The sequence below is a fragment of the Hyperolius riggenbachi genome, chromosome 7 (genome assembly GCF_040937935.1).
Source record: "Hyperolius riggenbachi isolate aHypRig1 chromosome 7, aHypRig1.pri, whole genome shotgun sequence".
Classification (NCBI taxonomy): domain Eukaryota; kingdom Metazoa; phylum Chordata; class Amphibia; order Anura; family Hyperoliidae; genus Hyperolius; species Hyperolius riggenbachi.
This window is the reverse complement of record NC_090652.1, coordinates 125866511-125938599: the sequence shown is the minus strand read 5'-3', so window position 1 is coordinate 125938599 and position 72089 is coordinate 125866511. Positions and strand designations below refer to the sequence as shown.

General features: G+C 44.4%; 1 protein-coding gene across 1 annotated transcript; it reads right to left on the bottom strand.

Annotated features, from left to right (window-relative positions):
• Window positions 1-25973: 25973 nt before the first annotated feature.
• On the bottom strand, window positions 25974-69885 carry SDR42E2 (short chain dehydrogenase/reductase family 42E, member 2). The gene is made up of 11 exons (XM_068246800.1): window positions 69559-69885; window positions 66268-66363; window positions 63624-63681; window positions 62595-62713; window positions 56368-56443; window positions 48824-48906; window positions 36566-36703; window positions 34937-35002; window positions 31537-31600; window positions 28843-28916; window positions 25974-26199 (listed from the first exon to the last, which is right to left on the bottom strand). The coding sequence occupies exons 1-11, from the start codon at window positions 69883-69885 to the stop codon at window positions 25984-25986; spliced, it is 1317 nt and encodes a 438-aa protein (XP_068102901.1). The 3' UTR covers window positions 25974-25983.
• Window positions 69886-72089: the final 2204 nt, after the last annotated feature.

The window sequence follows — 72089 nt, the reverse complement described above, 5'->3', positions numbered from 1 at the left end:
GGATTTCCTGGAGGGCTTCCCCCGTCGCCATGGCGACGGGGCGGGATGACGTCACCGGCGTCACTGACGTCGGGACGTCATTGGGAGTCCCGGGCCACCCCTCGGCGCTGCCTGGCACTGATTGGCCAGGCAGCGCTGGGGTCTGGGGGGGGGGGGGCGCGCCGCAGCAGATAGCGGCGATCGGGCAGGGGCCGGCGGCGATCAGAGTGCTGGCGCAGCTAGCAAAGTGCTAGCTGCGTCCAGCAAAAAAAAAATTATGAAAATCGGCCTAGCAGGGCCTGAGCGGCACCCTCCGGCGGCTTACCCCGTGTCACACACGGGGTTACCGCCAAGGAGGTTAAAAGTCACCAAAAGGTGATAGCAGCAGTGTACCAAATAATCTATATTATTATACCAGGATAATAGATTAATCACAGACCTCACAAACACCTCTAAATAATCAAAACAATATATGATAAGCCATGAAAAGCGCATAAATATAACCTCAGTGTAATATGCTGAGTAATGGTGTCCTCAAGCTACACAGGATAAATGAATACAATAATGGTGACAGTGAATTCAATTAGTACTGGCATGGGAATCCCTAAGGGTACTCCAATATCACTAAGTAAAGTGTGTATAAGAGGAAATGTGGCCCGTAGACAGGCAGTGAGGAGTAACGTAAGACTTACGAGGTGGAGGAGGGAAGAGGCCAAATCACTGCTGCTCACCTGCATCGCGCGGGTCCCACCCGCTTCAGAAGGAGGCGAATTCAGAATGGCGTGAAGACGCTTAAAAACCCCCGCCTGCCAGCCCCGTACAGTGATAGAACACGCCCTAAGCGTATGACGCGGCCGCGTCATCACGTAAGAGATGACGGGTTGCCATAGCAACCAGACGTTATTACGCCATACTAAAAGTAACGAAGGGACCTCCGAGTTAAACACAAGATAAGAAGCGCATGCGCGACAGAGACGGCGGCGAAACGCAATAAAAAGGTTTAAAAGGGCTCAATTAACTAACCCCAAAAGATTGTAGGGCATAAATAGATCATAGAGTCAGCGTGTGCCCTAATTTGGAGAAGAGAGAAGAGAAAACCCAACCTCCTATGTTAACCATAAAAATATATAAAGTACAAAATTCAAAAGTGAGACACCTAGAGGACAAAATTAATACTATTAGACAAGAGCTCAATATGGAATAACAGGTACAAGAGATAATCCAATGTTACAGTAATATCCATAAATATATATCTCTCCAATTTGCATCCATAATTGACAGTAGTCCTTCTCTTGAGAAGAGCTTGATCCCAGACATGGATAATGAGGGAAAGAGAGGCACAAGGAGATCATCCAGAACACTCTCAACCAGACGGGAATAAAAACTGCAGCTCTAGAATGGAAAAAATCCAAAATTAAAAATATGAATGTACCACAAGAATCTATATAACTCCATTATATAGCACATTAGTCCAGATGGACAAATGGATAAACAGTAAGTATTATTCCCAAAAGTATACCAGTAAGACTCAATATACCTCCACACATATATATCCACATATACCTGCCCACAATGAATGACACACCAGAAAAAGGGGGTGGCCAGCATACATTATCCCTAATCCCAAGAACCAACCATGGAAAATATATATGAGAATATGTGAAATTTCACAACAGTTTCACTACCAGTATTAAGTGCTTATCCACCCAGTGTTAGATAACTACATCATGCAGCCTTAGCCAACCCTTAGAGATAAATAATAACCAGTAAATGGATGGCCGCTACTTACTGTCAGCCATCAAGAAGATCAAAGTTCAAAAGAAGGTAGGAAAATGAGAGGATTCCATAGTAAAAATATTAATACGGGTACTACAAGACAAACATGTGTGTCAAAAAACAGACACACATGTATTCCAATACTTACCGACCTCTGAAAAAGAGTTTTAGTTATTGATCTAACCCACCAAAGAGTGAATAAATATTACCCCATAATGAGGGAGAAAATTACAGATAAAGTATTAAAGTGATCAGCTGCTCACCTTCAACTGAATACTCACGAGTGAGTGTTTAGGTTATACAGTTGAAGCAGCTGATCACTTTATATATATATTCTTATATTTTCCATGGTTGGTTCTTGGGATTAGGGATAATGTATGCTGGCCACCCCCTTTTTCTGGTGTGTCATTCATTGTGGGCAGGTATATGTGGATATATATGTGTGGAGGTATATTGAGTCTTACTGGTATCCTTTTGGGAATAATACTTACTGTTTATCTATTTGTCCATCTGGACTAATGTGCTATATAATGGAGTTATATAGATTCTTGTGGTACATTCATATTTTTAATTTTGGATTTTTTCCATTCTAGAGCTGCAGTTTTTATTCCCGTCTGGTTGAGAGTGTTCTGGATGATCTCCTTGTGCCTCTCTTTCCCTCATTATCCATGTCTGGGATCAAGCTCTTCTCAAGAGAAGGACTACTGTCAATTATGGATGCAAATTGGAGAGATATATATTTATGGATATTACTGTAACATTGGATTATCTCTTGTATCTGTTATTCCATATTGAGCTCTTGTCTAATAGTATTAATTTTGTCCTCTAGGTGTCTCACTTTTGAATTTTGTACTTTATATATTTTTATGGTTAACATAGGAGGTTGGGTTTTCTCTTCTCTCTTCTCCAAATTAGGGCACACGCTGACTCTATGATCTATTTATGCCCTACAATCTTTTGGGGTTAGTTAATTGAGCCCTTTTAAACCTTTTTATTGCGTTTCGCCGCCGTCTCTGTCGCGCATGCGCCCCTTATCTTGTGTTTAACTCGGAGGTCCCTTCGTTACTTTTAGTATGGCGTAATAACGTCTGGTTGCTATGGCAACCCGTCGTCTCTTACGCGATGACGCGGCCGCGTCATACGCTTAGGGCGTGTTCTATCACTGTACGGGGCTGGCAGGCGGGGGTTTTTAAGCGTCTTCACGCCATTCTGAATTTGCCTCCTTCTGAAGCGGGTGGGACCCCCGCAATGCATTTAGGCGAGCAGCAGTGATTTGGCCTCTTCCCTCCTCCACCTCGTAAGTTTTACGTTACTCCTCACTGCCTGTCTACGGGCCACATTTCCTCTTATACACACTTTAATTAGTGATATTGGAGTTCCCTTAGGGATTCCCATGCCAGTACTAATTGAATTCACTGTCACCATTATTGTATTCATTTATCCAGTGTAGCTTGAGGACACCATTACTCAGCATATTACACTGAGGTTATATTTATGCACTTTTCATGGCTTATCATATATTGTTTTGATTATTTAGAGGTGTTTGTGAGGTCTGTGATTAATCTATTATCCTGGTATATTAATATCGATTTATTTGGTACACTGCTGCTATCAATGGTGCTCACCGCCAGGTCATGATCACGCTTACGCGTGGATTCACGACCATTTTCACGCATTCCGCCTCGGACACGCTAAGCCGTAAATAGATTTTCAACCACGAAAATCTGCTTTGGCTTCGCGTGAATGCGGACAGAAATCCGCATTCACGCTTGTGAAACCCGGCGCTGAAGTCGTGGTTAGCGGAAATGCATCAAACTATGCGGAAGTGACACATTGCAGGCCAATCAGAGGGCCCCAGCCAGGCCCTAGCAACCAATCACAGGAGGGGAGCTATGCCCTCCCCTCCTGAATATAAAGCGGCGGCCATGATGGAAAAGCTCTGTCCTTGCTAGACTGTGGTGCTGAGAGGATTATCTCCAGGCCATTGTTGTTTGAGCAAGTGCATTTATTGTGTTAAAAACAAAGCGGTTTTTTTGCTAACACTGCTCTTATACTGTACACAGTTAGCTAGTCAGTGAGTGATTGCTGTAGTTAGTTGTAGTCAGTGTAGTGTAGTGTAGTGGGAGTGTGGGAGTCTAGTGATTATTTAACTGTGTGTAGTGCAGGCAGGTTCAGTGATGCAGTGTAGTCAGTGTAGTGGGAGTGGGGATTATCTGTGTGTAGTGCAGGCAGGCAGGTTAGTGCAGCTGCAGTGTTCACTTGTATATTCCAGTGACAGTTATACACTTGTACTATTTGCAGGCAGCCAGTCACACCGCCGGCGCCGCCACTCTCTGCCAGCGCTGTTCATTCATTCTGTCAGTGACCTTGTGCCGTGCCCAGTGCCCACTGCTCGCTCGCTGGCATATAAGCATCTCATTACACAGTGTGACATCCTTGTGTGCCCACTGCATCCTTCAGTGACCTAGTTGTATATCCAGTGCCCACTGCTGTGCCCACTGCATCCTTCAGTGACCTTGTACTGTGCCCACTGCATCCTTCAGTGACCTAGTTGTATATCCAGTGCCCACTGCTGTGCCCACTGCATCCTTCACTGACCTTGTACTGTGCCCACTGCATCCTTCAGTGACCTAGTTGTATATCCAGTGCCCACTGCTGTGCCCACTGCATCCTTCAGTGACCTTGTACTGTGCCCACTGCATCCTTCCGTGACCTAGTTGTATATCCAGTGCCCACTGCTGTGCCCACTGCACTCTTCAGTGCGCCCACTGCATCCAGTGATTAATTACTAGCAACATGTCTGGCGGGGTGAGAGGAAAGGGAGTTCAATTGCCTCAGCCACTTCTGGGACTGCTCCACGTCCAGGGAGAGGACGCCCAGCTGTACGTGGTCGTGATGCATCAGAAAGGGGGGCAGCAAAGCCTGGGCCGAGTCAGCGGACGCCATTGTCCAAATATTTTAACGTTTCTGGTCCCCGTGTGGTGGTTGAGCAAATGGAACCTGACGTACTCATGGACATCATGACTTCCTCCCAGACCTCTACTGTGAGCACCACTCCAAGCAGCAGCAGCAGCCAACGTACCACGCTTGTTGTGACATCCACCCCAGCACCCACTGGTCAGCAGCCCTCCCAGGATGACAGCGTTCTGTCCCTCAGTCCGGCATCTGGGAACCTGCTGATGCAAGAAGCTCAGGACTTACTGGGGACTGATGTGGCAGAGATTGAGATCGGGCCACAATCACAAGCGTTGTTGAGTTCTGGTGATGAAGAAGAGGGGTCTGTGTCTGGGGATGTAGGGACAGAAGAGGAGGCGGGGGAGTCAGAGGAAGAGCTGGATTATGATGATGCTGCTGATGATGACGACGTTGTGGACCCGAACTATGCGCAGCCTGCTGAGTCCGGGGAAGAAGGGTCAGAGCAGGATGATGAGTCACCTCGGCCTAGGCAAGGATATCGCCATATGTCAGGCAGGGGCAGGGGCATCGGCAGAAGTGGGCGTGGAGGAAGTAGACAGGACACTGCTTCAGCCGGCACCACCACCATGCAACCCCCGGCAACTACTACCACACATTGTTCCGCTGCACCCTCTGCTAGTGGGGGCCGCAGTAAATTAAAGTCACCAGTGTGGGATTGCTTTGACGAATGTACTGATGACAAAAGGTATGCGGTGTGCAGGTTATGCAGCAAAAGATTGAGCCGTGGGAAAAGTCTGAGCAAGATGGGTACCTCATCCCTCCAGGGCCACCTGAGAAGCCGCCACTGCCGCGAGTATGCGGAGTTTAAGAGGAAGCAGGCACTGCTGGCAGGGGTTCCTGAGAGCAGAAGGCCCACCAGCGCAGCAGCATCATCCCTCCCTCAGGGTCGTGAATCCCCCACAGCAGCAGCAGTAGTAGCACGCAAGCGCTCTTCCACCTCGGCTACTCAGGACACAGACATTGAGGCTGGCAGCCAGTGGTCGTCTCTCTCCTCTGTCTCCCCTGCATCCCAGCGTCGTCAGACCCTGCTGAGCGACACCTTTCAGGGTCTGACCAAGCCTCTGCCTCCAAGCCACAGGCGGATCCGCAAACTAAATGGCTTGCTGGCCCGGGCCATGGCATCACAGCTGCTTCACTACTCCCTGGTGCAGGAGGGGAGCGCCATGCGGACGCTGCTCCAATTTGGCATCCCCGAGTGGCAAGTCCCCAGTCGCCACTATTTCAGCAGGAGCGCGATCCCAGCACTCCACAAGTTTGCGGTGGAAAACGTGGCCCGTTCCCTGGACTACTCTGTGGGCAAGCGGGACCACGTGACCATGGACTCGTGGAGTAGCAGATTTGGGACAGGTCGCTACCTGTCCTTTACGGCCCACTGGGTGACACTGATGGAAGGGAGGGAGGACAAGAGCGCATCAGCCCAGCTAGTGGTGCCACCACGCGGGATCAGGGGGGATACAGAAGGGTCCTGTCACGACACTCCCTCTGCACCCGGAAAGCAAGCCCGCCTCGGCAGCAGCAGCGCCAAGCCTCGGCACTGCCAAGCCCTTTTAAAATTGGTGACCCTGGGGAAGGAGAGGCTTACGGCCACCAACGTCCTGGCCGCCCTCAGGAAGCAGGAGCGGAGGTGGCTGACCCCCAGAGGCCTGGAAGTGGGGTATGTGGCAGCCGATAACTGGGCCAACCTGGTGGCAGCAGTGCAGCAGGGAAACCTCCAGCACATCTCCTGCTTGGCCCACATGCTCAATCTTGTGGTGCAGCGCTTCTTGCGCACCTACCAGGGGATGAGCGAGCTGCTGCAGGATGCCCGGGCGGTGGTACGCTTTTTCTGCCTGTCAGCCACTGCCTCTGCACTCTTGTCCACCTTACAGCAGCAGTATGGAAGGCCACAACACCGGCTGATCATCGACATGCCAGTTCGCTGGAATTCGACTCTGGCCATGTTGGAGCGGCTGTGTCAGCACAGGCTGGCTCTTAGGGCCTACATGCTAGACCCAAGTGTCCCCAGCAACCAGCAAGTCCCCATGATTACTGCCACTCAGTGGACACTGATGCAGCAAGTATGCCTGGTGCTGAGTCCCTTCCTGGAGGCAACCAAGATGGTCAGTGAGGAGCGGGCCTCTGTGTGCCAGTGGGTGCCCTTGGTTTGTCTACTGGAGCAGGCAATGGACAATTTAATTGAGCGTGGGGATGAAGCCCTGAGGCAGTTGGAAGAACAGGAGCAGATGGCAGCACAGTCCAGCTCAGAGGAGGGCTCACAGCAGGTAGTGGAAGAGTTGGAGGTCCCTAACCTGAATGAGGAGGAGGAGGAGGAGCAGAGTGCAGCAGGCGTTGTACGTGGATGGCGGTTTGAGGAGGACAACGACATGGCACAGGAAGAGGACAGGCATGCGTTATGGGACAATGGCGAGGACGAGGAAGATCTTGCTGGCAGGGCCCACTTGTTTCCCATGGCTGTGCACATGTTGCGCTGCCTTCGCAGGGACCCCCGGGTGATCCAGATGCGTTCAAGGGAGGACATCTGGATTACCTTGATGCTTGATCCCCGTCTGAAGGGGAAGCTGGGAGACTTCATGACGCCATCCACCACCGAGCAACGCACAAGGGAGTTGAAGGAGGCCCTTGTGCGCAGACTACTGGAAGCATTCCCCCAGCCTTCCACCCCCACTGTAACTGCTCTGCCAAGCCAGCAAGAGGTGCCTGCCATTGCCACTAGCAGCACAACAACCACCAGCACCAGCAGCAGCAGCAGCAACTGGCGCCCTGGAGACCTGAAGAGCCTAAGCAAGAGCCTGTATGCAGTGCAGCAGCCCAGAACAGAGGTGCCCGCCACAGCATCCACCACCAACCAGCACAAGCAACGACTGACCACCATGGTGTCTGACTATATGGGGTCATCCAGCGGGCTCAATGACACCGACAGCCCCGTGGACCCCTTGGAGTACTGGGTCAAGAGACTGGACATCTGGAGTGAGCTTTCCCAGTATGCCCTGGAACTCCTATCCTGCCCTCCTTCCAGTGTCCTCTCAGAGAGATGCTTTAGTGCGGCCGGTGGCGTGGTCACAGAGAAGCGCTCTCGGCTCTACCACGCCTAGAGTTGAGCCGAAATTTTCGTAATTTCGCATTACTATAATTACGCATGCGAAATTTGCGATTACGATGCGAAATTACGGTAGCATAATTGCCATTAAAATCGTAATTGAAAATACCGTAAGCGTAATTTTCAACGCGTAATTTCGCGTTTCGTTCATGCCGTAATTTCGCATTAAACGCTACCGTAATTTCGCGTTAAACCGTAACGCTCCGTATAATATAAAAAGCCGCCGACTTTAAGGGTTAATAGCAAAGCCCCCTTAAATGCTAAGAGCCTCAAATTTGGAGAACATATTAAGGAGATCAGGAGGAATAAGAGGAAAAAAATTTTTTTCAAAAAGACCTTATAGTTTTTGAGAAAATCACTGTTAAAGTTTCAAAGTAAAAATGTATACATTTAAAAACCCGCCGACTTTAACGGTTAATAGCAAAGCCTGCTTAAAGTTTAGGAACACCAAATTCCTAGGGTATATTAAGGGGATCAGTGGGAATAAGAGGAAAATTTTTTTTTCAAAAAGACCTTATAGTTTTTGAGAAAATCGATTTTTAAGTTTCAAGGGCAAAAATGTCTTTTAAATGCGGAAAATGTCATTTTTTTTTGCACAGATAACAATAGTGTATTATTTTCATAGATTCCCCCAAGTGGGAAGAGTTTTACTTACTTCGTTCTGAGTGTGGGAAATATAAAAAAAAAAACGATGTGGGGTCCCCCCTCCCAGACCCCTTTAACCCCTTGTCCCCCATGCAGGCTGGGATAGCCAGAATGCGGAGCACCGGCCGCGTGGGGCTCCGCACCCTGACTATACCAGCCCGCATGGTCCATGGATTGGGGGGGTCTCGGAAGGGGAGGGGCAGCCAAGCTTTCCCCTCCCCCTCCGAGCCCTTGTCCAATCCAAGGACAAGGGGCTCTTCTCCACCTCCGATGGGCGGTGGAGGTGGAGGCCGTGATTTCCTGAGGGGGGGGGTTCATGGTGAAATCTGGGAGTCCCCTATAAAAAGGGGTCCCCCAGATGCCCACCCCCCCCTCCCAGGAGAAATGAGTATAGAGGTACTTGTACCCCTTACCCATTTCCTTTAAGAGTTAAAAGTAAATAAACACACAAACACTTAGAAAAAGTATTTTAATTGAACAAAAAACATAACCACGAAAAAAGTCCTTTAATATTCTTAATTAACCATTAATACTTACCTGTCCCTTTAAATAAATGATCCCTCGCAATATCCTCGGAAATGTTCTATCAGTTACAATGTAACAAAGTTATTACAATGTAACAACTTTGTTACATTGTAACTACGCCGCACCCGACGCCACTACCCGCTCAGCCGCCGCACTATGACGCTGTGCTGCTACTACTACTACCAGTATGTTGCCGTGGTCCTTCTGTGCTGCTGAACTGACCGCCCGCATAGTCCTTCTCCTGACTCAGATGCACAGAGTATGGAATCGCACACCACAGTCGAGGTGCTGAACCAAGTAAAGTCCACAACAAATTTCCATAAGGTTCGCACACTCTTGGATACCAAATCCTGTTTATTCAAAATGCGTGACACACCATTCCAGAAAACCAACGAATCGTTTCGGGGCCCCTCGGGGTCCCCTTTGTCAAGGTAACAGCACAGAATGGTTAACAATGTGTTGCAGAGCATTGGTGATATAAAACAAATTCCCTTTACCTAAGCCACTCCTCCAACATTCAAACTTGCCGCCTTGATTAGCATAATTAGCATAGTTCATCACTGACATCATTAGCACATGTAAACATCCCCAATAATGACATGTTGTAAACCAACACTTGCATCAATCATGTTATCACAGACCATATAACAATGAGACATATACCTCAGCTGTGCGCACATCAGGGAGTTCTAACGATATGCCCATTAGTGATGCAAGGTAATCCATGACAGCAATCCTCACCGCCGTTAGGACGGAAATCCCGCCTCGCTCAAGCCGTGGTGAGCTACGGGACCTTGCAGGAGAATTCCTGCTGGTCACCGTAGCTGTCACTCTCGCTCCGCTGTCCCCGCCCCTTCAGGAAGCGAACCTCCAATCCGAGCGAGGTGGCCGGCATCTCCATGAAATCACGGATTGCCAGCCTATCCACGCTGCGCATCGTGTCTCCCAACAAGCCACGCAGCGGCAAGCGTCAGGCTGGTTGCTAAGCAACCCAAATCCTCCGCCGACACACCACCGCTCCAAGCATCCTTTCCTTCGCAAAAATATTGCAACGGGGGGCAAACAAAATCGACTATATGCACAAGACACTTGTACACATAAAAAGCGCTGCTGTCACGCTAAAACCCTTGCATCACTTCCTGGGCACCGGGCACTAATCTAACCTACTGTATTACGCAGCAATATAAGCTAAAAAACATTATCTGCTTGAGCCTGATGGTCTGCTCATATGTAGAGCCTGCATGGTGGCAATTGATAAGAATCTGCTCTACTCACCCAGTGCTGAAAAGAAGAAAAAGCCAAAGAGAAACAAAGATAAGAAAGGAATGTAAAGCACTTTACATTCCTTTCTTATCTTTGTTTCTCTTTTAGGTGTCTGTTTGACTTCCTCACAGTGGTGTTCTTTTATGGGTCTGGCTTTTTCTTCTTTTCAGCACTGGGTGAGTAGAGCAGATTCTTATCAATTGCCACCATGCAGGCTCTACATATGAGCAGACCATCAGGCTCAAGCAGATAATGTTTTTTAGCTTATATTGCTGCGTAATACAGTAGGTTAGATTAGTGCCCGGTGCCCAGGAAGTGATGCAAGGGTTTTAGCGTGACAGCAGCGCTTTTTATGTGTACAAGTGTCTTGTGCATATAGTCGATTTTGTTTGCCCCCCGTTGCAATATTTTTGCGAAGGAAAGGATGCTTGGAGCGGTGGTGTGTCGGCGGAGGATTTGGGTTGCTTAGCAACCAGCCTGACGCTTGCCGCTGCGTGGCTTGTTGGGAGACACGATGCGCAGCGTGGATAGGCTGGCAATCCGTGATTTCATGGAGATGCCGGCCACCTCGCTCGGATTGGAGGTTCGCTTCCTGAAGGGGCGGGGACAGCGGAGCGAGAGTGACAGCTACGGTGACCAGCAGGAATTCTCCTGCAAGGTCCCGTAGCTCACCACGGCTTGAGCGAGGCGGGATTTCCGTCCTAACGGCGGTGAGGATTGCTGTCATGGATTACCTTGCATCACTAATGGGCATATCGTTAGAACTCCCTGATGTGCGCACAGCTGAGGTATATGTCTCATTGTTATATGGTCTGTGATAACATGATTGATGCAAGTGTTGGTTTACAACATGTCATTATTGGGGATGTTTACATGTGCTAATGATGTCAGTGATGAACTATGCTAATTATGCTAATCAAGGTGGCAAGTTTGAATGTTGGAGGAGTGGCTTAGGTAAAGGGAATTTGTTTTATATCACCCATGCTCTGCAACACATTGTTAACCATTCTGTACCTTCTCCTGACTCAGTCGCTACCACCACTGCACTCTGCGTTCACACTGCCCGTGTCCACTGACAACTCTGCTGCGATGTCATTGCTAATTGCTGCAAAAAAAAAATTACAAAAACCTCTCTGGGGCCTTTTTGGCGTCAGCCACTCATCCTCCTCCAGCGGTACCTTCGCCGCCAAGTGCCATTGGAACTCGCCTTCACCTCTTTGATTGCTTAACGCGTATATCCCTTTTTAAAACCACGTATTACCAGTTAATAGCCCCATTTACAGTGGTGATTTGTCTTTAAAAGCTATTAAAAAAAAGAATTTTTTATGTTGAAGTTATGTTGCCCCTTATCACCTCGATAATCCATGCAATTTGGGGGATTGTAGCATGTATGGGGGCTTTGTTATTAACGTTAAAAGAAATTCCGCCTCCGGACGGGAATCCACGCGTGATTACGCCATTCACGGCAGAAAATCCGCGTGGTTGCGTGGACGCGGACGAAAATCCGCATGCGGCGGGGCCGAATGCGGATTTTTTTTTTGCAACCACGCGGATTGCCGAATTCGTGGATGAGGCACATCCGAGCACCCCTGGCTGCTATCACCTTTTGGTGACTTTTAAAGTGTTTTAACATTGTTAACTAATTTCCAATAAAGTTTGTATTATCTTTTGATTACTATTAGGAGTGGTTTGGTGCTTTAATTGTTGGGTACTGTTCTCTTAGTATGATTGTATCCTTTATTGCCCAATTAGCACATTCCCCTCAATTTATCTATTTGCAATTATATTGGTTGGTGCTTGTCCAGTAGTTTTGTTTACTTATTATACATCAGTGAACAGAATATAACTCCAAATTTGAGACAAATATGGTGATTTTCATCAAACAAAATAATCACTAACATTAACAACAAAAAATTTAAATTGTGTGATGTTTTAAGATTCTTTATTGAAGTTTTTAGTTTGTACAATATGACAAAAAAAGGAGTCACATTTTATATAATTGTTGATAATAAAATACACATCTTGGCCGTCATTCAATTCACTTCTTTTTTTCATCTTCTGTTTAGAACAACTTTTCAGCACTCTGCAATTAAATAAAGTGTGTGAAAAAGTATTCTGAGGGGGCGTGGCTTGTCTGTGGCTGGATAGAGACCAGGGTATCCTACTTAGTCTGGAACATCACCTTTGACCTGTCCGGGCTAGGGAGGCCCTACCAGTAGCTAGGCTACCGCCGGCATAGCTCTCAGGATCACTTGTTGATCAAGCCTCACTCCTGTGACAAAGTAAGGATACCTTCGGTATTAGTTATTACTATTGGGTAGCCAGATGTGCCAGTATAGCCAGCCAGAGCCCCCCTCCCTTCCTACACCCAGTATAGCCAGCAAGAGCCCCCCTCCCTCCCTTTCCACACCCAGTATAAAATCACAAACACTGGTCCACATGACAGCCCAAGGGCCCCAGGTCTCTCTCACTCGCTGGGGCCCCCAAACCCCCATGCGACACCTAGAGGGAAGTGTGGGCAAGCCCTGGACCTCTCACCTCCAGGGAACTCACCCCACCACCTCTAAACTGAATGCCAACTGCAACAAACACAATTGCTAACTTCCAGCTAGAGCAATATCCTGCCTCTATCTGGCCAGCAGACGCCAGTCAGCCAATCAGGTGTACTGTCATACACCCTTTGCCTGCTGTACCAAATCCAGCAGGAATTACATAAATTAGCATTCAGGTGGGAGGCTTCGGTTGTACGCAATCGTGAATTGCATCGTTTACAGGGACGCCCCGTGTAGGCACATCTCCCACACAGTCCCCTCCCTAACCACTCACCTGTCAACCGCATCCTAGAAGCTGCAAAAAAGAGAGATATTGATTTGAAATTCATGATTATTGATCATGTACCAAAACCACGGAGAGGTGGAGACAGGATCACAAAATTAAAACAACGTGAAGTGTTTTGGATTAACAAATTAGGGACTTTATTTCCTTCAGGTTTAAATAGGGATTTTGATTTGCATTTGTTTTTGTGATTTATAGGTCTCTACTGGTATCGCACCAACATGGATTTGCAAGATATGATTGGGACTGACTGTTTGTATGCACGCACAGATAAGTGTGCTTTATTGCAATGCATTCATGCACTGGACATTTATTTTCAATGTTTTGTTTAGCCTGTTGCCCAGGAAATTGTGATGTCATTTCCTGTAGGGGTGGCTATAAGTATTCATTGATTTCCTGTCATGTGTTAGCTTGACAAAGGGTGTGGACACCCGAAACTGTTGTTTGGCTCAAATAAAGAGCGTTTGTGTGCTGCAAACCCTGTGGACTTTTGTTGGATCCTTGAGGACGTGGAGAATCCTCTGTTTGCTTGCACACCATTCCCCATCTATAGGGGCGATCTTGTGGAGCTGCTGCACCCTTGGATATATATATATATATATATATATATATATATATATATATATATATAACAATAATATTTATATAGCGCTTTTCTCCCTGGGGACTCAAAGCGCTGTAACCCTGCATTATGCAGTCTCAAAGGCTAGGGAAAAGAGGTGAGTTTTTAGCCTTTTTTTTTTTAAAGCTGTCCAGAGAAGGAGCCTCTCGTACTGATTGTGGAAGTGAGTTCCATAGAGTAGGGGCTGCGTAGGAAAAGGCCCGAGCACCAAATGTTAAGTGTATCCTGGGAATAACCGGCTTCATGTTGGCAGAGCGGAGGGTGCGTGGAGGGGCATAAAGTTCCAATAGATCCGCTATGTATTTGGGTCCCATGTGGTGTAGAGCCTTGAATGTCAGCAGGCAGATCTTAAAATTGATTCTCCATTTTACTGGCAACCAGTGAAGAGTTTGCAGTACTGGGGTGATGTGTGAGCTGCGGGGGGCATTGGCTAGGAGTCTGGCTGCAGCATTCTGTACTAGCTTTAAGGGGTGCAGAACCTTATCTGTAGATCCGATCAACAGGGAGTTGCAGTAGTCTAGGCGGGAGGATACAAATGCGTGAACCAGGGCAGGTAGGTCTTCAGCTGGGATAAGGTGTTTGATTTTCGCTATATTTCTTAGATGGAAGAAGGAAGGACTTGACGACAGCTGATACCTGCTGTCTGAGTTTTAGATTTCCATCCAGGATCACCCCAAGGTTTCGCACAGAGTCTTTATACTGTACAGTATCTCCATCCATCATGTGTGGACCACCTACCGCCAACACCTCTGTTTTGTCAGAGTTCAGCCTCAGCCAGCTGGTTTTCATCCAATTTTGTAAATCCACTAGGCACGCATTTATGGATGCTGATGGGTCTTGGGTGCCAGGCTTGAAGGACAGATACAGTTGTGTGTCATCTGCATAACAATTGTATCCTAGGCCATAGTTCTGGATTATTTTGCCCAGTGGGAGCATGTAGACTGCAAAGAGTAATGGTGATAGTACAGAACCCTGTGGAACTCCATAGGCAAGTGGCACTGGATTAGAGTAGTGTGTGCCCAGACAGCTGGTTTCAGACCTTCCTATCTGGCAGGACACAACAAGTATAAGAACAGTACCCCTTAGGCCACAGTAATTCTGCAGTCGCTGGATTAGTATTTCATGATCCACAGTATCAAATGCTGCTGACAAGTCAAGAAGAATCAGAATTGAGCAATCACCCTTGTCCCTTGCAGTAAGTAGATCATTCATTACTCGGACTAATGCTGTTTCAGTGCTGTGCCTTTTCCTGAATCCTGACTGAAAAGCATCAAAGATGTTGTTTTCTGTAAGCCTGGCTTCTAGCTGGTTGGCGACTGCTTTCTCGTTAACTTTTGATAGGAATGGTAAGTTCGCCACAGGTCTGTAGTTGGTTACAGAATCAGGATCTAGTGATGGTTTCTTCAAGAGGGGTTTTATGATTGCTTTCTTTAGTTCTTCTGGGAAAAGTCCACTTTGCAAGGAGCACTGAGTGATTTTGTGAAGTGCTGGCCTGATCAGGTCTGGGCACTGCTTTAAGGATCCAGTTGGGCCAGGATCCAGGTCGCAAGTAGTGGGGCGGAGACTTTGAGTGAAGAAGATTTTGGAATTCTCATTCAGAGTGTCAAAGACTTGCCATGGTGGTACGGTAGTAGGCATATGCAACGTCCAGTGGTCAATTGATGTTGTTGGTGTAATGCTGGCACGGATGGTAGACACCTTGTTTGTGAAGAAGGCAGAGAATTCTTCACACCTTTCCCTGGAGAATGTGGTTGGGGCTTTTAGGCAGGAAGGATTGCAGAGTGATTCCACTGTGTGGAAGAGTTGAGCAGCTCTGTTGTTGGCTGTAGATATTTTGCGCGAGATAAAGTCTGATTTTTTCTTGGTTATTGCTTGTTGGTATTGTCTGAGGTGTTGAACTAGGCTAGATTTGTGCTCCTCAGACCCTGATTTACGCCACTGTCTTTCTAGTCTGCGCCCTTTCTTTTTTAGATCCATGATGGTTTTGTCAAACCAATTAGATTTCTGCTTTTTGGTTGCTGATTTGGTGCGCCATGGGGCAATACTGTCAAGTGTTTCATATATTGTGTTGTTGTACTAGGTTACTAGAGTGTTTGGGTCCATTTGACTGTGGAGCAGATTTGTAAAATCCAGGTTGGCAGTTATCCTCTCCGGTGGTAATTTACTCGGGGGACGGGTTTTGATTGATTCTTTAGGGAGCTGCTTGATAGGGTGATGTTCAATAGTAAACTGTATTATGTGATGGAATGGACATTAGTAACATAACAGTAACCCCAGTGGTGTGGTCAGACCGAGGTGGAACAGTAAGTCTAGCATATGCCCTCCTCTGTGGGTAGCTGATTTTACAACTTGTGTGAAGTCTAGTCCACCCATGAGATTTAAAATATATATATATATATATATATATATATATATATATATATATATATATATATATATATATATATATATATTTATTTTTTATTTTTTTTTATTTATTGAGACGTATCAGAATAAAGATCCAAAGGAGCATTTATCCAACACTACAAAGCAAGAATTAAACAATGATTTGACAGCAAATAAAGTATTTAGGTTCAAACCACACAGATTTAATATTATGGCATAAGGACATAGCCCGATTTCGGGCAGGCAAACAAAGGCCGTGGCCTAGGACTACACAAAGCAAGGGGCGTATTGCGCATTGTGGACAGCATACTGGCAGCAGCAGTTAAAGGAAACATCAGGCAAAATGCAAAAAAAAAAAAATAAAAAAATAAGCTTTACTTAGCGATTGCAATTTTAGATGTGAACAAAGCCTGAGTCGTTGGAATCAGAAGCACACAGCAGCTGCTTGTAGCCAGCGCAGCCAGGAGCTTCTGTTGTCTGTACCCCATAGGGAGTATTGGGAAGTGCCCCATTAGCAGCCCAGGCTAATCTGCTGGACAGCCGGGACCAGAGCGAACACTGAAGGCAGGAAGCAGGACTCGGAACCCGTGGCCATATAGATGCTGGCTTCTGCTGAAACAATATTTCTCAAATAGGACTTTTATGTGGTAATGTCTCTTTTCATCTACACTATGAGCGATTTATCTTTTTAGTACTATGGTATGTTTGCTTGATAGGGGATTGTAGTACCTAATTTTGACCACAAGATGCCTCCATAATGCATCGCCAGCTGTTGCTCAGTTCCCACCACTAGATGGTCTTTTTTGGACCACTGCCAACTAGACCGAGTGATATAAATTGAGGGAGTGCTAGCACAGCAGGCGTGATGACATAGCACGTCCTGATGAAGTTCCGGTGGGCGATGCGAAACGCGTAGACGTCACGCTACGCACTACAGCACTTTTGAGCCGGATTTCGACTCGTGGGAGCCGCCGCCATTACCACATGTGGGAGCCTACACTTGCCACCATCTGGAAGCCGTTACCAGCCGCTCTTTGTGGAACCCGCATACAGCTTATGGATCACAGCATAGCCACTGGATCAGATAAGTGACCAGGGGCGTCGCTAGCCCTATTTTGGGGGGGCACGTGCCCCCAATCTGTCCTGGGGTTCCACGGATCTCTTCCCCAGCCGCCACCCCCTCTGTCAGCGGCTCCCTCCAGCCGCCGCCGCGTCACTCAGACCTCGATCAGGCGGCGAGCCGGCGACCAATCGTGCGGGCGCTAGAACCCAGCGCCCGCACTGATATGCGGAAGTGACATCACTTCCGCATATAGAGCGGGTGCGCCCGGCGCCCGCTCGTACTACTGGTCGGGTCGCCGCTGATCCTGAGATCTGAGTGACGCACTGTCTGCAGTGCAAGGTAAGGGGGGAGCGGCGGCGGCTAGAGGGGGGGGCCTCCCTGTCACTCACTCACTCCCTAATGCGTTCCCTGTCACTCACTCACTACCTAATGGGCTCCCTGTCACTCACTCACTGCCTAAAGGGGCTCCCTGTCACTATCGGGGTCCCTGTCACTCACTACCTAACTTGGGGGGCTACCATATTAAGGGGGCATTCTGCCTATTTATGTGAAATGCTGTCTATTTATGTGCCTCATGACTGCTGAATTTGTCTTGTTGGGGGTCACATGATTGCTAACTGCGAGACTATGGGAAAAGCTGAATCATTATCATATGAGACAAAAGCATTAAACCTACTTTTTTAGCTTTTTAAATCAGAAAATAAAACTGGGAGGTTCTAAAAAATTGAATACATTTTTTAGGCGTATGATGGATGAAATTGTTTATCTTCACAGTTTATTTTCAACTTCGATTTTCCATAATGTTCATGTATGAGTTAAAAAGTTTGTACAGTATTTAGTTTAAATTGCTGTTGCAACTTTGCGATAGATAAGTGACTTTTGGGTTGCAGTTTGGGCAATCGGCCTCCAAAAGGTTCGCCACCACTGTCATAATCTAATGTCCCACCATTGTTAGGTTCATGTAAATTTGTCTCCACCCGTTACCACACCTATATTCTGGTCCATGGCCCACCCATTTTTCGGTGCGGCGCGATAAGCACGCCGCACAACGTGATTCTCATATTTTTGGCACGCTAGCTGCAGTGTGCTGAATTCTGCTGCCTACAGTATGTACAGTATACGCTGTTCTCTAGTGCCTGCACTGTGTGCGGATTTACCTCCAGTGTGTACAGTGTAAGGTGTTACTCTGTGCCTTTACTGATTGTAAACCAGCTATATTGTATGCTGATCCCTGCTACTTTCAGTATGTACAGTATTAGCTGTAAAGCCTGGTACACACATACAATTTTGATTAGCCAATTTTAGCTCTGTTCATCAAATTCATTGTCTGTTGGCCCACTTACTGCACGGGGGTGGTAAAATTGGGGGTCAGTGATTGACCAATCAAAATTGTATGTGCGTATACATCTTTGATCTATGCCTATACTGATTGTAAATTATCTAAATAAAGGACAGGGGGCTCCATTCAATATTTCGATGGGCAGGCCCGTTATCTGTAGCTTACACCGCTGCTAAGTTCATGTACATTTGGCCCCACCCATGGCCATGCCACTCACCTCATGGCCACGCCCATTTTTGTCGCGGCGCATGTACCTCCCCACCTGGTGCCCACAGGTGCCCCCGATCTCCAAGGACCCTAGAAACGCCCCTGTAAGTGACCTTATCGTACCCTTTGCTATTCCAGCATGCATGGACAGTATGCACGGACATTGATCCTATAAACAGTGGCTGCTTGTTAGCTGCCTGCCGCGGCATCTACTATATCGTGTCACAGTTTGCGCAGTTCATTACTATCAGGACTTTTTAGTCATTCAATGCTTTGTGACCTGCTTATACTAGCATATCAACTACGCATTAATTGTCAGCGGCAGCATCTTTATAACAAGGGTGATTTCTGCGGACACAGCGGATTGTTGGCTGTTTTTTGTGGAGTTTAATGCAATTTGGCACAGTTCTTCCTGCACATTTAAGGATCCTGAATTGGACCTTTTCAGCAGTACACGCACTACTATGGAGAATCATACTATATATGGGCTTATGAGACTGATCTCTGTTTGAGGCTGGTTTCACACCAGGACGTTGCGTTAGGGGCACGTTATGCGACCTTAACGTCCCCTCTAATGCAACGCCTGGTGGTGTTGGAGCAGGACGCTACCAAGAGCCGCGTTACAAGCAGCCCTTGGTGCGCCTGCTCTGTCGGAGGCACTGCGGAGACCACGTGAGCGGAGCTCTCCGCATCACGTGGTCCCGCTAGCCAATCAGCGGCCGCTCCAAGAAGAAAACACTGCAAGTGCAGTGAATATTAAGTAGCCATGTGCCTGGCTACGTAGCGGCCTCTCCCCACCTCCTCTCCACCCCCAAAATAAAAAAAAACACCCGTACTGAGCATGTGCAAACAGTCTAACGCGGCTTCGCCGCGTGTAAAGTACTGCATGCAGTACGTTATCTGGACGTGCTGCGTTACAATGTAACGCAACGTGGGCACTGTGAACAGCCCATTGATTTTTCATTACTGTACGTTGGGGTGCGTGCGCCTGTAACGTCCCACTGTGAAACCAGCCTGAAGGAGAACTCTCTGGACTGAGAACTTTAAACTACTTGATACACTGCCCTTTGTTGTTGGTCCTCTAATGTAGACATTGCCACATTACTAAATACGCTGTGACAAGACTCAAATCCTTTTGGATCCCCTTGCAGGTTCAGTGTGTGCTCTTTTGCAGCTGCAATTCAAGAGACTCCCATTCTGTGAAACTGGTGATCACCTTTTTTGTTATTTTTCAGGTGTTTTTGGACATATTTTTAAGGAAGCGGCTCCCATATATATATATAATGTCTACCGGCTCATTTGCATTCTATAAATAGTAATTTTAGATCATATTGGTCACACCCTTTTATCCTCTGTGAGTGGTTATAACCATATATTATTGTCCTTCATGGGTTTCCTCACAGGTATTGGTGCAGGGTGTCCTCATATATCCCTAATGGAGTGGTTGGTTTATGATAATCTACCTGAGGGGTTTTCTTTGTTGCCCTATATTCTGGTTGCTGAGGGTTCTATGATGGACCATATTGGTCACGCTCCCTCCTGCCCTCTGTGAGTGGTTATGACCTTAAAGTTACCTCCATTGGTCTCCTCACAGGGATACAGTTTGGGCGTCACCAAGGGTTCTTGATTTCTATACCAGTCCTAGGTGTGGGTAGGTGGTTTTGTATTTGATTTTTGGTCACGTCCAATTTCTCCTATTCTGTGAATATTTTTGAACTCTGCAAGATTTTTGCTTCATAGATATAGGTTTGGGCGTAATTAGGGGCATCAGCAACCAGTTCATATTGGCAGACCCCCATTTTAGGGAAATATACTATTCTTAAAGGGACTCTTCCTACTGTCCCAACATCTGCAGCACTTTGTATTGTATTTACAATAATTCTATTGAAGTCAGGGTACTCCCTGACATCTTTGCACTTTATTGAAAATGATCATAAGAACACACACATTTGAATAATAATGATGTTTTTGAGCAGCATATACTGGTTTTTACCCTCCTCTTTTTTTGTTTATATGTAATTTTCTACCAGTGCTGGTACCTGAATATCGACCACACACTTAATATATTAGCTCTATATATTTTTTCGAGCTTCTGCTGAGTCCTGCACCTGCTTGTGGAGGAGCAGTGAGCTGGAGAAGCTGGGACCAGAGCGAACGCCACACACTGAAGGCAGGATGCAGGACTCAGAGTCTGCAGCTGTGATGGCTTCCTCAGCGTCCAGCAACTGCTCATGGAGTCATGGAGCTCATGGAGTCCAGCCCCTACACGCACGCACGCACGCACGCACGCACGCACGCACGCACACACACACACTTACTTTTGGGGGAGAAAAAGTGCATTTATACTCCTGTAAATATGGTAAATTGTGAGCTCCTCTCTAATGATCCAATCTTTTTTATCTAACTTTACCAATCTATGTAGTATAAGTGTAAACTGAGTGAATATATTGAATGGATAATTTAGGCAGTCCCTTATATTACATAGAAATGGTAAGGTTGGATGAAAAAGATTGTATCATTAGTGGCCATCTTTAGCTATATAGGCCTATATGCAATTCCACTTTTTTCCTGCATTTTCACCTAGGAGATAATTTTTCATCTTCTATTTAAAATAACTTTCCAGCACTTTTCAACTGAAAAAGTACTGAGAAGTAAGTGCAAATGTACTATCAAAATTATTTTGAGTACTTTCTTGCTTGCTGGTTGCTTAACAGGCATTTTATTGACAAATGTAAAAATATCACCTAGGAGAAAACTCAGGTGAAAAAGTGAATTGCATATGGGCCATAGTCTCTAAAGCACTGTGGAAGATGACAGTGTGTCCCTAAGCATGACTGCATTTGGTAATGCAGAAAACAGATGATTTTACTTATCATCTTGCCAAATGCCAATTCACTAAACCATTACCGCACTGAAAATTAAAATGAAAGACTAGCGAGGTAAATTACCAACTTGTGCTGTAAATACCTCAATGTCAGTAAATATCAATTCACAAAGATTAAAGCAATCAGTAAATTAAGTAAATCTCCATACAGTGAAGTTGACAGATGTAGCAGACAGCCAATAGGGAGAACCACACAGCCCTGCTTCTCACCCCATTTGGTCCGATGCATTGGTACTTGAGAAGGGCAGAGCAGGAAAAGGAGACATTTAAAAAAGGCTTTTCTGTATCCCTTTAGATGTGCATATCTATACACTGCTACACAGAAGAGCTCCCTCTAGCTAGCATGTATGCATATCTAAATGGATGTTCATGCACACCACTTGTGGGAAGAATTACAGCTCCCTGCCAGACCACTCCACAGCTGGTGAGACTTACCGAGCAGGTTTTAGTGAATTTAAGCAACATTTTTTTTAGTATATGACCAAACTTCTACCTCATACGAGGAAATCTTAGTGAATTTGGAAATAAAGTGTAAAATACAAAATGTGGTATTTTATTTACCTACATTTTTTTTTACCGGACTGCCAATATTGAAGCCAATATGTAGAAATGTAACAGAAGTATCTTGCTATAAGCATAAGCTTATACACTGCGGTGTAACCCCTCATGTGGCCACATACCCCAGTATGCAAAGTGTAAACATTTTAAATAAAAAAAATGTATTGATAACATTAAATAACAGTTGTCCATTACAATTGTCCAGGCCCTGTTCACAGTGGTCAGTTGCGTTCCAGAATAATTCCGCATGTCAACTCACTGCCCATACAATTCTATGGGCCTGTTCACAGTACTGCATTGTAACTGATCGCGTTATTCTAACTCCCTGCATGTAGGCTTTGTATTAAACTCTATGGCCTGTCTCTGCAGTTCACAGTCATTAAACCGCGTGCGTTATGCAACTGACCACTGTGAACCTAGCCTCACACAAAGACTGAAGCTAAATGTCAGTAATATTAAGTATAAAAAATAGTTTATAATCTCATCAAATTTAAAAGGATGATCCTGTAAAGCACACAAAGTATTATTCATTGTAATACAAATAAATGTGTTTACTGTTCTCATACTAATTTTTCCTATGAACATTTACAGTAAATTTATTCATACAACTATTGGATACTTCGTTTCATAGTTATTAAGGTTGAAAAAAACAAAACACACCCATCAAGTTCATCCATTTGAACCTCTCTCAACGACATCAACAAAACATTTGTAAAGTGCTTTTCTTCCGTAGGACACAAAGCTAGTCTCCGATCAGCACATAGTGTTGTGTTACAGGGGAAAAAGTTATGTGATCATAAATGCCAGACTGACGAGACAGCTTTCCAGTTCTGATTTCAATGCCTCCAGGGTTTAAGCTGTCTTGATTGGGTGTAGCAAGGCATTCCAAAGGGTAGGGGCAGCATGAACAGAAGGTCCTGGCTCCAAAGGTTTTCAGTTGGACTCCTGGGGCGGTCAAGTTATTGGATCCTGTTGATCTGAGGCCGTGGGAGGTGTGATGCAGCTACAAAAAAGCCTTCAGGGATTTGAATGCTAGTATGCCAGTTTTGTAGAGGATTCTCCATTCTAAGGGTATCCTGGGGAGTGAGCAAAGGATTGGTGTTATGTGGCAATGGCGGGGTTGGCTTGGTAACAGCCTTGGGGCAGCATTCTGTACTAGATGCAGACAGTGAAGTGTTCAATTTATGCAATGTTCCTTGGGTGTCACTCAGGAGAAGGACGTTGCTCAAGCATGCCGTCTCTTTAGGCGATGTTGGCAGACTCACGTACACATGCTTAGCTTATCACCCGAGGCAATCTTTATCGGCCACCCCGATCAAGTTTAATTTATCATGTATTTCAGAGAAAGAAACTGAATAACACCACCAAAAAACAACTTCAAGAACAATAGTCTCTGTGTGGCAGAACGTGTAGCACAGTACCAGCTGTAGAAACACCCTTCATTTTATCTCAGGCCATGACACACAATCTTTGCAGACAGAAAACTCAGTTTTTTGGGATTTAAAAGGTTAAAAAAAGGAGTTGAAAATTGATTTCTTTAGTACATTCAACATGTGGGATACTTCTATTTAATTAAGAAATATCAGTAAAGAAACGAATATTCCACAAAGACCTGAATGCCTGTTCTCAGTGGTCAGTTGCATTGCAGAATACTTCTGCATGTCATCTCAATGCCCATACAATTCTATGGGTCTGTTCACAGTAACAGATTGCATTATTCTAATTTGCTGCATCCAGGCGTTATATCAGGGGCGTTCCTAGGTTCCTTGGAGATCGTGGGCACCTGTGGGCACAAGGTGAGGGAGGTATGCGGCGCGCGTAGCGGCAAAAAATGGGCGTGGTCATACAGTGCGTGGGCGTGGCCATGGGTGGCGCCAAATTTACATGAACTTAGCAGAGGTGTAAGCTACAGATAACGGGCCTGCCCATCAAAATATTGGATGGAGCCCCCTGTCCTTTATTTAAATAATTGACAATCAGTATAGGCATAGATCAAAGATGTATACGCACATACAATTTTGAATGGACAATCACTGACCAATGTTACCACCCCCATGCAGTAGGTGGGCCAACAGACAATGAATTTGATGAACAGAGTTAAAATTGGCTAATCAAAGTTGTATGTGTGTACCAGACTTTACAGCTACATACTGAAAGTAGCAGGGATAAGCACACACTGCAGCTAGTTTACTATCAGTACACGCACAGAGTAACAGCTTATTTTGTAAATACCAGGGGAAGCAGAGATCAGCACACACTGCAGCTAGTTTTCTGTCAGTATCGGCACAGAGTAACAGCTTATTCTGTACATAATGGAGTAGCAGATATAATCAGGGGGGATAGAGAGGAGGGAAGAGAGAGCCAAGAGGGGGAAGAGGAAAGAGAGGGCGGAGAGGGAGGAAAGAGAGGGTGGGGTGAGAGAGAGAGAGAGAGAGAGAGAGAGAGAAAACAGGGAGGGGAGGAAAGACAGAAAAGTGAGAGAGGGGGCAGAAAAAAAGAGGGGGGGGGGCAAAAAGAAGAGAGGGGGGCAAAGAGAAGAGAGAGAGTGGGACAGAGAGAAGAAAGAGAGAGGGGGCAGAGAGAAGAGAGAGGAAGACAGAGAGAAGAGAGAGGGGGACAGAGAGAAGACAGAGTGGGGGGAGAGAGGGGGGACAGAGAGGAGAGAGAGAGGGGGGACAGAGAGGAGAGAGAGATGAGGGCCAGAGGAGAGCGAGAGATGGGGGGACCAAGAGGAGAGAGGGGGGCCCGGGCAGAGAAGAGAGAGAGAAGGGTACAGAGAGGGGAGGGAAGAGAGATAGGGGACAGAGAGGGAGGAGAGGGGGCAGATAAATAGGGGGCAGAGGGGGGGGGAGAAAAGAGGAGAGAAAGAGAGAGAGAGGGGGGAGAGCTGAGAGAAAGGGGGAACTACTGGGCTGGCTGTGGCTGCACTCCTGTTGTTGGTCTGCTGCTCCTCTACTGTCTGTGTTCGCCCCCAACCCCCACCCATTGCAGTTGCCACCACTTACTTACTGTAAAGTTTGTAATCTTTTGCTGCTGGCTGCTTTCCTGGTGGTCTCTGTGGCACATCTGGTTGGCTGCACCTCCTTGTCCTCGGGCGGTCTGTGACTATGTGGGGAGTCTGGGGACCGAATCTGGCAGCGGCAGGCAAAGAAGAAAGCCAAGCTGAGGTGGAGATGTGGAGTGGCACTGGCACCTGAGGAGGACAGTGGTGTGGCGGCTCTGGAGAACTGGAGACCGATCTGGCGGATGGCAGCCGAGCCGGGCAAGTTTGAAGTTAGGATGGCGCCATGCGGGGAGTCAGCAGCTGGCTAATTTGTTTTTACAGTGGCGCGTGCAAGGGGCGGAGCTAATCTCTCCAGGGGGCGGATACTTGGAAGCCGGGAAGCCTATTAGCGCTGGCAATGTGTGGCGAGCGAATCCCACAACATGGCGGCCGCCATGTTCAGCGATCGGCGGCCGCACTTACTTAATGTTCGGGGCACCCCATGTTGGGCACCTCAGGGTTGAGATTCGTGGCACCTCAAGGTCATATACGTGGCACGGGCCACGGACATATAGCGCTAGCGACGCCCCTGCATTGTATTAAAGTCTATGGCCAGTCTCCATTGCAGATCACAGTCATTATAATGCATGAGTTATGCAACTGTCCACTGTGAACCCGGCCTCAGTTACACTCCTATCTTCAGGCATGGGTCTTGACTATAAGAATATTATTTATGTTGATAAACCCTTTGGAAACAGGGCCTCTTTCTGTATTTTTAGGCCTCAGCATGGCCCTGTGACTGCGGCTTGTGGTATTAAAGCTATATAGACTGCTTACCTCTGCATATCAGATCGAGAAAAGTAAAACCAAGCAGAAGCATACAAATAAACAAACCAATACTTGAACTATTTTGCTAATATTCATCTTCTTGTGGGACTGCCTGGGCCTGCTTTTGATATGAAAATCCACAGCATCAGCAAAGGAGAATGGCTTTGGATTGAAGCCCAATTCTTTCCGAGCTTTGTCTATCCGGACTGTGTGCATTACTGCAATTTTCAGGACCTATGGAGGAGAACAGACAGCAAAATGAATTTCACTACTAAATAATTCCTTTTTAATAATAATTCCTTTTTTTGTATAGCGCTCCTCTCCTGTCGGACTCAAAGCGTTTGCGAGGCAGCCACTAGAGCGCACTCAGTAGGCAGTAGCAGTGTTAGGGAGTCTTGCCCAAAGAGCTCCGTACTGAATAGGTGCTGGCTTACTGAACAGGAAGAGTCGAGATTTGAACCCAGGTCTCCTGTGTCAGAGGCATTACCCTATCCAGCCACTACTAAAAACATTATTTTTTATGGAAGAACTACTATAATAGTCAGAAGAGTGGCGTATCTCTGTAGGAAAACCACAAATTTAAATATATATAGCATATATCAAAAGAGCAAGTCAACTGGGGGAGACTGCCTATAAATAATAATGATTAATCAACATACTTCTCAGGCATTTGTCCCCCTGTTGATACATAATCAAATTATCTCTAATCGCAATTACAGTCAAAATATCAAATTTTTTATTAGAACAAAGCACTAAAAAGCTTAATCTGTACAGATCCACAATTAGAACCACAGACCACCCCATAAACAACCCTCTTAAAAACACACAGCCGTCCCCCCCCCCCCCCCCCCCAACAAACTTCATGGCATGGAATACCCCATACAGCAACTGTCGCCTGCAGCTTAAACTGCCTATAATGTCTCTATATATTAGACTGGGCATCCCCAGTGATGTATGGGCAAACTTAAGATTAATCCTATAAGAACGATTACTTGCAGTTGTATGAAGATGTTTAATGTTAAATATGCATAAACAGTTCCTTGATGCCACCATGTGATGGAAATTGAGCAAACAGCTGTATAAAATCTAATATCAGTTCCTTGGTGTTACTGTGCAATAAAGTTCAGCAGCCAGTTGTAAATCTTCAAATAACGGCCCAGTCGCATATTTTTTATGGTAAAGCTATAAATGACGACATATGACTATTTCATTTTTATCATTCACAGGCAGTGGAGGTTTGGGGTGAGGGTAGCAAAAGGAAAGGTAATCCCAGTTGCAGTTTACTGTATGCTGATTTCAAAATAAAAAGAGATTAGGGTGACTGTTGAGCACTTCCCACAGGAAAAAATCTCCCCACAATGAGGAATTAGTGTAAAATCTAGGTTATTTTATTGTTCTAAAGAAAAACAAAAAAAACAAACAAACAAAAAAAAACATTGTTGCAGTTGGTGCCGTGCTTACACCCAGGTGACCATGCTTTGGCGGGTGAACTTTTGCTTAGGCACGCTGCAGGCACACAGCCAGGGAACTCCAAAGATTCAGGGGTCCGTGAAGCAGATAATCAGGGATGGATAGGGTAAGTATTGCCACAACTGATACCTTACGTTGCTAGCAGTGTACTCAGGGGTTTAGGACACAGGACGCTTCTACATGCCTACATGTTACACATGCTGATCGGTTAGATAGTAGGTGAATATTGGTTTACTATTAACCTTAAAGTGAAACTAAAGCTAATAAAAAAATCAGTTTAACTTACCTGGGGCTTCTACCAGCCCCCTGCAGCCACTCTGTGCCTGCACTGTCACTGTGCAATGCTCCAGTCCCCCGCAGCACCCCTCTTTCAGTAGGGTGACTCGGTCAGACGACGTCCATGGGAGCACGATCAGGAAGTGTTAAAAGAATAGTGCTGCGGTTGACAGGAACGTCGCAGACTGATGGTGCGGGCACAGAAAGGCTGCAGGGGGCTGCTAGAAGCCCCAGGTAAGTTAAACCTGCTTTAGGTTTCCAGTAAACTTGGGTGGGGGGTATGAGAGATGGATGACGTCCTACTTGTTAATGTTGTATTAAGCCAAATATGCTTTTAATGTAGTATATAAAGTACCAAGACCAGGTTATGTGGACTATAGCCCTAAGTGTAATTAACCAAGAGAGGATATGATTCTCTGTGTCTAGTTTTGCCCAGTTATTCAAATTTACTGGGATAAGGTCATCACATTTATAAACAATTTGAGCAAATACATGCTCATCAAGGACCCAGTTATGCACCTTTTCAATTCTCCTGAGGAGACCACGTCGGCAAATAAAATCCATGATTTAGTGTACATTGGGTTGCTAACAGCCCATAAAATCAATTACAACTGGTGGATCTACACTACCTCACCCTCCACCTGGGATTTGAAGGAAGAACTGAGACATATCATGCTTTTGGATAAACTGGAGGCTAGCCTCCATGAGGAAAATGGCACAAAAAAATTCTCCCACTTTTGGGAAGCATTCCTGCTGCGCACCACATATCCTAAAGACTTTGATCACCCCTTTCAAATATACCTATTGGTATGGAAAATAACATCTTAAAGGCACTCTGGGGCAATTAGACTTGGATGTATATTAGTCTCCACAGATCCTTGCTTCAGGAATAGGGTCTCAACCCTAAAAGTCTGGAACTCTAGATGTTAGAAAGAGGAAGAAGTGACGGGGGTATTGGGAACTTCACTGATGAAGGCGGGAGGGAGAGGCAGTCTTTTTCTTTGGATGTAATTCTATTGATTATATGAGCACATTGATTTGCTACTTAGCAAAATGTGTATCTGTTGGCTTAAATTGAAAAAAAAAAACAAAACTATAATACATGCAAAAAAATAAATAAATAAAACTTGCCTCATTTCTAGTCAGCAATGGATTTACATGTATAAACGGTCGTAGGATGAGGTGAATGTATTCCAGAATTACAGCTAGGAAAAAAAAAGAAAAAAAAAACATTTTATTGAGCACATGATTAGCAGAACAATACTATATTCTTCTCTTGTGCAAGTTGCTGAGTATCTGCTATCATCGCTATGCAATTCATTTTGTAACCGAATTCCATTAAATACTATCTTTCCGCTTTAGTTTGCAACCGCTATGACTCTGGTAGTAATCTTGCTGGAAATCATGGCAGAGATATACGGCTTGGTGGAAAAATTACACCACAAAAAGTACACAACATACTAAGACTTTCCCTCTCACTGTTTGTTTCATGAACAAAGCAGTAAAAAAATACTACTACCTTCACATTGCTACTGCTTGGCTGAGTTTACTGCACTCATACAATTAGGCCACAGGGAGGAGGGATCTTCACATTTATGAGAATATTGACAACGTATCCATGACAGTTGGTTTTTTGTTTGTTTGTTTTTAAAGAAAGTGGGAACACACTTTAAGGAGATATAATAATAATAATAATAGTAGTAATAATCTAATCACTTAACACTCTCTTGAAAGCTACCCACTGCCAGATTTCGAAGTCTTGGTACAGTAAGTAAGTAACAGAATCAACCAGCAGACAGATAGCAGTGAAAACCTATGAAGTGAAAATTCTATTCACTCACTGTGCTGATCATAACACTTTTGGTGCTGAATGATTTGTGTGCAGTGCCAAAATAACTAATTTATTATTACTCCGGATGAGAGTAAGCATCGCTATGTTTGGGGGTCATGAAGGTCATGTAGGGCGGATCAGTTAAATTGGGTGTGCTGTCTGTCAGCTATTCGAGGCACCGTTATAGACTGCAATGAAAACGTGCAGCTATAGTGCTCTGGGTGCTTTACTTGGGCAATGTTTCTTGCCTTTTTGATAGTTCATTCTCAGCTACATAGTAGCAATGTGTCTGCTGGCGTCTATGGCATACTGTGTGTTTATTTTGGCATTGGCAATCGGCTATTTATTAATAATAATAATAATATATTTATAGTGTTTTTCTCCCTGGGGACTCAAAGCTCTGTCACGCTGCATTTTGCAGTCTCAAAGGCCTGGAAAAAGAGGTGGGTTTTTAGCCTTTTCTTAAAGTGTATCTGAAGTGTAATAAAAAAAAACAGATACCTAAGGAAAGGGAGGGCTCTGCGTCCTATAGAGCCTTCCTGTTCCTCCTTCAGTCCCCACGTTCCACCGCTGGTTCCCCCATTAGCAGCCTCTGTCTCTTTTTAATTACACTTCAGACTTACTTTAAAGCTGTCTACAGATGGCGTCTCTTGCACCGACTGTGGAAGTGAGTTCCATAGGGTAGGGGCTGCATGGGAAAATGGGAAAAGGCTCGAGCACCAAATGTTTTTAAGTGGATCCTGGGAATAACCAAATTTGTCTTATTTGCAGAGCAGAGGGTGTGTGGAGGGCTGTATCATTCCAATAGATCTGCTATGTACTTGGATCCCAAGTGATTTAGAACCTTGAATGTCAACAGGCAGATCTTAAAGTGGTTTCTCCATTTTACTGGCAACCAGTGAACAGTTTTCAGTATTGGGGAAATGTGTGAGCCATGTGGAAGATGGAGGGGGGTCACTGGCTTAGAGTCTGGCTGCTGCATTCTGCACTAGTTTGAAGGGGTACAGAACTTTATCCAGGGAGCCGATGAATAGGGAATTGTAGTGAGTCCAGATGGAAGGATACAAATGGATGAACCAGAGATAAGGTAGGGGAAGTATAGAAGTAATAGTAAGGGAAATTAGGTTAGTGTCAGATGATAAGGAAGGACTTTGCTTTGGGCAGGGGGTAGTGTTAGGCGTATATATATATAATGTATGCTTAGGTAGGGTGGTTACTGTTAGGCGAATAGAAAGGGGTTTGCTTGGAGAGAGAGGTTAGGGTTAGGCATCAGGAAAGCCAATAGGAGAATACAGTATTGGTAAAACAACATTACAGATATTTTCACTATCAACAACACCCAATACCCAAATGAACAAATTCCTTTACAATATGTACTCTATGGAGGGATGGTTTTGTGAGAATCTGGTTAGTGCAATGATCATGTATGGGCATTTGTTATTGTTAGTCAGATTTATTATGATAGCTTAGCATAACAGTTGTCTGGGTGAAAGGACCTGGCATCAGTGAAAGAGTTAAGGTGAGAGCCAAGGTCAGGTTAGAGTTAGGGTTTCATAGGTCAGAGTTAATATTATGGTGTTTGCCAAAAAGACTACTGGAAGAAGCTTTGTCATTTACATAACGCTATTGGAAGGGGCGGTTACATTTTTCGAAGGCTATTAGAAGGGGGGAGGCTGTTTACATCTTATGCTATAAAAAACCTCCTCTGTTGTCAATCCCGGAATACCTATTACTATTGACTTATAAAATGCCAACATATTCCGGGGCACTGTACAATGCAAGAAACCAACATGGGGTGCATAACAATACACACAATGGTATACACCAATATACAAACTTCAGAATTGGTAACAAAATACAGAATCAATAAATAATACAGTATTGGCAAATACAGTGACAAAAGTAACATGATGAAGAAAATGTATAACAAATTCCAAGACACAAAAGGGGAGAGAGCCCTGCCCCGCGAGCTTATAATCAAACGCAGTGCTTACCGGCAGAATACACCAGAGAAAAAGGCAGCGTTATCCTAGGTTCGGGGAAACCAAGTTTGTCAAACTGTTAAAAAAAAAGGGGAACACATTAACAGTTGGACAAAAGAAAAGGTTAAAATTAATCAACCCGCTTAAAAAATATATTTATTTATGTAAAGCTTTTACAGCAGAACTTCAGCTAAACTAAAAATGGATTTTAAAATATAACAGAAGAGAGAGTCCTGCTCATGATAACGCACTAATATAATCACTAAAATAATTTACAAGGGATGGTAAAAAAAAAAGATGCAAATAATTCCAAGAACTGCAAATTTGTATTGTAATTTATGTAAATTTATGAAGCTTGAAAACCGACCAATCAAATTCTGCTGCAGCAATGTATTAAATCCATTTTCATGCTTCATAAACTTACAAAAAAATTATGATCAACTTGGAATTATTTGCATCTCATTGACCAACCTTGGAGTCCTCACTAGTCACCAACGGAGAGTGATAATACCCAGAGTATCATGTAGTATATGTAACATGACCACTAGATGGCACTCAAAACATACAAGAACACAAGCAAAATCTCAATCAGGTGCTAGATAACTACTAATATGATATTACAGTATTAAATATAAGTATTTTAGTAATTTTCTGTTTTTTAATATGCATCATTCACTGACTTATTTATGGAGACATAATTCACACAATACTAATATTTTTATTGCTGTTATTCCAACATGACCTCTTCTGTGGACCAGCCAACATCTCCTTAACCCATTCGCATTCCGTCGTTTTCACGTGAGAAATGTTCACCTCCCATTCATTAGCCTATAACTTTATCACTACTTATCACAATGAACTGATCTATATCTTGTTTTTTCCGCCACCAATTAGGCTTTCTTTGGGGGGTACATTTTGCTAAGAGCCACTTTACTGTAAATGCATTTTAACAGGAAGAATAAGAAAAAAATGGAAAAATTCATTATTTCTCAGTTTTCAGCCATTATAGTTTTAAAATAATACATGCCTCCATAATTAAAACTCACGTATTGTATTTGCCCATATGTCCCGGTTATTACACCGTTAAAATTATGTCCCTATCACAATGTATGGCGACAATATTTTATTTGGAAATAAAGGTGCATTTTTTCCATTTTGCATCTATCACTATTTACAAGTTTAAAATAAAAAAAAAAATAGAAATATTTCATCTTTACATTGATATTTAAAAAGTTTAGACCCTTAGGTAAATATTTACATGTTTTTTTTTTTTTTTTATTGTAATGGTTTTTTTTTTTATAGTAAACATTTTATTTAGGTAGTTTTAGGAGGGTGGGAGGTAAACAATAGATTTATAATGTAAATGTGTGTTAATTTTTATTTGTTTTTACTTTCAGTTGTAGTATTACTTTTTGGCCACAAGATGGCGGCAATGAGTTTGTTTACATGACGTCACTCTAAGCGTAACACACGCTTAGAGTGACGCATCGGGGAGGGAACAGCCAGAAAAAGCACAGCTTCCGAGAGAAGCTGTCGCTTTTTCAGCGGGGGAGAGGAATCAGTGATCGGGCACCATAGCCCGATACATTGATTCCGTGGCTACTGAATCCACGGCCGGGAGTGCACGTGCACGCGCGTGATCGGCCGCGGGAGCGCGCGGTAGCGCGCATGGTTCCTGGACGTAGTTACTACGTCCAGGAACCAAAATAGGTTAACCTACCCTCAGCTCTAACTTTACCCTTCTACTGGGCCTAAGGCTATGTTCATAGTGAGAGTTGCATTGCATACCCTGTAACAGTGGGAACACAACAGGAGTGCAGCGCCACGCTTTATCCGCGCGTTGTGTCGCGATGAAGCAAACAGTCAATGAGAAGTATGCTTCACTGTACCGTTAAGAGGCATATTTTGTGGTAAATGTTGTAATACTGCACTCCATCAGATTGCACCGCAACAGCCGCACTGTGAATGTTATATTGCTTTTACATTGCATTGCGATGTTCTGCATTACAATGCATCACAATGGCCCAATGTGAAACTAGCCTTATACTATTTGTGACCCCTTCCTAAATGGCACACACTAACAGACTTAACTTTATGTTTATTTCTAACCTTAGAGACTCTGTAACCAAATTTTGAGCCTTATTTCTTCTATCCTATAAGTTCCTATATCTGTTCTAATGTGCTCTGGCATACTGCAGCCTTTTCTAGTTGCACTGTCTCTGTAATAAATCTTATCTTCTTTCCTCTGTCGGGCTTAGGCTGGAATGTTTGGAATGTGCAGCACTGCTAGTCATTGGCAGAAGCTATTCACACCCTCTCCAAGCTCTGCATAAGTCACACAGTGAGCTGTTCTCAGAAGTATCACACTCTGGTTAGCAGCCATGTCTTTTGTTTGTAAACACTGCCTAAAACTTGAAATTATAAGCCAGGATTGCAGCAGGGAGTGGCAGAAACAGCACAGAGGGGCCCAGGAGAACATAAGGATTAGAATAGTATGTTTTTTATTGTAAGAATTTTAGAGTACAGATTCTCTTTAACCCCTTCCCTGTCAAATGCCTAATGTCAAACCTAAAATTTTCACCTAGGCTTAATCCTAATCTCCTAATCTACATCGTGTGACCCTGTATTGTGTCACTGTGTCTGTTACTACCTCTGCAGCACTGCCTGCAGTGCTATCACTAATGGGGCTTAGCTGAGTCTCCACATGTCCTGTCAGATATGAATGGCATCACCAAGGGCCGGGGACGAGTGTAACTGAGGCAAATGGAGGGATGGGATGCGGTGTACTTGGGCCCTGAACCAAGATGTCCATCCAAACACTAGGGCTCAGTAGAGGTTTGTTAGAGGCAACAGCTAGCATTGCGGCTTGTTAGGTCTTTACTGTCATGCAGATCTTTGTAAGATCAGCATGAGCATTGCTTACGTAAACCTATTTACCAAACTTTCTGGAATCTGAACTCCTGTCGGATCATTTCCCCTAATATTAAGTTTTAACCCTATCATAGCCCTAAAGTAAAATACCCCAAAACGTAACATTAACCTCCAACCCTATTCTTCCCCATACTTAATGACCTGTACTAATGATACATATCTAATTGCTTCTGTGCAACTGTGTCCCAATCAAACATCAATGAAAGCTGCTGATTTTACTTAATTTCCACTTTATTGCATATTTCTAACTAATTTATATTAGCAGATAAAGGCTGGGTCACATTATAAGCAAGTAGCAGACCTGTGAGAAGTACGGTAATCTTGCTATGTAGCCTTGCTATGTTAGAGTCTCAAAATCAGCAGTAAAAACCCAACCACAGTTTTTAACCCTTCCTCACCATTTCCAATTATTGTACAATATATTTTTAGTTAGAGATTCCCTGTATCCACAATGTTTAAATATTTCTCAGGTTGTGCTTACCAATGGGTGGAACCAGTTGTGTATGGTGATAGGCTCCCCGTCATGGATAAAGTAAGCTTTTCCACTCTGAAAAACAATGGTTCACGGTTAAGTAAAGAAGGCAGAATATTTGCTAGGTAGTCTGTAGTTAAGAAAATGTAATGAAGGTAAATTCAGTCCCATCTTGGGCAATACCTATATATACATGACCTGATCCACACTACTATAGTGCAGTATCCACCACTCCACACTACTATAGTGCAGTATCCACCACTCCCCCACTATGTGGGTGGAGCCAGCCACTTCATCCAGGTCAAGATATGTCAAACCAGGCTGCTGGATGGATTTACACGGACTTTGCAATGGGCGATACAACACTATACTAACAATGATCACGTGATCACATAACTGAGGCCACTGACTGTAAGTACAATCAGTGCCTGACAAAGTAGGACTGGGTTAACTTTCATGACTTTTTCCTCACTTCAGGGATCCTCTAACTCCACATGACAAGCCCATATGACTTTCTAGATGGGTGAATGGGAGGAAATCATTCTTCTGATCCAAAACAAGGATAAAAGGGCGATCCTGACTGAGGACCAGTTTGTGGCTGGTGTACATTATTTGATTAATAACAAATTGTAAAAATGCTATTCTTTCTGATTTCCTATTTGTGCATTTGGATTTAAAGATTGGATTGGGTCATAATAGATGCCTATGTTAATTATTGGTAATTGGGGACCCAAGCTTTGAGTTGGATGCCTGATGTGTGTAGTAGCCGATGGGCTACTATGTAGAAATGAATTCTGTAGCACTTGTAGACATTCAGCTACAACTGGCGGTTGTTTGTGATGGAGCAGAGTGTTCTATACATGCAGATAGGCACCCAGTATAATGCTGGGAACACACGTCTCGTTTTTGCGGAAGAATCGTTCCGATAGATGCCTTTGATAGATAAATTTCGTCATGTCCAATAATTATCCACTCGATTGTTTTGTGCTCGATTGCTCATAGAAGTAAATGGAAAAAAGATAAGAAAAATGAGTGGAAGATAAGAAAATCGAGCAGAGAATCGATCGCGCAGAGAATCAACCTCAAAAAACGTATAATGTGTTTCCAGCATAAAAAGTTAGAACTCTTTTACTGAAGAAAAACATGCAGAGATAAAACATACATCAGGAAATGCAGCTTACTTAGAACAGAAAGAGAATCACAATACCATAGACATCATTGCAGCATAGTACAGACAGTGACATAATGACAGCTTATAGTTGCTTTACTATACTGCAGTTTAGGTAATTTTGTTGATACTGCCAACAGTTTGGGCGTGGGTTTTTCGAGATTTGGTTTAGGCACTTAGAGGTTAAGGTTAGGCTTTGGGGATGCGTGGTTGGTTTCAGTTTAGGCACTTACAGGGGAATTATGATTAGGCATTAGGTGGGGGAGGGAGGGGGTTCCATTTAGGCACTAACGGTAGGGGGGGGATGAGGGGTCTTAGAAGGAGAGTGTTCAAGTAAGAATGGGTTCCAGGTAGTGCATAGTAAAATATCGGTAAGCGAAATTACCAATATTTTGCTACTAGCAGCACCCAAACAATACGTACTATAAAGATACCCAAGTTCAGTTGAAAACTATAGGTGGATAACTCACAGCTATGTATGCTTTATTGGCAGTCAGTGCTTCAGCGGCAAGTATGTGAGCATCCACCAGATTGTACAAATGTATCCAGTTCATCTTGATCTGATCATCCCAAAACTTGAAACACAGCAAACTCTTCTCAACAGTATCCTAAAAGGAACATAATGAAAGTTTAAATCCATAGAAAGGGAGCAACTTCCTAAGAAAGAATCAAGTACAACTTCACAAAGACATTTGAGGACAAAAGGTGGGAACAATATAAAAGGGGTGTATGTGTCCATCTGGTGTATTGTGGTTTTTTAAGTGAGAAAGACAAGGCATAGGTATGAGGTGCATGTAAAAACTCTGCGGTTAAATTTGGGCACAGGATGAAGCCAAAAGAGGACTCACCCTGCTCCTGCTAGAACGGCGAGGTTGGCTTAACCACTTCGCAGTCAGACCTTTTTTTTTTTTACCCCTTATGGACCAGGGCAGTTTTGACATTTTAGCTATATCCCTAATCCGCAATAACTTTCTCCCTATTAATGACACCTGAACGAAATATATATTGTCTTTCTCAAGACTAACTAGGCTTTCATTGTATGGCATTTTTTTCCTCTAACAATTTTTGTTTCTATGCATTTTAATTGGAAAAAGAGGGGAAAAAAATCAAGAAAAACACATTATTTCTCAATTTTACCAATTCCAGTTTAAAAATAAAAAGCGCTATTGTAGATAAGAAAAAAAAAATTTTGATTGGCTATCTCTACTGTTTATCACAAAACTTAACCGGTTGCCGACCGCATAATGCCAATTGGTGTGAATGCGATGGCAGCCCCAGAACCGCTCCACGCAAATTGGCGTGAAGTCCTGGGCCGGGGTTTTGCAGGAGATCACGCGCATCTCCACTTGAATGACGGAGCTCTGCTTCATCGCCGCTAGGAGACTGTTACACAGCAAAACCGACTGTACACCTCTGCGATCTATGACAGCGCTGTACTGGGGACAGCCCTGTCACATGGCTGTCCCTCTGGCACCCACAGGAGCGATTGTCTGTCATATAGCCCCCGAGATTAACAACAATATTTGTCGCTATCTCTGAGGTAAACGTGTTCAAAACGCCCGCCAAGGGCGTTCCTGGCCGCGCCCCCTGCCACTCCCCCACCTCCCTGCACGCTGTGAATAAGCGTCGTGACTCAGAGCATGAAAGTGAAAGTGGGCCATAGCGGCCAACAGGAGCTGCGGTTTTGGAGGCTTCCTGATCTGCTCAGCCCCCTCGGATCAGGTAGCTTAGTTTTTTTTTAATTTCATGAGCCCAACTCGGGCTCTCTTTAAAGAACTACAATACAGGAATCTGACTAGACTCATGGAGCCCCCGATCCAATTGACTTTTTCTCCAAAGTTTTCTCTTTTTCATTTTTCATAGAGATATATAGAGAAAAAGTGCTATAAAAATTGTTTTGCCTATTTTCTTGCTTGCTGGTGGTTTAAAAGCCATTATAGTGACAAGGGCCCTTATTCAATTTACTTTTTCTCCTGAGTTATCTCCTAGGTGATATTTTGAAACTTGGCAATAAATGCCCTTTAAACCACAAGCAAGAAAATGCTCAAAATAATTTTGATTGTACTTTTTCACCCACTTTTTGGTACTTTTTCAATTGTAAAGTGCTGAAAAGTTATTTTAAATAGACTATGGAAAATTATCTCGTAGGAGAAAACTGAGGAGAAAAAGTTAATTACATATGAGCCCTTATCAATAAAATGCCTTTTAAGCCACCAGCAAGCAAGACAATACACAGATAGTGCTTTGTCACCTACTTTTTTTTTTGTAACTCAATTTTTATTAAGAGGTTCAATATATAAACAGGTTTTACAGATATTCACAGGATATATCTTCTAGGAAAATGTAGCAGATAGATAAACATACCAAAAGTGACAAAATATTCCATAAAACCCAAGAAAGAGAGTAAAGAAGAGAGAACCTCTTTTCTTTCTTCTTTTTCCTTGTCTAGCGTAGAGTCATAAAAGAAGCATATAATAATTAAGGTAAGAATTAATACATTAACCCTTCACATGACTAATATAGTGGTATGTCATATCCTAGCATTCATTTCAACAGAATAAATCAGGATTAAGGGGCAAAGATAATATTCAGAGAGAGGGGAGAGAGAGGGACGGAGAGGTTAAGATTCAGAGGCTAGATCGAAGTTAATATCCCAAAAGTCCCAGGTTTTACCAAATTGTCCTGCGGAATCGTTGACCAGTGATGACAAATATTCCATTATCCTAATCCTGCGTATGCGGAGGACAACCTCCTCTAGGGTAGGGGGATGATTTTTTTTTTCCAATTGGCCGAAATCTGCAGTCGTGCGGCAGTGCGGATATGATTTACCATTTTCCGAGTATGAGGGCGGAGCCCTGGTGGAGATTTACCCAAAACATAAACCCATGGGTTCAGCTGAATCTTTTTCCTAATAACTTTAAAGATCAAGTCAGCTATAGACTGCCAGAATGCCAAAATTCTAGGGCAGAACCAGAGTATATGGGCCAGAGTCCCTCTATAACCACATCCCCTCCAACACTGGTCTGAAACACTGGTCTGAGGTAGTTGTGAATAGTCTGCATAAAAGTACAGGAGTATAATACCATTTGAACATTAATTTATATATGTTTTCCTTTACGGTAGTGCATATGGAAGATTTTCTGGCATATCAGTATAATCTAAGGATTCGTTAAATTCCTCTTCCCAGTATGTCATACTGAGAGAGGATACCATACAATTTAGAAATAGTTTGAGAAAATGACTTTAGAAACCCAGAGGCCGTCTCAAACTCAGTAAGAGGGGGTAAGTTATTACTGGATATCCTGGAGGCAGTGCAGGAACGGAGTTGTAAATATGGAAGGAATGAAAAAGGTGGGAGTTGGAATTGTAACTGGAACACTGAAATTGGGAGAAAGAAACCTGTTGAGGGATCATATAAATCTTTGAGGTAAAATATATCAGGGTCTTCTGAATGGCGTGAGATAAAGTCAAGTGCTTCTGCAGGACAACCGGGAACCTCTCTAATTTTTTCCAGCGATGTGACCACCCCCCTTAGGCCAAATTTTAATCTAGTGGAATCCCAAATTGTTTTAGTAAAGCGCACCGTAGTTAATGCGGAGGGGTAGGACCCATTTGATGTCCCATTATACCAGAGCATGGAGCCCAATGAACCAGGGTGAACTGAAGCTTATTCAATCTGCATCCATTTGTATCGCAAAGGTTTAGCTGACCATTCAATAGCCTGTCTTAGGTGGGAGGCCAGGTAGTATAGCTTAAAGTTAGGGACTGAGAGCCCACCTCTGGACCTATCGGACTCCATGACCGAAAAGGGGACTCTAGGTCTCTTCCTTCCCCAAATAAATTTCCTGATATCCTTTTGAAATCTGTCCAAGACCTTTGAGGGGACCCTCACCGGCAGTGTCTCAAAAAGATACAACAGGCGAGGAAGGACATTCATTTTTACCGAGTAGATCTTCCCAATCCAAGAGATCCCATAAGAGGACCAACGATCAAGATCACGTTCAATCTGCTTCAACGGTGGAGGGAAATTAGACTTAACTCCCAGGTATCTAATAGAGTCTTTTTTCCATTTAAAAGGAAAGTGTGACTTCAGGGAGGAGAGATCTGCCTCAGTTAGAAATAGTGGGAGGGCCTCTGTTTTGTCTGGATTGATTTTAAATCCAGAAATCTTTTCGAAAGAGTCTATCAGCTGGAGTACGTTTGGCAACGAGATCAGGGGTTGGGATAAAGTCAGCATCACATCGTCAGCAAACAGTGTTACCTTGTAGTCAACACCCCCTATTTGTATGCCCTTAATATCTTGTGCCTGCCTAATGGCCTTCGCTGAGGGTTCGATACACAGGGCGAATAATAGGGGAGACAGGGGACACCCCTGCCTGGTTCCGTTAGAAAGGGTGAAATAGGAAGCAGATGCTAAGGGGATTGTCATTGCCATTTCCACCCCATCGTACAGAGCCCTTATGGAAGACATAAAACTACCCTGAAAGCCAAATCTATCCAGTATTCTGAACAAGTAAGACCAGGCGACCCTGTCGAAGGCCTTCTCCGCGTCCAAACTCAGGAGGAGAGAAGGCTTCCGACAGGACCCCACCACCTGAATCAAGTCTATAACCCTACGAGTGTTGTCTCCCGACTGTCTTTGTGGGATGAAGCCCACCTGATCTCCATCCACCAATGAGGCAACCACTTCATTAAGGCAGTTAGCTAGGATCTTTGTAAAGATCTTAAGATCAGAATTCAATAAAGATATTGGGCGGTAACTCTTCGGGTCAAGAGGGTCCTTCCCATCTTTTGGTATAACTGTCAGTAAGGAACGTTTCATAGAGGTGGGGATAGGGGAACCATCCATGAATGAGTTAAATAATTTCACCATATAGGGGATCAAGATATGTTGAAAGCGTTTGTAATAAATATAAGGAAGCCTATCCGGGCCAGGTGTTTTCTTATTAGGCAATTCCTTAATAACTAATGCTATTTCTTCAAAGGTGATCTCAGAATTCAAACCTAGCACTTGATTCTCAGAAAGCTGAGGTAGTGTAGTTTTATTCACGAAGGCTTGGAAGCCTTTACCTGTATAAGAGCCAGTCCCCTCCCTGTGGATATTAAAAAGGTGAGTATAAAATTCCTCAAAGGTCTTGGACACAGGATCAGGATCAGAAGACACGACACCCTTTGAGTTTCTTAAAGGGACTCCAAGCAGTGCAGAAACTATGGAAAGATGCATATCATTTAAAAGTTCTCTTTCTTCTCTTTCCAATGATATATAAACCGCCGCCCTATGCCTTTTAGTTTTCGCTATTTTCGCGATTGAAATTGCCGCAGCCGCGATTTCAATCGCGAAAATAGAGAAAACTAAAAGGCATAGGGCGACGATTTAGGTGTCGCAAGAAAGAGGAGAAAGAGAGCTTTAAAATGATATCCATCTTTCCATAGTTACTTGTATTACACAGGACGACACTTTCCCCAGTGTCAGCAGCTCCATTCAGCAGAATGAAGTTGCTGACTTTAGGAAAAAGTCGCCCTGTGTAATACAATGTAACTATGGAAAGATGGATATCATTTTAAAGCTCTCTTTCTCCTCTTTCTGACGACACCTAAATCGTCGCCCTACGCCTTTTAGATATGATATGCATCTTTCCATAGTTTCTGCACTGCTCGGAGTCCCTTTAAGGCATAAATAATTATAGCATTTTGCTCCTTGCGTAGTCTTTTCTCTAAGAGAGTGTGCGCCTTGTTACCCTTGTCGTAGTAGAGCTGGCGAGTCCAATTCAGGGCCCGTTCGGCTGCATGTGCTTGTGTTTCCTGCACTTTAAGTTTGGCTTTCTGCCACGCTTCATAATGGATCTTAGAGGGATTTAGTCTATATCTACCTTCAGCCTGTTTCAGTAAATCTAGTTTCCATTGTAGAAGAGCCTGGGCTTCCTTTTTCTTTTTAGACCCTGCCCCAATTAAACATCCCCTAATACAGGGACGGATCTAGGGGGGGGGCAAGCAGGTCTCTTGCCCCAGGCGCAGTTTGCTGAATTCTTAAAAAGGCGGCAAAATTTGGATGGGGAATGGCAGTTTAGGCGCCAAAACCTGACCTTGCCCCAGGCGCAACTTGGGGCAACTTGGTCTAGATCCGTCCCTGCCCTAATATAGGCCTTGTGTGCTTCCCATAGAGTGGACATCTGTGAAACTGAGTTTGTATTTAAAGAAAAGTATTCATTTAAGTCTCTAGTAAGGTTGGCCAAGATTTCATCGTCTTTCAGAAGGGTTTCATTCAATCTCCAGTGGCATAAGCCTTTCCGGCGAGGACCCAACTTCAATGACAAGGAGATGGGCGCGTGGTCTGACCACGTAATAGGTTGTATATCAAGACAAGACAAGACAAATAACATTTATATTGCGCTTTTCTCCTTGCGGACTCAAAGCGCCAGAGCAGAGCAGCAGCCACTAGGGCGCGCTCTATTGGCAGTAGCAGTGTAAGGGAGACTTGCCAAAGGTCTCCTACTGAATTAGTGCTGGCTTACTGAACAGGCAGAGCCGAGATTCGAACCCTGGTCTCCTGTGTCAGAGGCAGAGCCCTTAACCATTACACCATCAGCCAACTGCAGTAGAAGAGATCCTTCTAATTAGACTTTTGGATATGAAAAAGTAATCTAACCTACTATATGATTAGAGAGGGTGGGAAAAAAAAGTGTATGATTTATCCGTTAAGTTTTTGATTCTCCAGATGTCCACTAATTGAAGCCCGCGCGTCCACCTCCTAAATTCTCTTGATAGGTGATCGACCTTAAACTGTGTAGCTTAATTTTTTAGAGGAGTTCTATCCTGTATGGTACAATATACTAGATTGAAGTCGCCTCCCAGAAGCCATTCAGAAGAATGAAACATCATCAGTTTACTCTGTAATTTTTTTGAGGAATAAAATTTGCTTGGAGTTTGGGGCATAGACGTCACCCATAAGGATATCCCTGCCCCCCAAGATCCCCTGTATGAGTAAGTAATGGCCAAGGGGGTCTGAGATCACCTTTTGAACCTGGAATTGAAAAGAGTTTTTGAGCAATATAGCGACCCCTGCTTTTTTAGTTTTGCCTGAAGCATAGTAGACATTTGGGTATTCTTTAGATGTCAGTTTAGGGTGGCCAGAAGACTTAAAATGGGTCTCCTGCACCATGACCACGTCAGCCTGAAGGCGCTTACACTCTCTCAGTAAAAGTTGTCGCTTTAAAGGGGAGTTAAGCCCCTTAGAGTTGATTGAAATAATTACCACCATTCTAATGTACGTATTAAGATGCTTGATTGAATACTAGGATTAGGATAATCAAACATACATTGACTTAAACTAGGGATGGGACGAATCCACAATTTCTTCGAATCCGAATCCGGATCCGAATCTAAAAAGGTTCTCGAATATCTCGAACCTTTCGAATCCCGAATCTAACGAATCCTGCACATAAAAATTGTGCGATCCGTGGTATAGTTGCCCGCAGTATAGGTACCCAGGCATAGGTAGCGAGGTAAAGGTGCCTTCAGTATAGCTAGCTAGGTATGGGTGCCTTCAATATTGGTAGCTTTCAGTATAGGTAGCAAGGTATAGGGGACTTCAGTATAGGTAGCAGGGTTTGTGGGCCTTCAGTATAGGTAGCAGGGTATATGGGCCTTCAGTATAGGTAGCAGGGTATATGGGCCTTCAGTATAGGTAGCAGGGTATAGGGGCCTTCAGTATAGGTAGCAGGGTATAGGGGCCTTCAGTATAGGTAGCAGGGTATATGGGCCTTCAGTATAGGTAGCAGGGTATATGGGCCTTCAGTATAGGTAGCAGGGTATATGGGCCTTCAGTATAGGTAGCAGGGTATATGGGCCTTCAGTATAGGTAGCAGGGTATATGGGCCTTCAGTATAGGTAGCAAGGTATTGGGGCCTTCAGTATAGGTAGCACAGTACATGTGCTTTCAGTATTGGTAGGTAACTAGGTATAGGGGCCTTCAGTATAGGTAGCAGGGTATATGTGCCTTCAGTATAGGTAGGTAGCTAGGTATAAGGGCCTTCAGTATAGGTAGTAAGGTACATGTGCCTTCAGTGTAGGTAGGTAGGTAGGTAAAGGGACCTTCAGTATAGGTAGCAGGGTATAGGGCCTTAAGTATAGGTAAGTATGTAGGTAGGCAGGTATAGGTGCCTTTAGGTAGGTAGGTACGTATAGGGGGCCTGTAGGTAGGTAGGTAGGTAGGTATTGAGGCCTGTAGGTAGGTATAGTGGCCTGTAGGTAGGTATAGGGGCCTGTAGGTAGGTAGGTACGTATAGGGGGCCTTTAGGTAGGTATAGGGGGCCTTTAGGTAGGTGGGTATAGCGGCCTGTAGGTAGGTAGGTATAGCAGCCTGTAGGTAGGTAAGGATAGTGGCCGGTAGGTAGGTATAGTGGCCTGTAGGTTGGTATAGGTGCCTGTAGGTAGGTAGGTATGTATAGGGGGCCTGTAGGTAGGTGGGTAGGTAGGTATTGAGGCCTGTAGGTAGGTATAGTGGCCTGTAGGTAGGTAGGTATAGGGGCCTTTAGGTAGGTAGGTAGGTATAGGGGCCTTTAGGTAGGTATAGGGGCCTTTAGGTAGGTATAGGGGCCTTTAGGTAGGCAGGTAGGTGCGTATAGGGGGCCTTTAGGTAGGTATAGGGGCCTGTAGGTAGGTAGGTATAGCGGCCGGTAGGTAGGTAGGGATAGTGTTAGGTCGGTAGGTAGGTAGGTAGGTAGGTAGGTAGGTAGGTAGATAGAACCCCCCTCCCCCGCCAACCCCCCCACGGCCCCCTCCGTCCCCCGTGCCTCCTCTGCTCACCCCTGCATAATAATCTACTCACCTTTCCCGTGGAGCGCAGAGCGGCAGACCTCTTCGTTACTTCCCTGTTCCCTCTAGTGGCCGGACCGGCTCTTACTGATGACGTCATTGTAAGAGCCGGTCACTAGGGGGAACCAGGAAGTCGGCGAGAGGTCTGCCGCTCTGCGCTCCGCTATGGATAGGTGAGTGGATGCGGGCAGGGGGGGCGAGCGGAGGAGGCGCGGGGGGGTCGGATGAGGTCGGAGGAGGACGAGTGCGAGCTGCGGATGCGCGGCGATGCGGCGGATTCGTATAGTGGAAAATGGCGTCGGGATTCGAATCCACGAATCTCGAATATTTCCTAATATTCGAGGGATTCGTGGATTCGCCGGATTCGTCGTCCCACCCCTAACTTAAACCTATACTTATCGAGAGTAGAAACCTGTACATTAAAGGATCGAACCTGAAAGGGTTAAACAGAAACAGAATAAACAGGAATAAATCATCTGTAATAAACCATCACCGCATCCATTCCGCATGGATGCCGTACTGCCAGAATCCTGCCAAGCTTGGTAGGTTAAGGATGGAAGCACAATGATATAAGGCATTAGGCAGTAAGGTGGGAGAACGGGTTCCAGCCCGAAACGTGGATTAACGTATCCGAGCCGCCTTCAGTAAGAAAAGAGTCCCAGGAAATACTGAGAGAAAGCTATGCAGGCATGGGGAGATCAAACAAATGGGTCTGGTGAGGCCGGATTTGATCCTGCTTCCGAGGGGGACCCCCTGCGTCTCGAGTCAGTAGTAGACCAGTCCGGTGACATCCTTTGTCTGTTGGAAGGGGATATCGCAGCCGGGATGGAGTTTTGTTGGGGTGAGGAGTCCAGGGATTTCCCGTTAGAACGCGAAAGTCCCAATTTCTTAAAGAACTCCGGGGCTTCGTCAGGGTCTTGCAAGATATAGGTGCGGCTATTTCGTGTCACAATCAATTTAAAGGGGAATCCCCATTTGTAGCGTACTCCTGCTTCTTTAAGGGCTGAAGTGAGTGGGCGAAGCTGGCGTCTTTTCTCAAGAGTGACCAGGGAGAGATCACTGTAGAAGCTTAGTGAATTCCCCTCAAAGCTTACTGTGGCCATGTTTCTGGTGACATTTAGAAGGGCCTCTTTGCTCTCAAAGTAATGAAAACGCATGATGACGTCTTTGGGTGCTTGTGGGTTCCTTAGAGAGCTTCCCAGGGCCCTGTGAGCTCTATCTAGACGTCACATTTCGTCAGATTGATCAGGGATTAAATGTTTAAATAAACGGAGCAAGTACTCACGTAGGATGTCTGTGGTCACAGAGTGAGGAATTCCCCTGATGCGAACATTTTGGCGTCTGTCTCTATTTTCAGAATCTTCTTGGGCTAGCCGAAGAAAGCGTATGTCTGCTTGAACCTGAGTCTGTTCATCCTCCAAGAGATTCTGCTTGTTTATAAGGTCGTCAGTCTTCTTCTCCAGAGCACTCGTGCTTTCACCTATGATGGCTATTTCAGTCTTCAGCTCCTTTGTAGCAGATGTAATTAGCTTGTTCATGTGTGCCATCAAGGAGTCTTTCTGGCGAGTCAGTAAAAATTCCATACGTAGTGAGAGGAGACGCAGGTGTCCCAGCTGCAGCCTGAGGAAGATCTTTTGCCTGACCCGAGGAGACGCCCTCTTTTGAGGCCTGGGTATCACGGAGGAATTTCTCCATAGCTTCGGCTTCAGCTTGATGCTTCTTCGCTTTCTTTGGTCCCATCAGCATTCCGGGGCACTAAGAAAGGTATCTCCGAGAGTAAATGCTTAGTGACAGCCCTCCTAGGGGGATCAATCAGCGGCTGCGAGGACGGAGCTCAGAGGCACACAACCATCCGGATCGAGCGGTAGCCACGCCCCGTCACCTACTTTTTAGTACTTTTTCAATTGTGGATTGCTGAAAAGTTGTTAAAAACAGAGGATGAAAAATTATCACCTAGGGGAAAACTAAGGGCCATGGGGCCTGATCCAATTCACTTGTTTTTTTCTAGGTGATATTTCACATCTTATCAATAAAATGCTATTTAAGCTATCGGCAATCAGGAAATAACTTTTCAGTAATTTGCAACTTCAAAAGTACCAAAAAGTAGGTGAAAAAGTTTTGTTAAGTCATTTTAGGGCTGGTTCACACTTGAGTGGATGCAGAACAGAAACGGTAAGGGTGGATGCATTCCGTCTGTTTTGCATTCACATGAAACAATTCTCACCCGTACATTCCAAGTTAATAAAGTCCGCCCATACGCGTCGCTGATCACCTGTTCTGCCACCGCTCAGTGGATCTATTCAGCCCGCAGGCCAGCAGTAGCATGGGACTCTTCATAGGCTGCAGCAGGACAATTTTGGCCTAGCAACAGGGACGTTTTTGCAGCCCAATGGAGATCCCCGTGCTAATACCGGACACCGGGCTGTGTAGGAGGGACACATGAGTATTACATCACGGCGGCGATCAAAATGGGGGACGTGGATGTGGCGCGACTAGCCTAGTGAGACCGGACAGTATCCGGTCTCATAGGCTTTGATTGGACATATTTTCCCTTCTGCCCGTACGCATTGCTGATCACCTGTCCTGCACCGCTCGGTCTATTGGACCGATTGGTCTAATTGCCACCACTCGGTTTATTGGACACATTTTCCCTTCTGCCCGTACGCATCGCTGATCACCTGTCCTGCCATCGCAGGACGATCAAAATGGGCAACGCGGATGTGGTGACTAGTCTAGTGAGAACAGACAGTGTCCGTTCTCATAGGCTTTTATTGGACACATTTTCCCTTCCGCCTGTACGCATCGCTGATCACCTGTCCGGCCACCGCTCGTTCTATCTATTCAGCCCGGAGGCCAGCAGTAGCATGGGGCTCTCCAAAGGCTGCAGCAAGCCAATTCTCCCTAGCAACAGGGAAGTTTTTGCAGCCCAATGGAGGTCACCATGCTAATAACGGCCACTGGGCTGTGTAGGAGGGACGCATGAATATTACGTCACGACGGCAATCAAAATGGGCGACATGGATGTGGCGACTAGCCTAGTGAGAACGGACAAAGTTTGTTCTCATAGGCTTTCATTGGACACATTTTCCCTTCCAGTCCAGGAAAATGTGCCAAGTTTGGACTTGTGTAGCAAACAGATCCGTGTTTTGTTAACACGTGGAAGTGGATCCCATTTTTAACATGGGATCCACTTCCTGCGTTTGAGCGGAGCTTAAAAAACGTCCCGAACAGGTACGTTTTTTAAGCAACTGTGAACCGGCCCTTATACAGAAGATGAAAATTATCTTCTAGGTCAAAAGTGAATTGTATATAGGCCATTGGTTTCACATGATATTATTTATGTTGCTCTCCATCAAAAAGTAATTTATCTTTAATTGCTAGTAATTTAAGTTAGTTGGTAGGTACAAGCTCCCTGCTTTACAGTGATTGAATGACACTGATCCATTCTACAAAGACTGAGAGAATAACCTCCTCCTTGTAGAGCCATTTCTGCCATATTCCATTCACATATAATGACGACCATGTCATCCAAATACTAGGAAAAATATAAGAAAATGTGAAAAGTACCAAAATACAGTATGTGGGTGTTTTCTTACATTTATTATTTATTCTCAAAGTAGGCATTTTTGTATTTAAGTCCCCCAAGGGCATGTTTATGGGTTTATACAGTCTTTTTAGGGGTAATGGAGAGACCCCTCCACCCAATGTTTTCATTTACAAGAGTAAATCCCTCAATGCAATAATAAATGCAATTATAAATGTGGAACTTTTCTATTGTTAAAATTATTTGATGTTACACTATACAGAAAATAACATGCATGCAATATGTATTCCCAAATATAAACCAAGATTTTTGGCTAAATGTATTACTATTACTTTTCAGTGGCTTAGCTGCTTAATGAATGCTGACCTACCACCATCCTTGGCAAATGTCTTTTTTCACCTGGTCCATAAATTCCTGGTGGTCGTAACACGCAGGTGAGGAGTTTACTGCCACCTATAGGAACAGATCAACTTTCATTAAACTAAAGAACGTTCACAACAAATAATATTTGTGAATTTCTAAATACATCTTAAAGTTTCTACATTTGTATGGTACAAAGGACACCACATTTTATAGAATTTTAAAATGTCTGAAATATGACTCACCCCAATCCCTTCGCCCCACCCTTAATCCCCTCCCCCTGCAGCATTACAATATTTTATTTCTTTTAATTTTTGAAGTGCCTCCATAGCCTGCTAGTTATTTGACTTTGTTCAGATTAATTTGAGCACAGGCCAAATTTTTTTTGTCAATGATTAATAGAGGGTGGTGTATGCAAGACCGGCTCACAGGGGGTAACTAGAAATCACTGGGCCCCCCTGCGATACTTTGGAGGGGGCCCCCACCCCTCCCCCCTTGGTTTCTGCACAGGTAAGCTATAAACCAATGTTAGGCAATTGGCTAGTGCACACTTTCCCCATACAGATAGAGAAAATGCCTGCAGTGCTTCACTGCTGTCTGTTTTTATCAATTACATTAGCTTCTGTAATAAACCATGCATGTTTTCACACATACAGACACACATGGTGTGCAGAAACCACATACAGAAAACCGACAGACAAGTGTGCTCACAGTCATTAAAAAAATTGTGCAGAGAGCAGAATTTTTTTTCCTCTCAGTTGTCAGTCTCTCAGGAAATGAAAAATACATCCCCCCCCCCCTGGGCCCCCTGCTGCTTCTGCCCCCCCCCCCCCTGCGGCTGCATCCCTTTCAGGGTCTATAGTTACGCCCCTGCGGGCTCGGCTGCCTTTCACCTACGCAAGTATACAGGCTGCCTGTCCCTGTGCGTTTCTTACTCGATCCCTACTGTATGCTTTATTGAAGCCTGTGTCACCTGCATCTGCTACCGTGTGGGTAACACTCTCATACAGCAGCAAATGCAGATGACACGGGCTTCAATAAAGCCGGGGAGAATACATAGCAAGGAAGAGACCCGGTCTTTCGTGCGCCAATCTGTACATTTTTAGAGACTGACGATTCCCAGAACCTGAAACAGACAAGTCTCCTGAGTGTATATAGAGAAAATTCTACACTTGTTTATACAGAGATTGCCTGAGCCTGGTAGCCTGGATGGTGAGTGATCATTACTGGAACCTATTAGTTGCAGTTTGAAAAGCTCCTAGCTTTAAATATGACCTTATTTTGAGGTCCTTTGCATCAACGTACAATCCAACAATTTTTGGTGAGGAGCACTCACCTTTTCCCTCCATTACAGTAGTTACCATACAAATTTCAGACCCCACCCCAAGTTGTCCATAAATCACTGTCCAGAAACTTGCCATACACTCCTCGGTACAATGGGAGTGCAGGAAAACTATTTATCATCCATTATTTTGAAAACAAACAGCAGTTTTTGTCTGTTTGTCTGGGATGTCTTGTTAGACTTCTTTGATCCATCATGCTGGAATTTTTAATATAGAGTGCTGCTCACAACCAGCCACACCCTGTTATTGCTTTGCTTTGTTTTTAATAGAGAGGAATAATTTATTATACATGTATACTCCTCGAAGAGACTTCACGTAGTAGTGGTGTTTGATTTGATCAAGTGACAATATGTAAATCTGAGGCCCATTTTATGCTATTAACTGGTGGTAAAGTTGCATTAAGCAATTTAGTAAGCAAATGAAAGTCTTTGGAGACTTTCATACTTTATGTGGTGCGACGGAAGAACTCATATTGCAACAGTCCTGATGCTAAGTCAGCAATGCGTTAACGCATGATCCATGCCCTTCCGTACGGATAATGCAGTAATGCAAGTCTATGGCGACCAGTGAGTGTGAATGATGAGCGCAGTGCAACCGACAGGAATCCCAGTGATGTACTTCCTGTTCATCAGGAAGTACGTCACTGAGAAGGGAGTGGGTCTGTGCACTTACTTGGTGCTGACTGTTGCAGGGTAAATGTGACAGGGGCTTTGGTGCGGTGCAGTTTTCCTGCAACGGCCTCTCCTGCCACAGGAGAATCACACCACAACAAGTTTAAAACCAGCCGCGGTGGGACCGGTTGTAATCCTATGATCATGTTTCACTTCTACTTTTTATGAACAACCAAGCGGAAGTGAGATAGAATCACATTACCACCAGGGCTGTGGAGTCAAAGCAATTTTAGGTACCTGCAGACGGAGTCGATAGTTTCAATAAACTGCAGAGTTGGATGATTTTTGTACCAAATCTATAGCCTTTGTAAGAATTAGACTAAAGGTGGCCACACACGATACAATAAAATTATCCAATTTTATGGCAATTCAATAAAAATGATTGGCTTTTATTTGATAAAAGTTGAGTGGAGTGGTGGATTTTTCTAATCAATTTTTATAAAAATGGTATGGTGTGTGGTAGATTGGCATTCATTTCAATCATTTTTTTCATAATTGGGGAAAAATTGAGCACACGTGGTACTTTGGTCAGATTTTTGAAATGTTACAGTCAATCAGAAACATTTATTGCAGTTCTTGAATTGGAAATATATTTAAAAAATGTGTTGGTGTGTGGCAGGGTTGCCAACTCATCCATTTAAATACTGACACATCTAAGTTATACAGGTTCTGGGGCTTCTCACACATAATCAGTGCCTAAACTGCATCAAACTAGCCACAAGACATGTATAATTCATAAGCATCCGTATTTAAAGGGATGAGTTGGCAACACTGGTGTGTGGCCACCTTAACCCTCCTGGTGGTAACCCCCACCTACATTCAGGGTAGCCGCCGCAGAGGATTTCTCTGCCCCGGGAGGGATTTTGTGGATAAAACTTTTTGTAAACCTTGTAGCTAGCACTTCGCTAGCTACCATTGTCCCCAAAGTCCCTCCGCTCTGCACTGCTCCCCCCCCCCCCCCCGATCGCTGCCGTTATCTCCAATCAGCTCCAGGCTTCACTATGGGGAGGATTGGGATTGTGCATGACGACGATGACGTCAGACCTTATGTCTGATCGTTGCCATAGCGACGACTAAAGCTCATTGGGGAGGCTGCGGCTCTCGCGGGATTGCGTATAGCGGTGGCGGTCGGGGGGGAGGGATCAGAAGGGTGCGGGGGACTTGAGGCACAATGGTGGCTAGCCTACTGCAAGCTACATGCTCTACAAAAAGTTTAATTCAAAAGAATCCCTCCCGCGGTCGCAGCCTCAGAAACGGTATACCGCTAGGGAGGTTAAAGAGTCGGAGTCCAGAAGTCGGAGCAATTTTGTGCACCTGGAGTCGGCGGTTTCATAAACTGAGGAGTCGGAGTTGGAGTTAGATGAAATTTGTACCGACTCCACAGCCCTGATTGCCACAACCAGTCATTGAGAAACTTACCAGCCAACAGAACATGTGTTTCTTTGTGAATTCTCATTTAGGAGAATGTATATCAAATGAATCAATAATCCCTGGTCCCTAGCAACTGTGGGGGAACCAGTGAAATAGACATGGCCTAAATAAGCGACTGAAAGTCAAACAAAAAAACACATTTGGAAAAAAAGGGGGTTTGATTTTAATAGCGACATAATTGTAACTAGTTCTCTGTGATAGGTAGGTAAACTTACAGTAAAATGGGAGGTGGCCTTATGTTTTTATATTAGCTTGATCTAGGCAATAATACTCATGTATTTAACAGTGTAGATGCACACTGTACAATAGGTAAACCTCAGACTTATTTGCAAGTTATATATTAGCTGGTGGTGAGCAGTAGCTGCTAACAGACATATACCTCACAGTATACAGTACATATGCAAAGTGTGGACTTATTTGAAAGAAACCCTACATTTCACCCAGAACGGCTCTATGTCTTTCCTAAGCTGGATTTTATATTAGCGCTGAGTAGAAGTCTCGGTGTGGGCTGGTATCAGGTGGCGTAAGGTTGTTCTGTGACATTTCCCCAGCTAAATTTACCACGTCTCACCTGGGCAGCTAGGATCACATTGCACTTTACATTAATTTGTTGTACACTGGCATTTCTAACCTTATCGCTGCTCTGAGAGGCTTAAGTGTTGAACTGACTCCTGAGCGATGGAAATGTCTGGGTTTGCCATGAATTATTCCAGCTGGAGATATCGGGTAACTGATGTAGGTCTCTTCACCGGCAAACCAATTAGAGGCAATTGTGGCGGCAGCAATTACAGAAACTCATAACCTCTTGTTCTGAACAACAGTGGAAAGCTTTACACACTTTGTGATTACAGAAAACCACTTAAGAAAGCTTAGAGAGTAAACTTGAAATACGATTGCGGTATGAGAGCTATGGGAGCTGCCATCTTGAAAATGCTAGTGTCCTGGCTGTAATACTGATCCTCTGGACAAATTGAAAATGCTAGTGTCCTGGCTGTAATACTGATCCTCTGGACAAATTGAAAATGCTGGTGTCCTGGCTGTAATACTGCTCCTCTGGCCAAATCACACACTCGGGAAAGCAGTTATGGCAGTCTCCGTAGCGCTCAAATAAGAGGTCTTCTTCAACATACACTACAATGGACAAATTCTATTCATTTAGATTGTAAGCTCGCAAGGGTAGGGCTCGCTCACCCTTTTGTGTCTTGAAATTTGTTATACATTTTATTCACCATGTTACTTTTGTCACTGTAATTGCTAATTCTGTATTTTGTACTAATTCTGTATATTGTATATTGGTGTACACCATCGTCTGTATTAAGTACTCCATGTTTGTTTCTTACTTTGTTCAGCACAATGGAATATTTTGGCGCTTTATAAATTATTAATAAATCATTTATAAATCATTAATAACAACTCATTTGAGATGTTTATGTTGTTACAAACCCTGCCATTCAGCTGCATTTTAATCACACCAAAATGACGTTCGTAGTCAACAGTCTACCATGAATCTCCACCCCAGCTTGAAGGTGCTCTGGCCCCCTTCTTACCTCTATCGGGATATATATATATATATATATATATATATATATATATATATATATATATATATATATATATATATATATATATATAGTACTGCCCAGCTAATTGTTATCACTGGAAACAGCACTTAAGACTTTTTTGTGTGTGACTTATTTATTAAGTTTCTCATTAATTGTTTGCACTTTTCCACTTTGTATACAAAATGATACATTTTTTTGCACACTGCACTTTTTCCTTGCAAATTTTGCACTTACTTAATGAACCTGGGTTCAGTTCCTCGGAGCGCTCTTAGTGAGTGACCCAGGGGAAAAAATAAAAATATATATATATATATATACAGGGAGTGCAGAATTATTAGGCAAATGAGTATTTTGACCACATCATCCTCTTTATGCATGTTGTCTTACTCCAAGCTGTATAGGCTCGAAAGCCTACTACCAATTAAGCATATTAGGTGATGTGCATCTCTGTAATGAGAAGGGGTGTGGTCTAATGACATCAACACCCTATATCAGGTGTGCATAATTATTAGGCAACTTCCTTTCCTTTGGCAAAATGGGTCAAAAGAAGGACTTGACAGGCTCAGAAAAGTCAAAAATAGTGACATATCTTGCAGAGGGATGCAGCTCTCTTAAAATTGCAAAGCTTCTGAAGCGTGATCATCGAACAATCAAGCGTTTCATTCAAAATAGTCAACAGGGTCGCAAGAAGCGTGTGGAAAAACTGAGGCGCAAAATAACTGCCCATGAACTGAGAAAAGTCAAACGTGCAGCTGCCAAGATGCCACTTGCCACCAGTTTGGCCATATTTCAGAGCTGCAACATCACTGGAGTGCCTAAAAGCACAAGGTGTGCAATACTCAGAGACATGGCCAAGGTAAGAAAGGCTGAAAGACGACCACCACTGAACAAGACACACAAGCTGAAACGTCAAAACTGGGCCAAAAAATAAGGTTTTATGGACTGATGAAATGAGAGTGAGTCTTGATGGGCCAGATGGATGGGCCCGTGGCTGGATTGGTAAAGGGCAGAGAGTTCCAGTCCGACTCAGACTCCAGCAAGGTGGAGGTGGAGTACTGGTTTGGGCTGGTATCATCAAAGATGAGCTTGTGGGGCCTTTTCAGGTTGAGGATGGAGTCAAGCTCAACTCCCAGTCCTACTGTCAGTTTCTGGAAGACACCTCCTTCAAGCAGTGGTACAGGAAGAAGTCTGCATCCTTCAAGAAAAACATGATTTTCATGCAGGACAATGCTCCATCACACGCGTCCAAATATTCCACAGCATGGCTGGCAAGAAAGGGTATAAAAGAAGAAAAACTAATGACATGGCCTCCTTGTTCACCAGATCTGAACCCCATTGAGAACCTGTGGTCCATCATAAAATGAGAGATTTACAAGGAGGGAAAACAGTACACCTCTCTGAACAGTGTCTGGGAGGCTGTGGTTGCTGCTGCATGCAATGTTGATGGTGAACAGATCAAAACACTGACAGAATCCATGGATGGCAGGCTTTTGAGTGTCCTTGCAAAGAAAGGTGGCTATATTGGTCACTGATTTGTTTTTGTTTTGTTTTGAAATGTATATTTGTGAATGTTGAGATGTTATATTGGTTTCACTGGTAAAAATAAATAATTGAAATGGGTATATATTTGTTTTTTGTTAAGTTGCCTAATAATTATGCACAGTAATAGTCACCTGCACACACAGATATCCCCCTAAAATAGCTAAAACTAAAAACAAACTAAAAACTACTTTCAAAAATATTCAGCTTTGATATTAATGAGTTTTTTGGGTTCATTAAGAACATGGTTGTTGTTCAATAATAAAATTATTCCTCAAAAATACAACTTGCCTAATAATTCTGCACTCCCTGTATATGTACATATACATATATATATATATATATATATATATATATATATATATATATATATATATATATATATATAGCCAGAAATGATTAGTTAATATGCCAGATATCTATGTATTAATTTGAAAACCCTGTATTATTTCCTATCATGTTGCCAGTGATTTAGTACGTTTTGAAATAATTTAACCATGTGTTCCAATGATGATATTGTCAAATAAAGACCAGTGATTTTTTTCAGATGTATGTAGTAGTGCTGCTTTATATGGGCTACCTCTTTCTCTCTTTTTGTGGCTTTAATGTATTTTGTTGCCCATTGTATTGTCATGGGTTTGTGACTAATTTTTAAACTCTTCTTTATATAGTGCTTGTGTCTACATGGACAAATGAATTTCAGAGCTCCAATATATCACACAATTGTAATTTTCTTTCCAATAATTGTTTTATTTTCTATGTATCATTAAGGGAAACAAAGAAGAATTTTAAAATAAAAAGTATGTGTGCGTGCGTGCGTGTGTGTGCGTGCGTATGGTGCCTCTGTCACATGTCCCCATTCCCAATGCCCTTCTTTTGGGTGCACCTGTTACATTATAGTACTCCTTGTAGTGACTTGATATATTTTGATGCTGTTTACATATTACAATTTTCACAGGTGGGGCTTGTATATATCCATTATCAGCTTTATTTAAAGCAAAAGCTTACCCTTCAGTGGGGTCCCATTTGCTGCCAGGATCATCTGATCAGCAATAGTCTTTGTCTTGGAATAATGATCCTGCTGCTAAAAATAACAAAAACATGCAATAACATTAAAAGTATTAGAAACATTTAAAATGAAATATCCTTGGAAATAAGTACTTTTTAGCATATATAAAAGCCTGGGTTGCTGCTTACCTTTCATCCACCGAGTAGGAAGGTAAGATAAAACAACTATCCTTGCAAGCTTGCTGGATGGTGGCGTAACTTACATACAGTATTTACTCTTGGCAGTGTTGCCATTGCTTAAATATGACAATACAACATTACAAGGGGTGATACCGGTAGTGACATATACAGGATCTTCTCAAAAAATTAGCATATTGTGATAAAGTTCATTATTTTCTGTAATGTACTGATAAACATTAGACTTTCATATATTTTTGATTCAAATACACACAACTGAAGTAGTTCAAGCCTTTTATTGTTTTAATATGGATGATTTTGGCATACAGCTCATGAAAACCAAAATTTCCTATCTCAAAAAATTAGCATATTTCATCCGACCAATAAAAGAAAAGTGTTTTTAAAACAAAAAAAGTCAACCTTCAAATAATTATGTTCAGTTTTGCACTCAATACTTGGTCGGGAATCCTTTTGCAGAAATGACTGCTTCAATGCGGCGTGGCATGGAGGCAATCAGCCTGTGGCACTGCTCAGGTGTTATGGAGGCCCAGGATGCTTCGATAGCTGCCTTAAGCTCATCCAGAGTGTTGGGTCTTGCGTCTCTCAACTTTCTCTTCACAATATCCCTCAGATTCTCTATGGGGTTCAGGTCAGGAGAGTTGGCAGGCCAATTGAGCACAGTAATACCATGGTCAGTAAACCATTTACCAGCGGTTTTGGCACTGTGAGCAGGTGCCAGGTCGTGCTGACAAATGAAATCTTCATCTCCATAAAGCTTTTCAGCAGATGGAAGCATGCAGTGCTCCAAAATCTCCTGATAGCTAGCTGCATTGACCCTGCGCTTGATAAAACACATAGTGGACCAACACCAGCAGCTGACATGGCACCCCAGACCTTCACTGACTGTGGGTACTTGACACTGGACTTTAGGCATTTTGGCATTTCCCTCTCCCCAGTCTTCCTCCAGACTCTGGCACCTTGAGTTGCGAATGACATGTAAAAGTTGCTTTCATCCAAAAAAAAGTACTTTGGACCACTGAGCAACAGTCCAGTGCTGCTTCTCTGTAGCCCAGGTCAGGCGCTTCTGCCGCTGTTTCTGGTTCAAAAGTGGGTTCATGCTTCCATCTGCTGAAAAGCTTTATGGAGATGAAGATTTCATTTGTCAGCACGACCTGGCACCTGCTCACAGTGCCAAAACCACTGGTAAATGGTTTACTGACCATGGTATTACTGTGCTCAATTGGCCTGCCAACTCTCCTGACCTGAACCCCATAGAGAATCTGTGGGATATTGTGAAGAGAAAGTTGAGAGACGCAAGACCCAACACTCTGGATGAGCTTAAGGTCGCTATCGAAGCATCCTGGGCCTCCATATCACCTGAGCAGTGCCACTGGCTGATTGCCTCCATGCCACGCCACATTGAAGCAGTAATTTCTGCAAAAGGATTCCCGACCAAGTATTGAGTGCATAACTGAACATAATTATTTGAAGGTTGACTTTTTTTGTTTTAAAAACTCTTTTTTTTTTTATTGGTCAGATGAAATATGCTAATTTTTTGAGATAGGAAATTTGGGTTTTCATGAGCTGTATGCCAAAATCATCAATAAGAAAAACAATAAAAGGCTTGAACTACTACAGTTGTGTGTATTTGAATCTAAAATATATGAAAGTCTAATGTTTATCAGCACATTACAGAAAATTATGAACTTTATCACAATATGCTAATTTTTTGAGAAGATCCTGTACAGTAGATTTTATGTACAAACTTTTGATTAAACATTACCAAATCAGCCAATAAAGTCTGCCTCTGCTGAGAATCTAGCATGTATGCAGCGGACCCCAATACCCCTCGTGGCATGATCCGCACTGTGCTGGCCTAGGATATTGTTCTCCCCACTCACCCTGCCCAATCTGTGTGGCCCCTCATGTGCCACCCTGTCGTCCCTCCTCCCCCCTGCGTAGCAACAGAACATGTCACCAGCCTCAAAGCTAGCAACGTGTCTGTACAGCCTTAGCTCCGCACTGTTGCCCAAGGGATCGAGTTCTGATCCATGCAGGGCAACAGCCCTTGTAGGTGTGTACGAGGCATATGTTCTGGGCACTTGTTGAGAGAATGTATAGCCTGCTTAAGCCTTAAGTCGGATGTGATCGTTAGGTCTGACCAGCAAGGAGTGAGAGGAGAAGTAGAATATCTCCCTCTGCCAGTAGTACCTTTGCTGAAAATCTTGTTGTGTTTCTCACTGAATGTTGAGAAGGTCATTAGTTTGTTTTTCATGCATGTCTTAAATGTGTATACTGTAGAACAAGCACAGGTAGCTGTTCAGGACACATCTTTGTAAGAGACTCCGGTCCCTTTCACACTGTGACTTCATGCATTCCGCTGCAATGCATTCTGTCCCAGAAGTTCGCACTGTACATTACCGTACTGGTACGACCATACAGTGGGGCACTTTTTCCAATCCTGTGGCAATCAGCAATGACTCCTCTTCCTCACTGTTGCTCTAGAGTAGTGTTGATTGAACAGTGTTCGCCACTGTTCGGGATTCGGCAAATTTTGTGGTGTTCCAGTTCGCGGCGAACACCATCCGAACACCTCAGTGTCCGTGACGGATGCTCGACCACGTGGCTCGAACTTGTCCTTGGCCGAACGTTCGGCCGAACGTGGCCGTACGTTCGGTCGAACGCGCGTCTCGCGCTGTGATTCGTCGAGCGGGTCACGTGTTCGGGTGCATAAATACCTGAACGCGCGTGATCGGCGCCATTTGCTTTGGGGTTTCGCTTTGGGTAGGTAGGGAGTTTAGCGTAGCGTACTGTCTGCCAGTGCCAGCCACAGGGCCCCAGCCTCACGCTGACAGCAGCACCCACAGAGCATCACTGCTAGCCAGGCCAGCCACAGGGCCCCAGCCTCACCGCTGACAGCAGCTCCCACAGGGCCTCACTGCTAGCCAGGCCAGCCACAGGGCCCCAGTCTCACCGCTGACAGCAGCTGCAGCACCCACAGGGCTGTTAAAAATCCACACATATTTTCAGTGACTTTTGTAGCATATTGTTTATTAAAAAAACACTTTCAGTGCCGCCAAGTGGGATCACTTGCGTAGTTGCGTACCACCAATCCACACATATTTTCAGTGACTTTTGTAGCATATTGTTTATTAAAAAAGCACCTTCAGCGCCGCCAAGTGGGATCACTTGCGTAGTTGCGTACCACCAATCCACACGTATTTTCATGTGACTTTTGCTGCATATTGTTTATTAAAAATACACCTTCAGTGCCGCCAAGTGGGATCACTTGGGTACCACCAATCCACAAATATATTCTGTGACTTTTGCTGAGTATTGTTTATTACAAAAACACTTTCAGTGCCGCCAGGTGCGCAGAGGTTGTTCTGATGAGCTCTACTCCACCGCACACATATTAGCCCACCATGAGTTCCTCACAGACCTCCGCTGTGAGCAGCACTCCCAACAACAGCAACAGCCAACGCCCCACGCAAGTTATAACATCCACTCCAGCAGCCAGTGATCAGCAGCAGCCCTCCCCGGATGAGAGCGTTGTGTCCCTCGGTTCGGTGCCAGGGCGATTATTCAGGGCTGCCATTGAGGAGATGATGGGGCCTGATGTGGAGGAGGAGGTTGGGCTCAGGCCAGCATCCCAAGTTAATGTTGAGGACAATGAGAGGTCTGTGTCTGGGGATGTTGGGGTGGCAGAGGTGGTGGGGGGGGTCAGGAGAAGAGTTCTATGATCATGATGATCGGGACGATCTGTATGTGCCTCAGACCCCGGAAAACATGTTGTATGTATTTATTTTTGGGCAGCACTATCAAACTGTGGTACTATCAGTGAGTTGCCATGGTCCTTCTGTGCTGCCGCACTGACCGTCCACTTTGTCCAGTGCCAGCATTACATGATCACGTGGTCAGCAAAATCACCCGAAGCCTGAAAAATGCCGTTGCCTGCAAGGTTCACCTCACCACTGACACCTGGACGAGTGCGTTTGGCCAGGGTCGGTACATCTCCCTTACGGCGCACTGGGAGAACCTTGTGGAGCCTGGCAGCGACTCCTCACCCGCTACGGCACAGGTGTTGCCAACGCCGTAAATTGCCGGACCTGCTTCCCTGCGAGTCAATGACAACAGCGACCTCTCTGGCTCCTTCTCCTCCACCGCCTTTCCAAGCTCTACCTCATCCGGCATCGCTAACCCAGCAACAGGAGCGTGGAAGCGGTGCAGCACAGCTGTTGCCATGCGTCAGCAAGCCTCAAGCCTTACTGAAGCTGATCTGCATTGGAGATAAGCAGCACACAGGTGCAGAAATTTGGAAGGCAATCAAGGAACAGACCCAGTTGTGGCTGGCACCGCTGCACCTGGAACCAGGCATGGTTGTGTGTGATAATGGGAGCAATCTCATTCACGCCTTACAGTTGGCAAATCTGAGACACATCCCTTGCCTGGCCCACGTTCTGAACCTAGTTGTTCAGCAGTTCCTGAGGACATACCCAAACGTGGCGGATCTTCTGCTGAAGGTGCGGCGAGTGGCCAAACATTTCCGAAAGTCCAGTGCCGCTTCGGCCGCACTCACCAAGTTGCAGCAGCTCTTCAGGTACGTCTGCATTTTGTCGCCATGCCAGGCCTGGGTTGTGTCACTCACAAAGCTTGGCCTTGCTCTCCTGTAGTACCTCCTCTTCCATCCTGTTTGCTGGCTTAGCCAGCACACAGGATGGCAGAGCGGGCACGGGCACAATTTGGCCTCACGCAAGGCCTGGGTTGTGTCTCAAAGCGTGGCCTTCTCCACCTGCACCTCCTCTTCCATCCTGTTGTGTGCTGCGGGGTTAGCGTTGCCGGTCCCATTGGTAGTACTATGACAGCTTTCCAGGATCTCATTTGCCCCCCCCCCCCCTCCACTATTTCAAAGCCATTTTGCAGAAGTTTCCCTCATTTTTTAAGGTTTTTCTGGCCTGCAAAGCAGAAATATTCGGGTCCCCATTGACTTGCATTGGGTTCGGAATTCGGCCCGAACATGCCGAATATCGGGCGATGTTCGGCCGAACCGAACCCGAACATTTTGGTGTTCGAGCAACACTACTCTAGAGCCGGCTCTTCCTCATTGTGTTGTCAATTAGTGTGTCATTACATGTGTCCAGCACTAGAGGAACAGTGAGGGAGAGGAGAGAGAGGAGTTGATTGCTGCAGGCACCGACGGATCAGGTGAGATGCGCTCTGACGCTGGAAATGACTCTGCACAGGAGGACGACACAAGGGGCACCGAGGAGGACACAAGGGGACAATCAAGGACACAGCACTCAGGGCAGCCATCGGGGGAACAACTGACACTGCAGTGAGAGACCCAGGGCTTCTGGGGGCCTTGCCCCCCCCCCCCACAGCGCTGGAAGGGCTGCATGTGCTGGCTGCGGGCCTGTGGCTCACTAACAGCACACCACGTTCCAGCACTGAGAGAAGAGTGACATCATAGCTTGAACGTGGGAAGCAGATGGGTGAGCCCGCTACTATACTATACTGGGGAACCTATACCTGGCTACCTATACTGGGGGCACTAGGAAGAAAAGAGGGGGACAAAAGAGAACAGATAAAGGATAAGAACGGACCTACAAGTCCCTATCTCATTTGTTATCCGGGGACTACCTTTATTTTGCTAGTAGTTGGCTCCACCCACAACATGCCATGGTCACGCCCACTTTTTGCAGCATCATACTGTGCATGCCGCTTTCTTCAGTGTCGGAGCCATGCACATTTTTTGCCGCAGCGTACTTCGCACACGGACACGGGGTATTTAGTGAGTGGGCACAGCAACCAGTGGGTGGGCCTAGGAAGGAGGGGGCCTAGGCTTGACGCATACAACTTTACATGCAAATTTTCACCACTCAGAAAAATCTCAATTTCACACTACAGTGGAAACGTAGCCTTATGGTCAGGGTCATCTTATGGTCTAAAAAATACAGTAAATAAACAGGGTAAACAGCTGCATCCAACTCATACAACTCATTATAATAAAAGTTTGAGAGTTTAAAGAGCCCCTTAGCAGCCAGGTGTACCTTTTCAGATGGATAATATGTTGTGGTTTCTTCATCACCTTCCTCTATTTGGTTGCCACCAAAAACCACATTCACTGTGCTGGTGTAAATTAATCTGGGGATATTTCTATCCACACAAACTGAAAATAATAAAAAAAAATGTATATATAAAAAATGCAGAAAATATAAATGTAATGCAATCTATTGGCTTTATGCTTCTTTTAGATATATATATTTTTTACATTGTGAATAAATAAATTGATGAATGCACTTTCTCTGCCATACTCTTAGGCTTCTTGCACACAGGGACGCTACAGGCGCACGTTAGTGCAGCCTGTAACGCTCCCCCAACGCACAGCAATGTAACACAAGTGGGCTGTTCACACTGCTCACGTTGTGTTACATTGTAACGCAGCAAAGTGCTGCATGCTGTGCGTTCTACGCGGCTAAGCCGCATTAAACTGTTTGCACATGCTCAGTCATGTTGGGGAGGAGGGGAGGGGAGAGCGGCCAGGCACATGGCTAATTAATATTCACTGCACTCAGTGACATGCAGTGATTACTTCCTGGAGCGGCCGCTCTGTGCGGCGATTGGCCGGACGGGACCATGTGATACCGCATGCGTCCAAGAGTACGCATCACGAGCACCAGGCGTTGCGTTAGGGGCACGTTATGTGCCCTATTACGTCCCCTAAACGCAACGTCCTGGTGTGTAACTAGCCTGACTCTGAAGAGCAGTAAATAAAAATATCTTTCGATAAGATCTTTCGACAGTTTATTTTCAGTTGCATTACCAAAGCTTTTACAATAAAGTAATTAAAATGAACACAGGAAGTCAAATTACACAATTTTTTTGGGGAGGGTTGGGTTTATTTTTTTTTTTTACTGTTGCTATTACAGTATATCTTTGACTTGGCTATTGCATTGTGGAAATACAGCTTGAAAAATATATTTTTGTGTATGTGCCATTATTTCAGGCCACGGAGAAAAAAAAACAGCAAATATTTGCAAGGGAGAGATTCTTTACTATACCCACTGATAGCTACTTACCATCTATAACAACTTGTGTTCCTTCTATATTTATAGATTCAATCTGCTTCTTCTGTAGCTAAGAAAAGAGGAAAATGAAAACTCTGCTTCAGGTTCAGTATAGATAAATATGGCACATTATAATAAGCATAAAGCATTGAGAGCGAACAGGGGCCCCACAGAAGGCATAATACTGGGCAAGTCACATGCCTCCCAAATGTCCCGGTTTTGCTGAGACTGTCCTGGGTTGGGAGGTATGGTAACAATGGCAGAGGAAGAATGCAGAGTGAGTGGCAGTGGAGCAATCACAGCTACACGCTGAACAGGTTGTAATGTCAGCTTGGGTGATGTGGCTCAAATTCAGATAAGGCTGTCATTTCAGACAAATCGGCATGTTTCTGGTTGAGCGGCACTGGATTCATGGAGAGAGGTGAGTAACATAAGTCTCACTCCAAGCTTCACTCCCACAGCCACTGGACACCTGGGAATTGTATAAAGGAGGGGGGTACACTAGGCACCAGGGAACTGTACAAGGGAGGGAGGGAGGGAGGGGATGCACTAGACACTAGGGGATTGTATAGGGGAGGAGGGGGGCTACGAGACATCAAGGAACTGTATAAGGGAGGGAGGTGCACTAGACACCAGGGAATTGTATAGGGGTACAAGAAACCATATAGGAGGGCCATTGGACAATATACTGTATAGGGGCGGGAGAAGGGCCACTAGACACCAGGGCACTGTATAAGGGAGGGAGGGGAGTTACTAATCATCAGAGGACTGTATCGGGAAGGGAGAGGGCGCCATTGCCACTGGGGACCTGGTGTGTGGACTAAATGGGAGATCTGCAGCAGTCCTGTCAGGGTGCAATCGGCAGCAGAAGCATAGATGAAGTGACACCTCTCTGAACTCTACTAGCGATCTGCAGTCTCCTTGCGTTCCCGTCTCAATGACTACAGCGTCATCTCCCATCACATTACGTGGCAGGAGAGAGCGATCTAATCATAGAGAAGGGGACGTCTGGAGAAAATAGATTGTTGGTGGAGTTGAGAGGAGAGTTATTTCTTTTCTGCTCCAGCGCTGATATTCTGCATAAGAGAGAGAGGCTACATCTAGCCACTGGGAGGGCCCTTCTGCCTACCTATATTAGGGAATGCTTCTGCCTGCTTATACTGGGGGTCCTCTGCTGGGGGTCCTTCTGGCTACCTATACTGGGGGAGGGGGCTACTTCTGACTACCTATACAGACAGTTCCTTACTTACAAGCATCTCAAGTTAAAATGCTTCATACTTACAAAGTTGTCTCCATGTACAAACTATACAGCACATATTTAAGTTGTTACATGTTACAGTATTGTATAAACGGTTGTAAGTAGTTTAAACACATTCAAAGCACAAAGAAAAACATTGTTTATACTTTAGGTCCAATTCCAGAGTTGCACATAATTGAGTAATTTAGCCAAATGTCACTAAAGACGACACAGGACTCTACCAACAAATTCAACTTACACACAACCTCCTAGAATAAAACCAGTTTCTAAGGTCCCATCTCCATATGTACGCTTTCAGCCGCACTTATGGAAACGCGATCGCAGTGACATCAGACAGCGCATAGACTGCACTCTCTGATGTTTCCATACGTGCACTGCCACTGAATCGCAGCGCAAGGTTGTCTGCATTTTGGGGCGATTGCGCCCATGATCCCGTTCATTATAATAAATGGGATTGCAAGCGCCACCTACGGGAGTCACGTGCAACGCAGAGCCACGCTGACGCACGTCTCCTGCGCTGACGCACGGCTCCTGCGCAGCTGCTCTGCTTTAACCTCCTTATCGGTAACCCCGTGCTGGACACGGGGTAAGCCGCCGGAGGGTGCCACTCAGGCCCTGCTGGGCCGATTTTCATAATTTTTTTTTTTGCTACACGCAGCTAGCACTTTTCTAGCTGCATGTGCATAACGATTGCCGCCGCCACCCGCTGATTTGCCACTGTCCGCCACGCCGCGTCACCCCCCCCCCCCCAGACCCCTTGCGCTGCCTGGCCAATCAGTGCCAGGCAGCGCTGAGGGGTGGATCGGAGCACCCGCCAACGTCACGACGTTGGTGACGTCATCGCGATCGTCACCATAGCGACGGGGAAGCCCATACAGGGAATCCCGTTCAGAACGGGATTCCCTGCAGGGCAAAAGCGCCGGCGGCGAACACAGGGGTGGGAGGGATAGCGAAGGGAGGGGGGAAGCATGTAGCTAGCGCTAGGCTAGCTACATGCTTCAAAAAAATTTTTTAAAAAAAAAAGGTGCTGCGCTGCCCCTGGCGGATTTTTTGTACCGCCAGGGAGGTTAATGGAAACGAGCCCTAAGTAGGGGACAGCCTGTGAGGGTGAATTGTGCCAACAAACAGCAGCTCACTATGCATCTGAAGGTGGCCACACACCATACAATCTTTAGAAGAAAAAAATCCGGCAGTCCGGATCGATATAAATCGAAGAAAACGGGAAATCCGATCGGATTTTGCAGTCGAATGAAAAAAAAAGCTTTCGATTTTTTCGGGAGATCCGATCGTTTTTATCGAATAAACGTAAAATCGGATCATTTTATTGTATGGTGTGTGGCCACCTTAAGTCAGCTCTGATATTGAATACAATTGTATAATGTAGTAGCTAATACTCACTTGCTGGTATCCTGACATTCCAAATGATGCCACATGAAACACACAGTCCACACCTTCACATGCCTTATAGAGTGATTTATGATCCCGAATGTCACCCTGCAATAAAAGCCACCTTTTAAGTCATAAAAAAACAAGGTGTCGTTCCTTTTCGAAAGGAAATAGAGGCAAAAATTTAAAAAAATGTGGTCTCATGGGGCTGGAGGAAGCCCCAGGTAAGTATACATACACACATTAGACACATCTCAGGTACAAGGCAGTGTTTGCACTATTTTAAGCTGTCACTGCTCATAAAAAGCATCTTTGCTTGCATTAGAAATTATACTGAATATTGCATGGTTACTAAAACTGCTTTATAATTTAATGTAATTAAAAATACTTTAGTCTACAGCCATCTATGGTTTTTGCAACTCCCTAAAGCTATGGCATGTGTTTCCAGACATATATAAGCTAGCTTTTCATGTTTGCACCTTATTTCCCTGTACAGTGAGTGCTTCATGTCGGTCATTGGGGTGTATTCACTAAACTGTGGTAAGAAAGTTATGTACATAAATTTCTTACACACCATAAAGAGCGTGATGCATTGCATGTAATGAATTGCATTCTGCTATCCTCTACATTCTGCGGTAGGACGATGTAGTGAATACACCCTATTGTGTTCACAGCTTACAACTGCAGGGACTATATTAAGCCAAATTTGTGCTCCTTAAGCCTCATACCCATGAGGTGATATTAGCGGCAATGCTACCCAATGTCAGGGAACATTGTTTAACACTAGCATGTTAAACAATGTTTCCCCCTCGGCGATCGCGCATTGTTAAGCAACGGACACGCCGGATCGGATTGTTAAGATCCCCGATGACTCAGCGCAAAGTACCACGATCGCTTACTTCCTGTTTGCGCCTGTCAGGAGCTGGAAGAGGTGTTGCTTGACGACCGTCATCAAGGGGACATCGCTGGACCCGTCGGGTTGTATGTAGCTTTAGCCCAGGTTCAGACACAGCCAATTCCCATCTAGAGCTGGAAGCGGAGGGATAGTGCCAAGGACAAGGTAGCTAATGTTTAGAAATACCTAACAGTCTTTTCAGTGCTTATACTTCTGAAGGTAACTTTTTTTTTTTTTCCTCATTGGTACAAGGAAGTGTTTGCAACAAGGGAGACCATTTGGCTTGAGGGGGGACACAATAAAAGTAAACCTAAAACAACGAAAAAATAAAATGTATACATACCTGGGGCTTCCTCCAGCCCCCTACAGGCTGATCGGTCCCTCGATGTCGTCCTCCACTGCCTGGATCCTCCGCTATGGGTCCCAGTAAGTGAGCAAGTTGAAGCATAGTGCGTATGCGCCCCATCGCGCTCCCGCCACCGCCTGCTGCAGACTGGCTCAATTACCGGGACCCATAGCGGAGGATCCAGGCAGCAGAGGAGGACGGCAAGGGATCGATCAGCCTGCAGGGGGCTGGAGGAAGCTACAGGAATGTATACACGACTTAAGAGTGATAGGAAAGGATTATCAGAAAAAAAATAGGTGGTGCCACACATGTTAAATATAGAGTGACAAAGTTCCAGTAACCCAGCTTTTCAGTGCTAACGGGTGCATGTCCTGATTTTCAATGGCCTATATTGTGTCTTAATTTGCCTCAGAATGTATTACAGCTTTGTCATTTACCCCACAGTAGGTCCTCAGATTTGTAGTACTTGTTAACCACTAACGGAGGTAGTAATCACCTCTGACAGAGACTGTGGCCACCTACAGTATGACTGCTGGGAAATATTGGAAGCTCCCTATGACTGCTGGAAGATATTAGAAGCCATCTATTACTGCTGACAGATACCGGAAGTCATCTATGATGGCTGGCTGATATTGAAGGCCACCTATGACTGCTGGGAAATACAGGAAGCTCGCTATGACTGCTGGCAGATGTGGGGAGCCGACGAAGACTGCTAACAGAGACTGAGAGGCCATTTGTGACTGCTCACCCTGTAAATATTGTAAGACTGAGGGGTTCTGATAAGAACTGTCGGGCTACACTGTTACTCCCTTGGCAAGCACTCCTGCATAGCTTCTTCTCAAAGATGCAATTCCTGAGAACTTGACCTTTCTAGTTCCACCTCCCCCAAACTTGCCCAGTCAGTAAGAGGAAAGCAAGGTTAAGGAGATTGTGTTCTCAGTAATTGCTGCTTAGCAAAAAGGATGGGCCACAGGAGTGATGGCTGGATTAGTAATAGTGTGGTCCTATCAGCATACGAACATGGCCCCCCAAACAGCCCATCTTATAGTGGACCAAAACTCATGCACAGCAGACAATGAACAGTCTCTATTTCGCATATAGTTGCTGAAGAAATTCACTTCTCTGTGTTTGTTTAACCAGATCAAACTGTCTAATTAGCTCTGCCTTGGAAGCTCTCCCCATACAGTAAACACTGAGACTTGACCCTTTAAAGAAGAACTGTAACCAAGGATTGAACTTCATCCCAATCAGTAGCCAATATCACCTTTTCCATGAGAAATCTTTACCTTTTCTCAAACGGATCATCAGGGGGCTCTGTGTGACTGATATTGTGGTGAAACCCCTCCCACTGTGTGATGTCAGCACCTGGGTACTGACATTACACTGTGGAAGTCTTGTTGCATTGTGGGAAATAACAGCTGTTTCCAACTACCAAGATAAGCAGCATCTCCTTCTATAGACATCACCTGCCAGCAGTTAAAGATGTCGCCATGTTATAAATGTCAGAATGTAAATCAGGGAGAGGAAAGATTTAACAATGGGCAAACACTGACTACATAATCTATAAATACTGAAATTATTGTAAAAATTAAGCACTATTTTTTCATTACGTTATTTTCACTGCAGCTTCTCTTTAAGTACTCCCTGTAAAAGGCCATCACAGTGATCATGGTGCAATGCGGCAGGTCCAGGTGAGGTAACGCACTGCATCCAGTGCATTACCGGAGGACTTGTGTGTATATCCCAGAAGTGAGGCATACTTTCAATGGCAAGTATGCCTCACTGATTTTGTAGCGCCATGGCTACAACGCATTAAAGATTGCACCACACCATTTGTAAAAGCAGTCTTAGATTATATTAACATCACTGTATCTTGTGATCTTACTAATTTAAATAATGTCATCTGTATATACTGTTTTTGCTAGAAGATTTTGGGGATCTCAGTTAAAATCTATCTTCATTTACACCTATTCCACCTTGCCTGATAGCATCTTATTACCACTAGTGATGCTTGGACCAGCTTAATCACTATCATAATGTTCATGTACAGTCAGCCTATTACCTGTACGAATGTTGCAGGATTTTGCATGTCCCAGTCTGGTTGGTGCATATCAAATAGAACAACAGAGTAGCCTAACTTTGTCAAGGCACAGCCAAGGTTCTGTCCCAGATATCCTGCACCCCCGGTGACCAGCACCTTTGAAATTTCATAAGTGCCAGGATGTGCGCTTGGCATACAAGGGAGACCTCTGCTTTGGTGTGGAACCACGCCATTCGATCGTACTGTCCTACATGGCAGAGAATTCCGGATACATTCCGAGCAGAATTCTTCCTTCCCAATCCTGTTCCTCAGATCCTCCAGCTCATATCCAGTCCTTGTCTCCCTCATGATACAAACAAGCAAAAAAAATCTGTGGATAAAAGATAACACACATAAACTACTGTATGCAAAACAAAGGTAATCAATAAACATAGGTCTCATATACATGCAGATCCCTCGCCATCTGTTGGGGCAATTGTTCATTCCCACCAATTTTCTTATAGCTAATGCATCACATGGGAGTGCCAAATCAAAATAAACACATGTACGGTGGCTCTTCTGTCTTATTATGTGATCCCAGCAAACTCTGCCCGGTTTCCCAATCCTGTCACATTACACTGAATAGTTTTCTGAACATCCACACAGCATTGCATGTAAAACCGATTCCTTGACTGCTTAATAACTGATAAAACAACTATGTATTATAATCCACCCCTTCCCCATTCCATAAGACAATAAATGTTACTTGGCAGACTACCCAGCAAATATGTTTGTATGGGGATCACTGGCAAACTGACACCTGAAGTGATCATAAAAGACTATTTCAGGTGAAAATAAACTGATAGTTTATGTACCTTAATCACTTATGTGGCTTTAGACGGATTATCTACGTCCTGCAGGACTTCAGTTCCTGCCCAGTAACGTAGATAATTGTCTATTGTGGCAGATGGCTGCCACGTGCTCCCGCTGCCTGTGAGAACGTTGTTCCCATTCAATGAACTAAGTCCCCGTGTCAATGATTGCCGGCATCAATGACATGCCTGCTGTCATTGTAAGTAGCGAAGTAACACGTCCACGCATTACTTCCTATTCGCATACTAATACTATGATAACAGGAAATAATGTGCGAGAACATCTTGTGGCTAAATAGTAAAATTACACCTACAAACATTTATTTAAAAAAAAAATAGCAATTTAAAAAAAAAATACATAGCTGGCAGGCTATGGAGAGGAGGCTGCCAGCCAACCAGCTCTGCTCCAGTAAACAGGGCCGCATTGCTATAGTAATTAGACATCCATGGCTACAATTACTAGGTTATGCCTAATGATGTTGATCCAGGGATTTTATCTGATTGCCATCTGGAGTCGGGAAGGAATTTTTCCCATTTGGGGCTAATTGGACCATGCCTGGTGGGGTTTTTTTCGCCTTCCTCTGGATCAACAGGGGTATGTGGGGGACGGGCTGGAGTTGTACTTTGTACTGGTTGAACTCGATGGACGTATGTCTTTTTTCAGCCAAAATAACTATGTAACTATGTAACAAATAGTTACCTTATGGACTGAACTTGTATATTACTGTTAATTTTTAAAATATGGGCTTGTAATTAGTGATGGACACAGAACTGAAAAATGCACCTTTATTTCCAAATAAAATATTGGCACCATACATTGTACTAGGGAAATATTTTAAACATTGCAATAACTGGGACAAATGGGCAAATTAAATGTGTGGGTTTTAATTATGGTAGCATGTATTAAAACTATAATAGCCGAAAACTGAGAAATAATGATTTTTTTCAATTTTGTTCTAATTGTTCCTGTTAAAATGCACTTAAAATAAAATAATTCTTAGCAAAATGTACCCCCCCAAGAAAGCCTAGTTGGTGGCGAAAAAAGAAGACATAGATAGTTTTGTTGTGATAAGTAGTAATAAAGTTATTGGTGAATGAATAGGAGGAGTGGTGACAGGTGAAAATTGCTCTGGTACAGAAGGGGAAAAACCCCTCAGTAGTGTTCATTTTTGAATGCATATGATGATTGTAAATTTGCATTAGCAGTGCACAGCATTTTGTGTTTTGCGTGGTCCCAGTTGGTTCATGGTTAACAACTGGGTCATTTCAGTGTGGCATATCAACTTGCCGGTATTGTAGCATATTGTACTGGCTGGAAACAGCTTTGATAAGTCTGTCCAGGGCTTCCAAAGTTACTGTACTGAGGACTGTAGTGGATGACACTTAAAGCGACACTGAAGCGGAAAAAAAATTATGATATTAAGATTTGCATGTGTAATACAGCTAAGAAATAAAACATTAAGATCAGATACACCAGTCTAATTGTTTCCAGTACAGGAAGATTTAAAAAACTCCAGTTGTTATCTCTATACAAAAAACCCATTAAGCTCTACGACTTTCAAAGTCGTGGAGAGGGCTGTTTTCTGACTTTTATTATCTCAACTGTTAGTTAATTTTTTACTTTTTCTCTGCCAGAGGAGAGGTCATTAGTTCCCAGACTGCTCTGAAATAATCATTTTGAATGCTGAGTGTTGTGTAATC

Excerpts from the sequence above, each read along its gene's own strand:
- SDR42E2 (XM_068246800.1), bottom strand. The coding sequence starts at position 69,885 with ATGAGGGAGACAAGGACTGGATATGAGCTGGAGGATCTGAGGAACAGG. Across the intron at positions 56,444-62,594 it reads CATATTATCCATCTGAAAAG|CAGCAGGATCATTATTCCAA; the intron begins GTACACCTGGCT and ends TGTTATTTTTAG. Across the intron at positions 36,704-48,823 it reads GACATTTGCCAAGGATGGTG|GATACTGTTGAGAAGAGTTT; the intron begins GTAGGTCAGCAT and ends TGTTCCTTTTAG.